Here is a 72,089-nt window from a genome sequence, read left to right as displayed (position 1 = left end):
TTGTTGAACCAGTTATGGATCACTGGTCGGTGCAAGTGGTTTACACCTACCCATTGAGCCTTGCGGAGCACTCACTCAGGGTTTGGAGTCGGTATCTGGATTAAAAATCCCATGCCTCGACTGGGATCCGAACCCAGTACCTACCAGCCTGTAGACCGATGACCTAACCACGACGCCACCGAGGTCGGTCCATTGAATGGAAGGTACTGGGTTCGCCTCCTGGTACCGGCTCCCACCCAGAGCGAGTTTTAACGACTCAGTGGGTAGGTGTAAGACCACTATACCGACTTCTCTCTCACTAACAACTAACAGCTAACAACCAACCCACCGTCCTGGACAGACAGCTCAGATAGCTGAGGTGTGTGTCAGCAGGACAGCGTGCTTGAACCTTAATTGGATATAAGCACGAAAATAACTACACATGAATGAATAAAAAACCCAGTTCACTTGCCAAATGGTACAACAAATTATTTACTTACAAGAGGCTGGACGTAGCCTAGTGGTAAAGCGTTCGCCTCAGACCCTAGGGTCGATCCCCGTCGGTGGTCCTTTAGGCTATTTCTCGTTCCCACCAGGACACCACGACTGGTATAGCAAAGGCCGTGGTATGTGTTATCATGTATGTCGAATGATCCATATAAAAGATCAATTGCTACTAATGGAAAAGGTAGCGGGTTTCCTCTCAAAGACTATATGTCAAAATGACCAAATGTTTGACATCCAACAGCTGATGATTAATAAATCAATGTATTTTAGTGGTACAAATGTTTAACTTTATATATTTACAAGTAGTTATGTCTAAATATTCCATTTTAGACTTCAGTGACTTTTGTATTTTGATTTAATTTGCATTGTTTGAAAATTAACAGTATTAGATTGATAATATTATCTGGGTTTTTTTTATAAAGAATATTTATGGTTACCTAAATTAATTGTTTGTGCATTTACTAGTCTGATTTTAGTTTTCAGGAATATTTAGTATACAATAGCATCCCTGAACGTCTAAAACATATTTACATAATAACGATTCAACAAAATAGCCCATGCTAATATATGAAGGGTTTGTTGGAATAACGTGTGACGTCACACGTTTGGTAATTTGGTATTTTTTAATTGTAAAGTTTACAACTCTGCAATCGTGGAATATTTATACATAAGCAAGCATGATGGACCAACAACTCATAATGTTATATCATAATTGCAGGGTTTTTTAATTTTATTGTGCCATTGTGACCTTGACAAACACGGCCGTTTTAACATTGACTATCTGTTTGGACATCATAGGTTATTCCCTTGGTTATTTCCATAGCCGAAAAAATTCTATTCAACCAGTTACATAATCGTAACATCCCACTTGTTATCGATGTTTTAATATATATACATGTACCTAAATTATGGAAAATCGGAAAAAAGCCCAAACAGCTTTGTTAATTTTTGGCGTTTACAAAAAGGTTTTTATAGTCCAGTTAGTATAACTTTATAAGATTGCAATATAAATTTTATTGCAATATCCTAGACATCATAGAAATTATACGTTGATATAGGTGGTATGTGTGTGGTTGTGTTTGTGGTTGTGTGTGTGTGTGTGTGTGTGTGTGTGTGTGTGTGTGTGTGTGTGCTTTCGTTCGTTCATGCGTGCGTGCATGTGTGTGTGTGTCTGTATATGTATGTGTGTGTGTGTGTGTGTGTGTGTGCGTCTCTCTCTCTCTCTCTCTCTCTCTCTCTCCTCTCTCTCTCTCTCTCTCTCTCTCTCTCTCTCTCTCTCTCTCTCTCTCTCTGTGTGTGTGTGTGTGTGTGTGTGTGTGTGTCTGTGTGTGATTCATTTACATACATTAAATATGGCCTCCTCGTGATACATTTTTTAAACAGTATACACAAAAACTCATACAAAATATATTTTAAAAAATTATGTTTTAAACGCATTGTATTTGTCTGTAATAAGTTAATCTCAGCGACAAAGCCGTTATCCGCGATCAAAACCGCACCTCTGCACAATACAGAGTCGAATTGTTCATCTACAGGGACTGACTCCTTAAATGTCTGTCGTTTCATCGTTCAGAAAAGCTTCACTTAATTTATAATTTAAGATGACTTTAATTTTTTTAGATGTTCGCCAATATTTCCACTAAAATGACTGACGAGGACTTTTATGTCGCGTACATCACTGGCCGTGCAGTACTGTCTTTAAAGGTGTACTTGTGGCATTGTTTGATATAAGTGAAACACGTTATGTGATTTTGTAGCTTTAACTTGCTTGCTAGTTATGTTAGTATTTTCATGTGACACAAACACACACCCGCACGCACGCACGCACACACACACACACCACACACACACACACACACACACACACACACACACACACACACACTCATTGATTGATTCATTCATTTCAATTATATTACGTACCGATATACATACATATTTACATGTATACGTTTATTATCATACATATTTACATGATCTAAACATCTTTCTTTTAAAAGGACAGTCCTGAGTTTGCTGCAATTTTTAAGATGTTATAGACTAACAGAGACTTTTTAACGAATTGTAATTACATATCAAATATACTTTTTTCTGCATATAATATTAGTGGCTATATTAAACGTGTTTCTGAGAGTTCTAATATTTGTACTAGGTTAAATTTCATTTTATTTCCTAAAATATGTTTTTTTGTACGTACGACATTATTTGAAGACAAAATCCAGTTTGGGCTTCTTACAAATATTAAGACGACCAGAAACACATTGAATATACAGACACTGATATTCTAAACAAGAAAATATATTGTTAGTTTAATCATAGAAATATTTTATTAGTCGGAAAAATCTTACAATGCAGCAAATTCAGGAATGTCCCTTTAAACTATAAATTTGGGGCAACATGTATAAGAGTGGACGAAATTAACTTGGATATTTGAAAGTTATATATAAGTTATACAATTATCTAGAACAAAAATCTAGTTTGTACTAATTTATACAGTGCCAAAATTAAATATTATACAGGCAAATATTAAGCTTTAATTATTATTATGTTAAAAAATTATTTTTGTTAAACTCATTTAGAAAATGTAACTGTTTCAGCCGTGCGCTTTTTGTTTTTCTCTGTACATTTATTTTGAAGAAATGACAGAATAAAACAAAAATAATTAATTCTTATCGTATCTTACTTACCTTTATTCGATAATTTGCTTTTTTATGGTTTTTCTCCGTAAAACGAAATAACAAACAATTCACGAACATCTCTTTTCAATGTTACTGTGAAAAAACAATTAAATGAGGTATTCCGAATTTGATTGCTGTACTCCTTCTCCGTTTAACTTCAAGACAAAAAAACATCCCTGTCGCATCAACAACTGATAACAATGAATTACGAAATCTTCAATAAGATTTTCAGTAGAGATACCCACAGAAAAAAGCACGGATCAATAATATATCAGGAAATCCTAACCCGAGAAAGTCATGATAATAAGTCGAGGTGGTGCGTTTCCCCTGGACCTTAGTAACGAAAGAACCGCATTGTCTATCGTGTTCTGCTGATGAACTGGCACGTGTCAATCAATAATATCTACCTGGCTAGAAAACTAAATGAATAAGTCATACGGCGCTTAATTGTGAGCTGGCCATCTCACGGTAAACAATCATAGCGCTGCTTTGTGAGAATTTAATTATCAACTTCAGTTAATCTAACTGACCATACCGCGCATTGATTATCGAGTTCCGCTAATCGCAACTGACCAAATCACAGGAGTGACGCTACAAAAAAATAGTAATAACATTTATATTCTTGCAGTTTGTATTAAAAAAATACCTATAGTTAATATATCTGTGATCAGTTAAAAAGAAGAAGTTTGTTTTGTTTAATGACACAACTAGAGCACATTGATTAATCAATCATCGGCTATTGAATGTCAAACATTTGGTCATTCTGACAGGTAAGTCATCAGAGGAAACTCGCTATATCTTTCCTATGCACTTTCCCGCAGACAGGATAGTACATACCACGGTCTTTGATATACCAGTCGTGGTGTACTGATTGGAAGGAGAAATAGCCCAATGGGCGCGTGCTGAACACATAAACAGAAACGAACGTCCGTTCGTGCTTTTGCGTACGTGCACGCGCAGACACTCATACACACACATGCAAACACAGAGAGAGAGAGAGAGAGAGAGAGAGAGAGAGAGAGAGAGAGAGAGAGAGAGAGAGAGAGAGAGAGAGAGAGAGAGAGAGAGAGAGACATCACAAATGCTGAATATTGTTTTTATACCAAAGCACACTTGTCCGCATAAATTCTTGTTGGGTTTTTTAAATTTTGTGTCAAAATTACTATTGTATTTTTATATGCTGTTAAATATTTTTAATTCAAGATAAAACTTATAATTTGTTTGTTTGCTTTGTTTAACGACACCACTAGAACATATTGATTTATTACTCAGCGGCTATTGGATATCAAACATTTGTTAATTTTGACATATATTATTTCTAAGAGACGAAACCTGCTACATTTTTCCATTAGCAATATGGGTTCTTTTATATGCACCATTCCATATGCAGGATAGCACATACCAAGTCGTGTGGCACTGACAGGAACGAGGAATAACCGAATGGGTCCACCGACGGGAGTCGATCCTAGACCGACCGCCCATCAGGCTTTATCACTGGGATACGTCCAGCCCCATGAACATTATAAATACATGTGCGTATGAAAATAAATAAGGGTAGTTCCATATATAATAAACGGTGCAAGCAATTGTTGCCAACACCCACCGTCCATAAAGCAAAACAAAACATTGTTTGGCAGACTCATCACACATGCTTAACATTTATAACTCTGTATACCCTTACCCCTTCCCAATCCGGGGCAGGACGTAGCCCAGTGGTAAAGCGTTCGCTTGATGCGTGATCGGTTTGGTATCGATCCCCGTCAGTGGACCCATTGGGCTATTTCTTGCTCCAGCCGGTGCACCACGACTGGTATATCAAAGACCGTGGTATGTGTTATCCTGTCTGGGGGATGGTGCATATAAAAGATCCCTTGCTGCTAATCGAGAAGAGTAGCCCATGAAATGGCAACAGCGGGTTTTCTCTCTCAATATCTGTGTGGTCCCAAACCATATATCCGACGCCATAATAACCGTTAATAAAATGTGCTGAATGCGTCGTTAAATAGAACATTTCCTTCCTTCCTTCCCTCAATATCTGTGTAGTCCTTAACCATATGTCCGACGCCATATAACCGTTAATAAAATGTGCTGAGTGCGTCGTTAAATACGACGTTTCCTTCCTTCCTTCCCTCAATATCTGTGTAGTCCTTAACCATATGTCCGACGCCATATAACCGTTAATAAAATGTGCTGAGTGGGTCGTTAAATACGACGTTTCCTTCCTTCCTTCCCTCAATATCTGTGTAGTCCTTAACCATATGTCCGACGCCATATAACCGTTAATAAAATGTGCTGAGTGGGTCGTTAAATACGACGTTTCCTTCCTTCCTTCCCTCAATATCTGTGTAGTCCTTAACCATATGTCCGACGCCATATAACCGTTAATAAAATGTGCTGAGTGGGTCGTTAAAATACGACGTTTCCTTCCTTCCTTCCCTCAATATCTGTGTAGTCCTTAACCATATGTCCGACGCCATATAACCGTTAATAAAATGTGCTGAGTGCGTCGTTAAATACGACGTTTCCTTCCTTCCTTCCCTCAATATCTGTGTAGTCCTTAACCATATGTCCGACGCCATATAACCGTTAATAAAATGTGCTGAGTGCGTCGTTAAAACCGACGTTTCCTTCCTTCCTTCTTTTCCTATCCTTTTATTATCTATATTAGGTAAAAATACTAAAGATGAGAATTTCATCCTTTATTAACAATACAAACGACGTTTCCTTCCTTCCTTCCCTCAATATTAGTCAGCAGAGTTAACCATATGTTCCGAAAAAAAAACCTCTTTCCACAATGGATATCAAGAGTAAACAGACGTTTTACTAATATGTATTAAAGGGTACTGATACTAGTACCCTTTTATTAAACATTAATCTTAAAGGGACATTCCTGAGTTTGCTGCATTGTAAGATGTTTCCGACTAATAAAATATTTCTACGATTAAACTTACATATTAAATGTATTTTCTTGTCTAGAATATCAGTGTCTGTATATTCAATCAGTGTCTGGTCGTCTTAATATTTGTAAGAAGCCCAAATAGGATTTTGTCTTCAAATAATTTCGTATATACGAAAAAAAATATGTTAGGAAATAAAATAAAATTTAACCTAGTACAAATATTAGAACGATCAAAAACACGTTTACTATACAGCCACTAATATTTTATGCAGAAAAATATATTTGATATTTAATTACAATTGTTAAAATGTCTCTGTTAGTCGATAACATCTTCAAACATTGTAGCAAACTCAGGAATGTAATTACAATTCCCTACATGGAAATCGACCCCACACCGTCCACACATCAGACGAGCGCTTTACCACTCGACAACCCCGTTGCAGCATTAAGTCCAAATAGTCAAATGAATACATCCCAATTACATTTCATTTCAACCTAGTTTCGTTCTTATATCCCAGTAAGGTTCAAGCACGCTTTCCTGGGTACACACATCAGCTATCTGGGCTGTCTGGGCTATCTGTCCAGGACAGTGGGTTAGGTGTTAGGTATTATTGGTTAGCGAGAGAGAAGAGGGTGTAGTGGTCTTACACCTACCCACTGAGTCGTTAAAACTCGCTTTGGGTGGGGGCCGGTACCGGGCGGCGAACCCAGTACCTACCAGCCTTATGGTTTATTGGCTTAACCACGACACCACCGAGGCGGCCGATATCTTTGTGTGAACGCTTAATTGGGTGCTTCTGAAACCTTTTGTCTGACGTCGGACGAGTTCCACAAGGTGTCACTTCCATGGAAACCTATCGAGTAACAAAAACTGTTAACAACATTTCGTTGCTAAACACTAATTCCATCGGAGAAATATAATTACTGGCGTCATGTATTTCCGTCAAGCACTGCAAACACGCCTTGCCACTTAGTTCAGTGGTCTTGTCGACCGTATCGGCATAATAAATGTCAATGTACAACAATCTGAATCTGACCTGCAGATGTCAGGCCAAGCTGTGTATATCACCCCTACGGCGTTTTATTTCGTCCGACCCCCTCCCCACCCCGCTTTCTTTTTAAAATTAGGATCTAACATGACATCCCCACACCCGCCGCCACTGGAAATAAAGTTTGTTTTTGTTTAACGACACCACTAGAACACATTGACTTATTACCGAGTAATCTTGTGGATGTCAAACATTTGGCAATTTATACATATAATCTTAGAGGGGAAACCCGCTACATTTTTTTTAGTAGCAAGGGATCGTTTATATGCACCATCCCACAGACGGGATAACACATACCACAGCCTTTGATATACGATATACAGGAGTGGTGCACTGGCTGGAACGAGAAATAGCCCAATGGGCCCCTACACTGTGACCGACTGGGAAACGTCCTTCCCCTCGGGAGAAAATAATGTCATTACGCTGATGAGTCGGACTCTATTACACAAGGGGCAGGATCTAGCTCAATCTGTGATTGTTTTGTTTAACGACACACACACACACACACACACACACACACACACACACACACACACACACACTCCACAAACCCCAAAAACAAAACAAAACAAGAGTGCAAAATTACTCTCCTCAAAATATTAAGACAGGAAAAACAAAACTACTCAAAATAGTGAGAGAGGAACCATAGCCCTGGGCCCCGTTCCACGAAGCGATCTTAGTGCTACGATCACCTAAAAAGTACATACGGTAGCTATACACTTAAGGTAATCTTAGGGCTAAGATCGCTTCGTGGAACGGGGGCATGAACATTATTAAGCGTGTTCTAATATCCATTTATAGATTATGGAAGAATGTTATTTTTATCAGTGCAAAATTGACACTAAATTAAAAGGGCGAAGTTGAAAATTACAATTGCGTGCGCAGTTTCTTCAAAAAGGTTTTTTTAATAAAATAACGGTAAACGTTTGTTTTGTGTAACAACACCACCGGCGACCTTCGGCTTTTTGGACTAGGGCCCCGTTCCACGAAGCGATCTGAGCACTAAGATCACCTTAAGTGCATTAGGTAGTTATGTATTTAAGGTGGTCTTAGCGTTAAGATCGCTTCGTGGAACGGGGCCCAGAAACACTTTATAATAGTAAGACAATGTTAATATATTTCATACTGGATAATTTAGACATGTAGTCTACAGAGGAAAATGTCTACGTTTTCCATCAGCAGCGAAGGATCTTTTGTGTGCACTTTTCATACATTGAGCGGGTCCGATTCTACGATGCAAGCAGCTCAGACGAGCACTCTACCCACTGAGCTATACCCCGACCCTCGGTTTCTTCAATCTAAAAACACGTATACTGTTTAGCTCTCATCAGATTAAATTAACAGGTTGCACGGGCACGGTCGTTCGTGCCGCTTAAAAAAAATTAAAAGATCTAATTTTAGCTCACCTTGAAAACCAATTTACTCACTGCATGCCAGCATCGAATAAAACTGAATGTCCCTTGAAAATCCACTGCAACATGTTTCACGACAATAAATCCAAAAACTTGACACCATGGGATAATCATGGATAAATGAACAGCAGGCATGTATCCGCCATATAGGAAAAAAATACTACGTGTATGTTTTTGTGTACAAGGAATTATGCCACCAGAAAACTGTGTTACGCAACGTTATGAATAACGAATACCTATATGATTGATTTCTGCTTAATTTTCTAACACACTTAGCGAGTCTTATAGTAATTTGACGTAACAGATAACACGCAGCCAGGACCATGCACGTCTGGCAGTTGTTAGGGGAATATTGAATAATCGAGATATCGGCTTCAGGTAAAACAACTCGGGAATGTGATTCCACGCATCACCAACTTGGTAGTGGTTAACTAAGCCATCAGGTTTACAAGAACAACCATGAGTGTGTTACACTTACACCGCCTGTCATGGATAGAAATCTCTGGCGAAGTCAGAGGTTGTGCCCACGGCATGCGTGCTTGAACAGTCCTCTGATGGAAGCATCCCACAAATATATATATGGGGCGTAGCCAGAGAGGAAAAAACGCCGACGCAAACCCAGACCTATAAAATAAATATCAGTGTCATGGGAAAATATAATAAATCTGGGGAAATTCTAGACGAGGTAAGCGCCTCGTCTGCCTCATGCTGGCTACGCCATTGCAACTTACGAAGTAAACTGAAAAGTGACTGCTACAGATATTAGCACGCGATCGCAAACACATAGGATGTATAGACACTGATATATTTCAAACAAGAAATGTTTTAAATCATATTTTACCTTCAGATAATTACGTAGATACGAAAACAAGATCTTACGAAGTAAAATGAAAAGTGACTTTTACAGATATTAGCACGCTTTTACAGATATTAGCACGCGATCGCAAACACATTGGATGTATAAACACTGATATATTTCAAACAAGAAATGTTTTAAATCATATTTTACCTTTAAATAATTACGTAGATACGAAAACAAGATCTTACGAAGTAAAATGAAAAGTGACTTTTACAGATATTAGCACGCGATCGCAAACACATAGGATGTATAGACACTGATATATTTCAAACAAGAAATGTTTTAAATCATATTTTACCTTCAGATAATTACGTAGATACGAAAACATGATCTTACGAAGTAAAATAAAAAGTGACTTTTACAGATATTAGCACGCGATCGCAAACACATAGGATGTATAGACACTGATATATTTCAAACAAGAAATGTTTTAAATCATATTTTACCTTCAGATAATTACGTAGATACGAAAACAAGATCTTACGAAGTAAACTGAAAAGTGACTGCTACAGATATTAGGACACGACCGCAAACACATTGGATGTACAGACACTGATATTCTAAACAAGAATATACATGTAATGAATACTAGTATTTACTTTCAGTCGCCAAAAAGGTTATGTTAGAAGGAAACATCTTACAATGGATGCCAACTCAGTACAGCCCCTTTAAGGATGGTGGTTACCCGGGTTGTACCTTAGGGCGAAAAGGTGTCCTCCCATTTTGCCTACAAGCCACTTTGCCTACATTCAGTTTGCCTACAACCCAGTTTGCCTACATTCAGTATGAAACGATGATATCCCCAGTTAAGAGTGGAACATTCACTGTATGGTCCCTATGTACCACAGACGTCCAAGCGTATTTAGGCTCACAGAACTATTAACAACTGAAAACAATAAAGACATCAATAACCTGGGAAAATAGTTAGTTTTGGCAAATAAAGTTAGAGACGATTTACTGCAGCTTACTTAAAATATGACAACCACTAACCTGCCGTTTCATTAGCTAGTATATCAATCATATTTCATCTGGTATACATCAATATATACATATATATTTAGAATTAGAATTATTACTATACCACGATAATGTTTATAGTGCACATATATATGTACATCCCACCACTATTACTAGTATACTATGTTAATTTTACCATTAATTCTTAAATCACTCTCCACCTGTATTTGTATATTTGTATATATATCGTGATTATATATGTATGTATTTATGCTGATAAGTTTTGTTTTAACTTAAGGCAAATAAAGAACTTGATATTGAACTTGTTTATGTATAAAAACACAAGAAAAATAATTAAACTGTTAAAATGGGATCTTTGGACTTACACTAATCACCATAAATAGCACGGAATCACCTTTGCGCAACTAAGCCCCAATTACATTACTTATGTTCATTATAATCTTAATTTATTTTACATAATACAATGTTTTTATGTTGGTTTGAGACACAAAATAATAGGGATTGTCCCACTATTAACTGGAGATGTCACTTTTCACACTATAGGCAAACTGAGTGTAGGCATACTGGGTTGTAGGCAACATGGGTATAGGCAAAGTGGGTTGTAAGCAGAATGGGAGGGAACCCACAGTATTGTTATCGTTGTTATTGTAATTGTACATACTTGTATTATTTAACTACTGAGTATCTCATACTTCCATAAGGAATGACTTGTGTACTTTTATGTTTGTTTTATTTTGTGTATGTGTGATGTACATACGGTGAGACGTTAATAATTATCTGTCTCTTTGTCTGTCTCTTTCCATCTTAATTAGAACTAAGCATAAAAATGATATGAAATGAACCCAGCCAGGTGGTCAGTTGATACCAGACTTCACGGTCAGGAGAATTCTCCGATTAGGCCTCATCTCATTACACAGAGGTTTTGCTTGTTTTTGTTCTATGTTGTATGTCAAACGAGAAAAAATATTATCGCCATATCATATTTGATACTGAAAATTAATTAGGTTAATTGAAAGTAGCACATAGAGTTACGTACATGGAGTCATATAGTGTGCACATCGTTTATTCTCACATTTGCATAATCCGAAAGATAGGCCTAGGCCTACTTGTTGTCATTTCTTAATTGTTTTGGATGTCTTAATATAATTATAAGTTTTCCCTGTTTAGAGGATTTTTTGTATGCCATTATTCAAATCAGAAACTTGCAAAATGCGCCCGCATATAATTTTATGGGTATTGGTTCGTTTTAAAATTACATTTTGACCCCCCCCCCCCCCCCCCCCAAAAAAAAAGAAGAACCCCCCCCCAAAAAACAACAACAACCAACAACAAAAAACCCAAAAAAAACACACACACACACTCCCCACATACACAGAAACACGCACGCACACACACGCAGACGCACATCACAAAACAAAACAAAATAAAACATTTAATATTTATCGACACCCAGTATGATCATTCATGTAGCATAGTATTAGTTCTTACATACTTCGATTGTTGTTGTTTGTTTCCCCAGAACGGGAAATCCGCTAAACCCACCCTCCACTCCCCAGAACACTGAGAATAAATACACAACAGTACCGTAGCTAGTAAATATATTTAAATAAAATAAATAAAATATATAAAATAAATAGAAGTTGTGCCCACGGCATGCGTGCTTGAACAGTCCTCTGATGGAAGCATCCCACAAATATATATATGGGGCGTAGCCAGAGAGGAAAAAACGCCGACGCAAACCCAGACCTATAAAATAAATATCAGTGTCATGGGAAAATATAATAAATCTGAGGAAATTCTAGACGAGGTAAGCGCCTCGTCTGCCTCATGCTGGCTACGCCATTGCAACTTACGAAGTAAACTGAAAAGTGACTGCTACAGATATTAGCACGCGATCGCAAACACATAGGATGTATAGACACTGATATATTTCAAACAAGAAATGTTTTAAATCATATTTTACCTTCAGATAATTACGTAGATACGAAAACAAGATCTTACGAAGTAAAATGAAAAGTGACTTTTACAGATATTAGCACGCGATCGCAAACACATAGGATGTATAGACACTGATATATTTCAAACAAGAAATGTTTTAAATCATATTTTACCTTCAAATAATTACGTAGATACGAAAACAAGATCTTACGAAGTAAAATAAAAAGTGACTTTTACAGATATTAGCACGCGATCGCAAACACATTGGATGTATAAACACTGATATATTTCAAACAAGAAATGTTTTAAATCATATTTTACCTTTAAATAATTACGTAGATACGAAAACAAGATCTTACGAAGTAAAATGAAAAGTGACTTTTACAGATATTAGCACGCGATCGCAAACACATAGGATGTATAGACACTGATATATTTCAAACAAGAAATGTTTTAAATCATATTTTACCTTTAAATAATTACGTAGATACGAAAACAAGATCTTACGAAGTAAAATAAAAAGTGACTTTTACAGATATTAGCACGCGATCGCAAACACATAGGATGTATAGACACTGATATATTTCAAACAAGAAATGTTTTAAATCATATTTTACCTTCAAATAATTACGTAGATACGAAAACAAGATCTTACGAAGTAAAATAAAAAGTGACTTTTACAGATATTAGCACGCGATCGCAAACACATTGGATGTATAAACACTGATATATTTCAAACAAGAAATGTTTTAAATCATATTTTACCTTTAAATAATTACGTAGATACGAAAACAAGATCTTACGAAGTAAACTGAAAAGTGACTGCTACAGATATTAGGACACGACCGCAAACACATTGGATGTACAGACACTGATATTCTAAACAAGAATATATATGTAATGAATACTAGTATTTACTTTCAGTCGCCAAAAAGGTTATGTTAGAAGGAAACATCTTACAATGGATGCCAACTCAGTACAGCCCCTTTAAGGATGGTGGTTACCCGGGTTGTACCTTAGGGCGAAAAGGTGTCCTCCCATTTTGCCTACAAGCCACTTTGCCTACATTCAGTTTGCCTACAACCCAGTTTGCCTACATTCAGTATGAAACGATGATATCCCCAGTTAAGAGTGGAACATTCAATGTATGGTCCCTATGTACCACAGACGTCCAAGCGTATTTAGGCTCACAGAACTATTAACAACTGAAAACAATAAAGACATCAATAACCTGGGAAAATATTTAGTTTTGGCAAATAAAGTTAGAGACGATTGACTGCAGCTTACTTAAAATATGACAACCACTAACCTGCCGTTTCATTAGCTAGTATATCAATCATATTTCATCTGGTATACATCAATATATACATATATATTTAGAATTAGAATTATTACTATACCACGATAATGTTTATAGTGCACATATATATGTACATCCCACCACTATTACTAGTATACTATGTTAATTTTACCATTAATTCTTAAATCACTCTCCACCTGTATTTGTATATTTGTATATATATCGTGATTATATATGTATGTATTTATGCTGATAAGTTTTGTTTTAACTAAAGGCAAATAAAGAACTTGATATTGAACTTGTTTATGTATAAAAACACAAGAAAAATAATTAAACTGTTAAAATGGGATCTTTGGACTTACACTAATCACCATAAATAGCACGAAATCACCTTTGCGCAACTAAGCCCCAATTACATTACTTATGTTCATTATAATCTTAATTATTTTACATAATACAATGTTTTTATGTTGGTTTGAGACACAAAATAATAGGGATTGTCCCACTATTAACTGAAGATGTCACTTTTCACACTATAGGCAAACTGAGTGGAGGCATACTGGGTTGTAGGCAACATGGGTATAGGCAAAGTGGGTTGTAAGCAGAATGGGAGGGAACCCACAGTATTGTTATCGTTGTTATTGTAATTGTACATACTTGTATTATTTAACTACTGAGTATCTCATACTTCCATAAGGAATGACTTGTGTACTTTTATGTTTGTTTTATTTTGTGTATGTGTGATGTACATACTGTGAGACGTTAATAATTATCTGTCTCTTTGTCTGTCTCTTTCCATCTTAATTAGAACTAAGCATAAAAATGATATGAAATGAACCCAGCCAGGTGGTCAGTTGATACCAGACTTCACGGTCAGGAGAATTCTCCGATTAGGCCTCATCTCATTACACAGAGGTTTTGCTTGTTTTTGTTCTATGTTGTATGTCAAACGAGAAAAAGTATTATCGCCATATCATATTTGATACTGAAAATTAATTAGGTTAATTGAAAGTAGCACATAGAGTTACGTACATGGAGTCATATAGTGTGCACATCGTTTATTCTCACATTTGCATAATCCGAAAGATAGGCCTAGGCCTACTTGTTGTCATTTCTTAATTGTTTTGGATGTCTTAATATAATTATAAGTTTTCCCTGTTTAGAGGATTTTTTGTATGCCATTATTCAAAGCAGAAACTTGCAAAATGCGCCCGCATATAATTTTATGGGTATTGGTTCGTTTTAAAATTACATTTTGACCCCCCTCCCCCCCCCCAAAAAAAAAGAAGAACCCCCCCAAAAAACACACAAAAAAACAACAACACAACAACACACACACACTCCCCACATACACAGAAACACGCACGCACACACACGCAGACGCACATCACAAAACAAAACAAAATAAAACATTTAATATTTATCGACACCCAGTATGATCATTCATGTAGCATAGTATTAGTTCTTACATACTTCGATTGTTGTTGTTTGTTTCACCAGAACAGGAAATCCGCTAAACCCACCCTCCACTCCTCAGAACACTGAGAATAAATACACAACAGTACCGTAGCTAGTAACTATATTTAAATAAAATAAATAAAATATATAAAATAAATAAATAAAATAAATAAAATAAATAAAATAAAAAAAAATAAAATAAATAAATAAATAAATATAACAATATACGAAGAGAGAGAGAGAGAGAGAGAGAGAGAGAGAGAGAGAGAGAGAGAGAGAGAGAGAGAGAGAGAGAGAGAGAGAGAGAGAGAGAGAGAATAGAAGGACATAAAACAATGAACATAGGAATGTCACAACAGGTCAAGCGAGACACAATTAACAGAACTGACAAAAATCTAAATATAACAAAAGACACTAATAAAATAACAATGTTTGAACATTATTCTTTTGTTACAATTAATCAATCATTTATTTCCAGATATACAATAATATCAACAGTAAAAAAATAATAACAAGCCATGTTACATTGTTTACAATATCCTAGCACAACGATATTTAACAAGTGACAGTGTCATTATGTAGGAGGTCAAGCAACTGAAAACAGAACATCTCGTATCAATATTGCCCTATGATTGGGGCAATATGTACTGGGCAGAGAAGTAGAAATAATAGTTTTTTTTAGTGTCTATTAATTGAGTAAATGTTGGGTTTGGTTGGTGTATTTTTTTTTTAATATAGTATATTTCTGCGTTTTGTAAGGCCTTGACATTTTATTAAAAAGTTTAAATCATCTTCAACACTAGAGTTGCTGATTTTTCATATCCTTTTGTGTTATTCAATGTGTTTTGTACCTATCAATTTCTATTTCGTGTCGGTTTGCACCTCTTACAAGATCAAAGCCTATAGAAAGATGGGGCTCCATTCACAAGAGGAATGATAAAAAGCAAACAAAACTAGAATGGCTGTATTCGTCTGCAGCATGATAAAAATTATTATTACTTCCAAAAAATATTAGTGTTAGACCGTTAGATAACAATGTCTAGTGGTATTTAGATAATTTTAGTAAAACTATATTCTTTGTGCTTTAGATATCCCAGTATAATACAGTACCGACAGAATATAGTATGTATAATTTGGAAAGTAATAATTATATATTGTAGAGGTTCCTAAATTCGAGTACCACCTGTTTCCGAAGAATGCAGGTCAACATGCCCCCAAACCACCTAACTCCCTACTAACTTGCCCCAGTGTTTGGTTAACACGCCCCTGTGTTTGGACAACTCACCCCAAACTTAACTGTCCGTAAATTCACGTGGCATTTTTAATTCAACAATTACGCAACCAGTCTCCCTCCCTCAACATTTTGTAACACGTCATTTGACCTACCGTTACAAGTTACGAACGGCTCTGACAGCGTTACATCATTGATCTAGAACAGCCACAATGTTATTGATAAAAAATATACACACTCTGACAAAATCTGGCATGAGTTGAACTTCACCCTGAATCAGTTTCTATTAGTTTTTGTTATTTTTAACACAGTTTGTTGCTGCTTAGACCATGGATACAAATGTAAAGCAGTGATTCGGGGCTCCCAACCCCGACACTGCTATATGATCTGGGACAATAAATATGTATTTAAAAAAAAAAAGTTTTGATCGAATTGGTACGTCTTGGAAGATGTCTCATTAAGCCTATGTTTTCCGATTTGTATAGCAAAGATAAGTACCAGTCATATATTAAAATCTTGCATAGACGCTATTGTTCTCGTAAAAAAATTTTTTTGTATTATTAAACAGATCTTCCTATTAGCTACATTAGGTAAATAGTGGCAATCAATATACAAAATTATTTTACGTGCGCTGTTTGTTAAGTGTAATGTGCGTTATTTTTCACACTCGCCAGATTGAAATTATGTGCGCTGTATGAACACGATAGCACCCGCGCACCGTAAAAGGCAAGGTCTGGAACTGTCAAGCCTATTTCAATGATGTCTGTGAGTTTGTCCCTTATTTCCTTTCAAAAGAAATGATCAGGCAAGGCTTTTAGACTCCCGACTATTATTATTATTGCTTAAAATATTGATATATTAATTGATATGAGTTGACTAAACAGTTTGGGGTGAGTTGACTATGCAACCACTGGGGCGAGTTGGTTTTGGGGCGAATTGACCTGCTCCCCTTTCCGAACACCTCCACAAAACAAATAAAACTAGCACATTTGTTTGTTTACATCATCATCTAACCTCAAAAGCATTATGGTTATGCTTATAGAAAATATCTGTGCTGTTTACTAATAGTATTCACCCACTCCTGTTTACAATCTCTTGAATGATGTTGGGCTAGGTTGAGTGTGTTCTCTAGACCCAGATGTATTCAGATATCCTTTTTATGTATAAGGCTCAGAATAAGGCTAGAGACCATACATGGTGAAAACTCATTTTCCAACAACCAAATGATTGCAAAGTTTTATGTCAAAATAAAATGTTACAAACATTTAGTTTGACCTGTCACCTGGCCTGGTGCTTATGGTACTTTTAGAGTCAAGACTTAAGACTAAGAGTGTGAGACACTAATGTCATGACAAAGCCATACAAATTGTATGTGTGTGATGTCATTAGAGATTGGATTTGGACTCTTAAATGTTTTATAAGTACGGGGCCCAGGACTGCAGGACACTTGGAGCTCGAAGATGGGGCAAGATCAATGTCAGTATTACAAGGGCTCGAAATAGCGGCCTTTGAAAAGCAAAAAGCAGTTTATTGTTTAGATCAAGCAGGTGAAATGAAAATTCACCTTGTAAAATGTATGCGGCCATTGGAACTGATTGAACGCTGGAACGCTTCTCATTTCGACAGCCTGCACCACCAGGTTGGATTCTTTTTTAGCGAGATTCCTTGCCTCCACGCCATTTCTCAGTCTGACTGTTGACTTGGTTTTTTCGTGACTCATATGACGGCCATTCTGCAGAATGCCACGGTTGTTCGCGTTTAGTCTCTACATGTCCGAGGCTGTCCTAGCAGCACTGGAAGATTGACCGCCCCACTCTAAGAAGAAATAGGAATCGGGGTCGGCCCTACTACTCTTTTTCTAGACTTTACCTTGCTTTATAGTGATACCATCTCGTATCCTCTGGAGTCGGGGCCCGTCCGCACCACTATACCAACCCATGACGACTGGACTATACCCTAGTCTGATACTCTCTCTCGTTCAGACGGATCCGGCTTCTCAAGATCTGTATTTCAGCACAGCACTACACCTTCAACGCCTATCGACTGTCAATCTAGGGGTTTTCTTGACGGGATGCAACCCATCTCGTCCCTATAAGCTGTGCACCCAAACGGCCTTAACGAGGCCATTCACATGGACATATCGATCGGACTTTAAACTTTTAGATCAGTGTACAAAAAAAATTTCTTTCTCTTATTTAATTTTGGACTGTCCTTCTAAAATGCTCCAAATTATATAAATATTCGGCCGAGCAGTCAAATTCTTTTTTATTTTTGGCTTGTAACCTTTTTATTTTTTTTATTTAATCTATTAACTTTTTTACTAATTGCTATTTTCAAAATTCTGCCCATTTTTACCACCTCCATCCCGAGTCAGGCCTCCGATCTTATCGGAGGTCAGACTCAGGATGGGCATGTTCGAAACCCTAGTGGTATATGCATGGGCATGTTAAACTAGTTATCATCATTGTAAAATTACCCTAAAATTGCAGGGCATTCTTCAAATGACAAATGTACGCATGATGATCTTGTCTTCTATTTAGCCAAGGCTGAGCTTGTGAGCCCTGAATACATGTACATACATGTATATGTTCAGTACTGGTCCAACCGGTGGGGGACTATAGCTTTTATCTTCGTCCATCTATCTGTCCCACATATAGTTTATCAGGACATTATTTTTGCAATGCCTCTAGATATTGAGCTGAAATTTTATGTATACATGTAGCTTTACCATGTACATATACATCTACAGATGAAGACTTTCATGGTGATTAACCTATTTTTCAGTTATGGCCCATGATATTAGGAGAAGAGAAAAATGTGTTTGGCCCGAAAAGTGACATGTATTGCTTTAATTAGCAGTACATGTATGTACTCTCAGAATGCTTCTTAAATGATGATTATTTACATTTTCAGAATGGAGCCAGTAAATGGAAAGGAATATTTCTTTACAGAAGAAAGTTTTCTTCGTGTTGCTGGCCCCAACAGTTTTGAGGATTGGCTTCGTGCCTGTTTATCGGAACGAGGCTACACATGTGACATAGCCGCAGGTCCACTACAAAGAGGTCAGCATGAACAAAGAAAGGAAAGGGAAACACCAAGCCGAGGATATGATAAAAAGGACCGACCGTCACATGCCCCTGATAAGATATCTAAACTGTAAATAGTTTTTTGTTACAAACTACGTGTAACTGTTGTTTTTAAAAATGTTACTGCATCTGCAAAAAAGGGTATTTTGTGATAGCAGTTTGCTATATAAGTACAGTGTCCATATATTTTTGACTCAAAAATCCAATGTATATATATATGTGATGATTGGACAAATAATATGCCATCATGATGGGAGTTGTCTCTCTTTTTAGGACTAGTCCGTGTGTAAATAGGATTAAGATGGTATTTGGAGCAATTGTCATCATTAAAATCGAATAAACTGATGACAGCTAATAGAAGCATGCTTTGCATTTGATGTAGTACATACATGTATAGTAAAGGTGTAGCCCAAACATTTGATGTAGTACATACATGTATAGTAAAGGTGTAGTACATACATGTATAGTAAAGGTGTAGTACATACATGTATAGTAAAGGTGTAGTACATACATGTATAGTAAAGGTGTAGTACATACATGTATAGTAAAGGTGTAGTACATACATGTGTAGTAAAGGTGTAGTACATACATGTATAGTAAAGGTGTAGTACGTACATGTATAGTAAAGGTGTAGTACGTACATGTATAGTAAAGGTGTAGTACGTACATGTATAGTAAAGGTGTAGTACATACATGTATAGTAAAGGTGTAGCCCAAACATTTGATGTAGTACATACATGTATAGTAAAGGTGTAGTACATACATGTATAGTAAAGGTGTAGTACATACATGTATAGTAAAGGTGTAGTACATACATGTATAGTAAAGGTGTAGTACATACATGTATAGTAAAGGTGTAGCCCAAACATTTGCTACATTAAAATTTCATGACTTTAAATCAGTCAATGTCATTTTAATTGACAGTTTCTATAAATAATGTCATGCAATACATGTATCTTTACAGTTTTTCACAGATGCAGTGACATTCATGTATATATAATATGCCATGGATCAAATACATACGTGTATATTATTGTACATGTTAGTAAGTTATTTATAGTAAACATACATGTACATTCACAAAGATGGTTAAAGATCCTTTAAGTTTAAGTAACCCATCATTAATATGTATATGATTAAATAGCTCAATACTTAAATAATTAAACAAGTAGCATATACATGTAGTTCTGTTACCGTTTTCTAATATAGGCACATTCCTGAGTTTGCTACAATGTTTGAAGATGTTATCGACTAACAGAGACATTTTAACAATTGTAATTAAATATCAAATATATTTTTCTGCATAAAATATCAGTGGCTGTATATTAAACATGTTTCTGATCATTCTAATATTTGTACTAGGTTAAATTTAATTTTATTTCCTAAAATATTAACACGACCAGAAACACATTGAATATACAGACATATAGAAATATTTTATTAGTCAGAAACATCTTACAATGCACCAAACTCAGGAATGTCCCTTTAAGAGTCAATTATAAATATATATATATTCAAAACTGAAGAATGAATAGCCAGAAAAACGAGGTACATGTATATCACTGATTGATGCTAAAACATATTTTATTAATATTATATGCTAAATCGGATAGTGCTTAATTTATATGTTTTTATTTTTATTCCTAGGAAATGCCTTCAAAAGCCTTCGTCTTTAACCCATGGTCAACAGAAGCGATATCTGGATCTTTTTCAGAAGTATATTCTGACTGTTTTTCAAAAACAGCCCACACCAGCAGATATAAAGGAACTCACAGAGCTTGAAGTACATGTTTTATAATTATGTTTTTGTAATATTAGATCTAACATTAAGTGAATTATTTAAACACTCCTCGAAATCCAGATAATCTTTCAATGGCAATTTAATAATGATAACCATATAAGTAAATACCCGATAATGAGCAAAATGCTGTGGCAGATCAATTTTGCAACAGCTTTTTTAGAGACAATTTTAAGGACTGTTTAAAGATTTTGATAGTTACTGGATTTAAAAAAAATAAAGTTTATGCAGAATTTGAAACACTGTTTCTGTATCAAATACGGATAAAGTAATGAGTCTGTTTTCTTCTACATATTTTATGAAGTCCTTTTTATTATATAAATATGTACATATTATTTCTGAGTCAGATTTCTTCAGAAAATGTCTTAAGTAATTAATTCTTAACTTTTAAACAAACAAAAACAATAGATTGTATTTGTCTTTAGTCATTGGAGAATAAAATATAAATATGTGATTGACCTACATATACCTGAGAGAATTCAAAATGTTTAAAATGGTAATGTACCGAAATGTCATATGGTTTTATTTGCAGATCTGAATATGAATTCATTATTTATTTTTTGGTTTTAGTCATTACAGGTTAAAGTGTCAGCTGAACAGAGTGAATTTTTAAAATGTTTGGAATCCATCTCCAAATCTTCAAAAGCAGAGTATAACATTTTACTGCCAGATGCTAAAAGATATATTGAGGTATAAAAATAGAGTTTAGTTTATAGTTATGATAAAACTATTTCCTGTAAAGTGAATTTATCAGAATTAATTTCCCTTTTTAAATAATGCAAGAGTGTGGGGAATATTTATTCAGTTAAAAATGTTCATGTACATTTGTCTTCTTGAATATGGAAGAAAATGGTTTATTTAACGACACACTCAACACATTTTATTTATGGTTATATGGCGTCGGACATACGGTTAAGGACCACACAGATATTGAGGGAGTTAACCAGCTGTTGCCACTTCATGGGTACTCTTTTCAGTTAGCAGCAAGGGATCTTTTATATGCACCATCCCATAGACAGGATAGCACATACCATGGCCTTTGATGTACCAGTCGTGGTGCACTGGCTGGAGCGAGAAATAGCCTGATGGGCCTACTGACGAGGATCGATCCCAAACCGACCGCGCATCAAGCGAGTGCTTTACCACTGAGCTTGCCCCTCTTGAATATGGAGTGCAAGTACAAAAACCATACTCATCAGGGCTCGAAATTGCGAAAATCAGTCCAGTTTTTAGACTTGGCTGGTCAGATAGAAATTCATCTGCTGAAATTACCAAAATACTGCAGGTCATTTTTATATGCCCGTCTATGATGAGTCGTATTGTGGAATGGCGTTGTCCGTCCGTATGTCCGTCCATCTGTTAACCTTTTCTTGTCTGGACCATATCTTGCATACACATGCATACAGGACCATCAAACCTCACATGTAGGAACAACTTGGGATGGTGGTGTGTCGCGTACCATTACTAGGTCACTGACCTACTTTTCATGGTCTACTGCACATAATAGTAAATCCTTGTCCGGAACATATCTTGCATACAGATGCATACAGGACCATCAAACATCACATGTAGGAACAACTTGGGATGGTGGTGTGTCATGTACTATTACTAGGTCACTGTGACCTACTTTTCACAGTCTACTGCACATAACAGTAAATCTTTTTCAGGCTAATTTCATGGCTGTTCTCTACTGTTGACATTACATACATGTATATAAATTGTTTCTCTGCCAATATAAATGTGTCACCAGAGTACCCATGCTAAAAAAAAATTCCCTTTCTAATAAAGAACAATAACTTCATTAATCAGACAGCACCTTCGCCAATGGATTTGCCAATGGATTTGCCAATGGATACAATATCATCAGTAGTTGGTCCAAAACAAACTGTTCCTCCATCCCATTTCAAAATTTTTGCATAATTAAAAATGATTCATACCCGTAACATATTCATTAATATCTATGGTTTTCTCCTGACGGGCGTATCATGTACCTCACCGGTACTCTTGTTTATTTAGCTGGTGATTCTGTTATATTTTAAAATACATCTCAAGAGGTCACAATTTTCCACACACACTCCCAGACACTTCACTCACCCCATGCTGTTGTATTTCCAGCAGGCCATATTTTGTGTTAGCAGGACATAATTCTGTTGGCCTGCTGTTTTAAAAAAATAACACTAGGCCATATTTTACTTCCTGTTTCGAGCCCTGCTTATAAAACTTAGCTAAATCTCCTGACTTTATTAAAGACCAAATTTTACAGTTTGAAAAACACAGGCCCAAGTGTCGTGACTGCTTTATAACAGCATCCTGACTGAATTTATTTAGTATTACAGCTAATTGAAGACTGGAATAAGTGTTAGTGCTTATTTTGAAGTAGTTAACTTTCATCCTGCCAAGTTTTACATCTAATATTATAGTAAAGCAACAGACCATTGTTAGTAGATGAGAATTAATGTAAATGTTATCTCATATAGTCTTATTTGTAGCATTATTGGTATTAAATTGTTGTTTGTTTTAATTGTCAGGAAAAGATACAGAATCAGCGTAATATGGTGAACCAGTACCCGAAGCACTACTCAACATTAGATGTAATTCCAATAGAGATGAAGGCAGCCTCTGAACATGTGTTTGACTTAGTGTTTCAAAAGACTGTCCTGCAATTGGTAAGAGAGAGTATGTCTACTCTACTTCAGAAATTACATGGATGGCAACGGAGGCACCAATATCCCAAGGCTGCGTTAACCTAACTTCTCACATATTATATCCTCCAACCCCAAAGGTAGTAGAAATAGAAAAGTACAGATCATGACCAAGTGGATTTGGGTGGAGGGGGAATGTGATAGATGAGAGTTAAGTTCAAGTTTCTCTCATGTTAACTTCACAGTCAGCAGGAAGTGTACTGACTGTTAGGTGGAATATAGTTATATAAAATACTGTTAGATTATGTTGATGGTCACTAAAGAATCCTTTCAAATCCCAAAACCTTCGCGGTAGGTACCTCTAAAAGTAATGGAAAATCATGGAATATGTTTGAAAACAAAGTACATGTATATTAAACCTGTAGCAGTTTCATTATGAAAAATCTAAGTTTCACAATAAAATGTTTTAACTTAATTACAGATTAACACCATGCTGTTCTAATATAGTAAATTATTAAGTAGAAGAAGGTAAACAAGTGTTGTTGTTTTTTAAATTTATTTAATAATTAAAAAAAAAATGTTTTAGGGTCCAGATCCGAAAGTGTTTCTACCAGACATAAAAGCATCCACCAAGCCAGTTATACCGACCAGTTACGAGAAAATAGTGAAGCGATTCCCTCCCCCGCATCCCAAGAAAGATGAGCATATCTGGAACCATGAGGTGAACTGGTTATTTGTTAATGATATAATAATGTTTCTTTTGCTTTGTTTATGATGAATACATGAATATTCAAAGCCTGAAATTGCAAGTTTTAACCTGAAGAATTCTACACTGGTATTAGAGGAATGGGCATCTTGAAGCTTTGATTACTTATTAGGGCCAGCATTGATTTACATTTAAGCAAACTAGTGGTTGCACTGATACACGTGGACATTTTAGAATTAACATAGGTTGATCAAAGGTGACTTGTGGTTGCACTGATACACGTGGACATTTTAGAATTAACATAGGTTGATCAAAGGTGACTTGTGGTTGCACTGACACACGTGGACATTTTAGAATTAACAGGTCGATCAAAGGTGACTTGTGGTAGCACTCACACACGTGGACATTTTAGAATTAACATAGGTTGATCAAAGGTGACTTGTGGTTGCACTGACACACGTGGACATTTTAGAATTAACATAGGTTGATCAAAGGTGACTTGTGGTTGCACTGACACACGTGGACATTTTAGAATTAACATAGGTTGATCAAAGGTGACTTGTGGTTGCACTGACACACGTGGACATTTTAGAATTAACATAGGTTGATCAAAGGTGACTTGTGGTGCACTGACACATGTGGACACTTGTGGTTTTAGAATATTAACATAGTTGATTGACTTGTGGTTGCACTGACACATGTGGACATTTTAGAATTAACATAGGTTGAACAAACGTGACTTGGGGTTGCACTGACACATGTGGACATTTTAGAATAAACATAGGTTGATCAAAGGTGACTTGCGGATGCACCTGTGATGCCTTGTTCGGGGTTCTAAATGTAATTTTTATATACCAGTGTGTTCTAATATTTACGGCGGTACTTTGGTTTTACAGTTTGACACATGACCGAATTTGGATGAGACTTGGTTTTTATATTTATGCATCAAAATTATCACTACGATGTTTGACTTCTCGTAAACGTATTAAGCTTTTATTCATTTCCAGATAAGATTTGAAATGTTTTGGTTTGATAATGTTATTTGAACGTGTAGATGATTAGCAGACCTACTGTATCAACCCTCCTAGATTCTGTGGGAGTCTCTCGGTATTTATTTGATCAAACCTTCCGCAACCCTGCGAGGGAGAACAAAAAATTCTTCTTTTTAATGAAATTTTTGTAAGCATAAAAAAAAAATTGATCTACTTTTGCTAAAATAACATAAGGGAAGTAAGTCTGCCTTTTTTGTTTCATTCGTAAGATGTCGGCTAATTTCGTTTCCGAGAATGTAACAGGTCAAATTTTCCCGACTGTTTAACATTTGCTGAAGTGAAAATTGTGGGATATATTGTTAAAAAAGCACTTGGACTTCATAAAATGACCCCTGCGTGTGCTGTAACCTCACCGTGGTGCAGGGGTGTAACATTCTCTTTGAGAATGGCCAATACAGCACAAAATTGAAGTTTTGAGTAATATTCAGTATCCGTAAAATTCTGTGATATTTGTGTTTTTGCACAGTTCTTTACACTGTTTTTGAATTTTTATATTGATGTTGATCATCACTTTATTTATTTGCATTACCATAGTTTGACACCCAATAGCCGATGTATTTTTCGTGCTGGGGTGTCGTTAAACATTCATTCATTCATTCATTCATTCATTCATAAAATGACGTGTTATTATAATGTGTGTTGCCACTGATTCAACAGGCTGTGTATTGACATTCAGTGTTGCCATATATAAAACTATCCAATTTAGTCATAATAATGCCTCTGACTTGTTAAATGTCTTCCGAATAGATTACATAATGCAACTATGACGTGTCTGAAGTGCCAGACTCTGGCTCAGAGTTGACAGCAATACGCATGATGTTAAAATCACATGTAAGTGTAATAGCCAAATAACGTGTATTTATTTTTGTTTAGATATATTTGTTTATTTTCAGCCCTGTAGTAAGGACACGAATGCTGAAATCTTGGCCGACAAATATGTTTGTGATGTTGTGTTGAGTTCCAGTGTTCTCCAGTGTCTTGTTGATAATCACTCTCCGAACTATGACCGAGACTGGCAGATTCCAGTTGTAGTAAAACGAGATCCATCAAAACATATAGGTACATTTGCTTTTCACCATCAGCAAGTTTAAAAAACCAGTTATCTTATTTAGTCCCCTACCAATCCAACCAGAGAGGACTATAGACTCTAAGTTTTGTCTCCATCCTCATGTCAGTCTGTCTATCTGTTCATCTGTCCCACAACCTTTTTATGACACCCAGTAGCTAATGTGCATTTTTGTGTTTTGTGTTTCCATCTGTCCCACATATAGTTTTCCCAGAACATTAAAAAAAAAAAAAATGCCTCAAAATATATAGCTGAAATTTTGTGTTTAGCTGTATCATGTAGTTACAGTTTGACTTTTAATGGGATTTACCCATTTTTAAGTGTTATGGCCAGAATTTATTCAAGGGTCGTAACTCTGACTGAGTTATGGCCCTTGAACTTAAATGCTAAAACATGTAGAGCTTCACTCACAGAATGTTTGTTTTAATAATCAAAGACAAAAATCTGCAGGATATTATGCAATATGAATTTTAGTGCTACTCAAAAATTATCCCTGCCCTTGGTTTTAGTCCCCTACTGGTCCAACCGGAGGGGACTATAGATTTCATCTCTGTCCTGTCTGTCTGTCTGTCCATCTGTCTGTCTGTCCATCTGTCCCACATATAGTTTTCTAGATCTTTTTTTTTAGAATTCCTTGAGATATTGAGCTGAAACTTTGTGTATAGCTTTATCATGTACAGTTACAGATCAGGTTTGACTTTCATGGTGATTTATCCATTTTTGATAGAGTTATGGCCCTTGAAATTTTCCAGACCTTTTTTTAGAATACCTTGAGATATTGAACTGAAATTTTGTATATAGATTTATCATGTATTGTTACTGATCAAGTTTAATGTTCATGGTGATTTATCTAATTTTCAAAGAGGTATGGCCCTTGAATTTAGCAGATACAAAAAAATTGTTGGGTCAGGTAGGGGACTTGTATTGCTTTAGCAATACTCTAACAGTTACCGTTATTTTTCAAAACCCTGAGAACCCTGAAAACATTGAATTGTTAATGCACACAATTGTAAACAAGAGTTATGTTTCTTGGTCCATTATTTCAAAAGAAACTTGCATTTTTCAAAACATAATACATCTGTTTGATTTACATAGCAGCATATGCTTTGCTTTAAAGTGACCATAGCATATATTGCACATTAGAATGTCTTCAGAGGAAACCTGCTACATTTCTCAGTAACATACTAGCACTGCCGTTTACTCTGCAATCACACTTCTTTAATGATCCCCACTACGTTTTTTTATTGCCTTTTGCTCCATAACAGAGTTGGTCCCATCCCCACAAAATATAAAATTGTGGCAACCCCAATGGATTGAATACATTACAGATGTTAAACGATTTTATAGTATGTATTAAGAGATTTGGTATGAATGTAATCATGCAACATTTGTGCATTTTAGCTGGTGATTCAGATTCACAACAGATGGTAGTCTATCTTGACAAACCTCTTTGTCCAAAGGTGCTTTCGAACAGGCAGAAGAATACCCTTTATCATAAATATGCTCTGAAGGCCTACATCACTCATCCTGCACAGAACAAGGGTGTGAAAGCTTCAAGAGGCAGTCTGAGTGGCAGGGATGACGTTAAACTGACACCAGTTAGTTCTCGTCCTAGGACTGGATCCATTGATCACAGCCAAGAGGCAGACAATTTGTTTGAAACTGAAACTACCATTGATGATCTTGAAACGTTTGGTTCTTTTGATAAAATGCCTGTTAGAAAACATAAAGCCTTCACAGCAGATGTTTCAAGTGTGACTATCACTTCTAAACCAACACCATTGCCTGCTGTTAGTTCAGGAAATAATACTTGTGGGAATCTGTCTCGACAGAATAGTGATGTTCCCAATTTGGCTGATTTTAAGTCAGAAAAGAATTCAGATTCAGTTTGCCTGACAGACACTGGTGCAACAGGCAAACCATCTTCAAATAAGGTTGGTGTAGCAGATGCATATACTGATGTTAAAGTGAAGAATTGCAAGGAGAGGTTGAAGGCAGACCATTGTAGATCTGATACTGATTCTGATGAAGAAAATATGCTTGTTATTGACTGCAATGAATCTGAGGGAGACAGAAAAGCTTTAAAACATTCCATCACAGCCACAGGCAGCATGATACATTCTGCTACAACTGCAGCTTCAGATGTGTTATTGGTTCCAGATATTCAGAAGGAAAGTCACAGTAAAGGTTTTGCTGAGGAACATCAAGTTTCGCCAATGTCTCCTGATAAAAGCATTGACATATTTCCCCAAAATAAAATGTCCAGGACAAAATCTGATTCTGTTAAAGATGGTGCTGTGATTGATAATGTTTGTAATTTAAAATCTTCAGAAAGTGACAGTCAGTCTACAATCTTAGCGTCCATGCAGTTGAAGGAAACTGTCTTACAGAAAAAGAAATTGGTTATTGTTGTTCCACGATGTGACCAAAACTCGCCCATATCTCCTGAGAGTAAAGGTGAAACATCTTGCATTGGAGGTAATTCAGTGGATGGACACAGTGTTGTTGAGTCACCATTGTCTCCAGATGACAGCACTAAGACACCTCCCAAAATGTTTCATCATCCAAAGTCATTTGAAAGTGAGTCCGATTCCCATGACGACAGTTTGGTGATTGACATGCCAGCTGAAAGTGAGAGAGAGTATTCTCAAGTCTTTCTAAGTCCAAGAGCATTACGGGCTAGAAAGAGATATAACTCAAGTGATACATGTAGCCTGTCACAACCACAAACAGAAATGTCAGAACAAGTGCAGTCATTGTCACATGATTCTGAACCGGTTCAGATTTCTGAGGAATCTCGCATTGATCAGTCAGCTTCTGAGAAAACTGAGGACAAATTGATCAGCATTGATACACACAATGCAGATATTTCTTCCTTGGACAAAACCAAATCTGCATACGTTGATGGTGATGCCACTGGTGTTAAACGAAAAAGAGGTAGGCCCAGAAAAGAGAAAGCAGAAGAAGTGTGCAAGAAGTTCAAATCGGCAACAAATTCAGATTTACCAGAAACCTTCACAGTTAAAGAGGGAAATCCAGGTTAGTTTTGTTTGGGTGGATTTGCTGTTATATTTTATGTTCATTGCTGTATACAAGTAAGCAAATTTTTAGCATTTATGAACATTTTTATTATAAACTTAATACTTTATAGGATATATAGGATTTTATCATCTATCTTGTGAGATACTAATATTCAGCATCGTAACCAAGCTAAAAATAAAGTGATTCCTTTTTTATTGTTGAATATTGGGATGAAATGTCTCCAGTGTATCTTTAAAGTTGAAAATAATCTTCCCAATTTTTTCTGGTAAGTCTCTTTAAAATGTATCAGTTTGGGCATGGGTGGAAGTTAAAAATTCAGAGATAAATCTTTGGTAGAAGCAGTACTGCAATGTTTTTGGCATCTGACTGTGTATTACCTTTATATCAAATTGTTCATTTCATAGGTTCTGGAACGATAAAATCCACAAGCAATGAACACAGGAGAAAAACGTTGTCTAAACCTGCAGGATCCAGCACTCTAGAGTCAATCCTACAGCTTCAAAACCAGATGCTTCCTTCTACTCCTGGCCACCACAACAAGCTCATTGAAGGAGGTAGTTAATATAAATTTCTGTTCTATGCCAGTCCTTGGTTTTTGAAAATTATAGGCAGTGGAAAATTGCACACCTCGATATGCTAAGGCGAGTGAAAAATCAATCAATAAATTAGGCAGTGTAGCTCTGATTGGATTTTGACTGGTATGTCTACAAAATTGTCTATTAAACCAGTATTTCCCGATTTGTTCAACAAAGAGAAATACCAGTTTAACGACTGCATGGAAACCACTGTCATGTTTTTAATTTTTATTGTTTTAATAAAAGGTCCTTCCTATCAGCTAAATGAGCTATGAAAACTGTTGATTTTTGTAAACAGAGGAAACAAATATACCCATTTATTTTACTTCCACTATTTGTTGAGTGTAAAGTGCGCTGTTTTTCAGACTCATCAGATTGAAATTATGTGCGCTGTTTGAGTGCGATCGCACCTGCGCACAGTAAAAAGCAAGGTCTGCTATGCTGACTTCTATACAGCTCAAATGGTTAAGAGTCTAAACTCAAGACACTAATAGAGTATGTGACTTTAACTTCATGACAACACTACAAATTGTATGCGTGTGTTGTTATTAATGATTGGGTCTGAACTCTAAATGTTTTATAAGCACGGGCCCTGGTTTAAAGCTGGTAAGTGCTAGGTTCTGTGTACTGAACATAGTGAGGTGCATAATTATAAGCACAAAAGGTTGGCAGCAGTGGCATCATCAGTAATGGTGAAAATGGTCATCTTCAATCTACTAGTATGTAGTCTGTCTCTGTACCAAGGTTTGATACTGACAGGAGGCAGTAGGCAACAGTCTTTCAAAATACACAATAAGCTCTCTGATAATGAGTTACACTAGCAACTTTTGCTTTTCATCTTATTTTTGACAGTATTCCAGATATATCCTTATTTTTAAGAGTGGTAATATATATCATAAGCTTTTATCTGCAATTGTCTCAAGTTCTTCACATTGCTGTTGAAGAACCCCCATTACATGTATAGTTCTTAAAAGTTGTCTACTTTTCAGACCACAAAGAAAATTTCACAAAAACAATTTTGTGCCTTGTGTATCAGCTCCAGGTTATTGGACACCACACCATTTTCTTTCATTTTAACTTGATTTTTGTGCTTGTATCCAATTAAAATTCAAGCAAGCTGTGCCGGACACACACCGTAACTGGATTGGATTGGATTGTTTGTTCAGGTCAGTGGGTTTGTGGTTGAGTTGTTAGTGAGAGAGAACTTGGTCTAGATTGTGGAATTACACCTTATTGAGCTGTTAAAATTCACTCTGGATGGGATTTAATAGTGGTATGCAAAGTCAGTGTCTATCAGCCATAAGACAACGAACTTAGCCACTATGCCACCAAGACCAGGATATCAAACTTTCTCTCACTGTCTGTTCATATTTGACCCTAAAAGATATCCAAGGTGTGTCCCCAGACAGTGTGTACCTGTGACATGCTGGGATGTATAAGCATTGTAAATATATAATTTTGTCTGGCCTGTCTGTCCAGGACAGCGGGTTAGTGGTTAGTGAAAGAGAAGAGGGTGTAGTGGTTTTACACCTACACATTAAGTCATTAAAATTGTAATGCTCTGAATGGGAACCGGTACCAGGCTGCGAACCTGGTACCAGGATGCGAACCCAGTACCTACCAGCCTTATATCCGATGGCTTAACCTTGACACCACTGAGGCTGGTTGGTTGTGTTAACTTGGTGCCATGAATTTATTCAAACCTAGCCAAAGCAAAAACTCTATTCAGCTTGAGCTTTTGCATTTGAATGGCAATCTGAGTTATGTTCATGCCTCTGTGTAACATTCACATGTGAGCTTTGTTGTTATTTTTCTTGAGTTGTAATGAATTCTTCTTCTTGTTATTTTTCTTGAGTTGTAATGAATTCTTCTTTTTCTTTGTTGTTATTTGTCTTGAGTTGTAGTGAATTCTTCTTCTTGTTTCTCACAGATAACAACACAGATGTGTATAAACAGCCAGAACACAAGAAAATCTCGTACAATTTGTGGGATTTCAGTGGTCTTAGAGTACTGACCAGGGCATCCAGTCACGGCACACTGAGGGAATACCCAAACAAGGTATACAGATTATTATATGAGCTTGAGTGTCGTACTTAGTTTATTTAATAACTGTCAGGATTTCTGTATTGCCCGAGTAACAGTAAGTTTGACACTTTAGATATGATATATGTACCATCTCTCTGTGTTTATTTTAGTTGTATCCAGTGTCAATCGTGCCGAATCTGAAGTACCAGGCCAAGTTTGTCACTTTAGATATGATATATGTACCATCTCTCTGTGTTTATTTTAGTTGTATCCAGTGTCAATCGTGCCGAATCTGAAGTACCAGGCCAAGTTTGTCACTTTAGATATGATATATGTACCATTTCTCTGTGTTTATTTTAGCTGTATCCGGTGTCAATCGTGCCGAATCTGAAGTACCAGGCCAAGTTTGTCACTTTAGATGTGATATATGTACCATTTCTCTGTGTTTATTTTAGTTGTATCTGGTGTCAATCGTGCCGAATCTGAAGTACCAGGCCAAGTTTGTCACTTTAGATGTGATATATGTACCATTTCTCTGTGTTTATTTTAGTTGTATCCGGTGTCAATCGTGCCGAATCTGAAGTACCAGGCCAAGTTTGTCACTTTAGATGTGATATATGTACCATTTCTCTGTGTTTATTTTAGTTGTATCCGGTGTCAATCGTGCCGAATCTGAAGTACCAGGCCAAGTTTGTCACTTTTGATGTGATATATGTACCATCTCTCTGTGTTTATTTTAGCTGTATCCGGTGTCAATGATATGATATATGTACCATCTCTCTGTGTTTATTTTAGCTGTATCCGGTGTCAATCGTGCCGAAGCTGGAGTACCAGGCTAAGTTTGGGGTGGAGCAGATCACACAGAGTGAGATGTCTCGTGACTGGGTGTCCTGCCTCATCAAGCCAAACACGCACCTCATCAGAGGTCAGTTCACACTCATATAACACTGTGCTATAATGGATATTCCAGTTAATGAATACTACAGTGAATTAGAGGGCCTAGTTTACAAAGCCTGTTTTTATCTCAGGCAATTGTAACTACATATATTATAATCGAAATGTTTTATTTAGTGACGCACTCAACACATTTTATTTACGGTTATATGGTGTCGGAATATTTATAATGCTTAAATAGGGGCAGATTATACTTTAGGTAAGGGGGGTTTCGGAAACAATGTGGAAATGTTTATAATTTTAAATTATAAATTTTACATGGACATCAATTTAGATCTATGTGGTGGTGGTTTTTTAGCTGTGTATGTGTGTGTGTGTGTGTGTGTGCGTGCGTGCATGCGTGCGTGTGTGTGTCTGTGCAACTGGAAAACTCCCCATAATCCGCCCCTGTTAAACACCTGTGTTTAAGTAAAACAGTTTTGTAAATTTGGTCCTTTTTGTCTTCAGATTGCTTCTGTTCAGACCATTTATCTGTGTTTGGTATAATAAATATGATATTATTCAACCCTAGTACATGGCATTCTGGCACTTGGAAAGTAAATGCAAAATATCCCATGCTAATACCCCCCCCCCCCCCTCCAAAAAAGAAAAACCCCACCAAAAAAAAAGAAAAAACCCTTCTCATTTTCTACTACTGTGAAGTGGATGTTTTTCTTTTTTCAGTTATGATTTGGTTACTTGATTATTATAAAAAATAATAATTTCAGGTCGAATCAATGCACAAACCTCTGAAATTATTATGCTGGAAGATTTGGACATATCAAAAGTGCTTCAACCTTCCATTCCCTTCAAGTAAGTTACAGGAATATATTGTACAGTGAAACCTGTCTAAACCGGATCATGTCGGGGACCTAATATTTATCCAGTTTGGAGAGGATCCGGTGTTTAGAGGGTCACGTTTTAGAATATAGAGTTATTTCCATTGACATCGAATTCATAACTGCGAAAGTACATGTCCGAGAATTGCCGAATGAATGTGACTGTCGAAGCGACGACTCATAATAATGTCGCTATCTCCCAATTTTGTTATGTATCTTTCTTATTTATTAATTGACATTAAAACATAAATAAAAACAACATATTTTAATGTAATTTAGTTTTACCACAATTAACATTGCAAAATGACAGTCTTTGTAATCATCAATTGCGTTGTTAGCTATACCGGCACTTTCACCGCTGATCTTGAAATGTCAAACAGAAAAGCGCGACTTCCAACTTTCTAACTATTTATTAGAAGTCTTAAAAACCTGAATCAGCAGATCAGATGAAAATTTCAAAGCTTTTTCCTGAATGATCGGTCCGGATATGAGAATATTCTTTGCTCGCGCATGTTGAAACCATTTCCATGTCAGTTCATACAGTTCGTCATATTTGCAGCCTGAATTGAATCGCGTTTTGTTGGCACTAGAGTTATTTTCATATTCTTGCAGAAGTCTTTTTCATTAATATGTCCGACACAATGGAAATGTCAATGTTATATTTTGCTGTCAAATCCTTTTGAGTTAATTTTGGTACAGACTACGAATCATTAGGCCTATGCCTAATCAAATAGAACTTTACTTTCAACGATAATTTCACACGCCTACGTTTAGCATTTGGTGATCGAGACATGTTCTTTTGTTGTTGTTTTTAGCAACATTCAGCGTGCATGTTTTTTGTATCTATCGCAGAAAAGATAAAATTTTCTGTTTGTATGTAGTGTATACAAATTAAGTCACGTGTGCATATTTTACTCTAAATTAAATTGTTTCTAACATTTTACTCTGTGTGTCAGCATTTCGTTATCAAAGTGCATTGATTAAAAATAAAAGGTGAAAATCCTAATGTGTAAGTATCTGAGAATTGTCTGAAGCTGTAAAGAATCACCAGACAGGACAATTGAAAACAATCAAGCCTTAATATCTCTGCTGTCTGCTAAGTTGGGCTGAGATCGGTGACTCGTGACGTAACACCGGATGCTGGACAGCAGAAATTCCGGTCTGCATTGTTTTCAGGAAGTCGTGTTTTCGTTCAGGTTACTCTTCATTCGTTTATACTACGCCGGTTTGTTCAGGTTAATTAATAAAGTATTTTACATTTCTGAACCAAAAATCAATCCGGTTTCCGAAATGGACAGGTTCCAGTTTTATCAGGTTTTTAATACATGGTTTAAATAAGAGAATATTCGGGACCATTGAATTTGGCCGGTTTTGACAGGATTTCGGTATCTTCAGGGTCCGGTTTAGACAGGTTTCACTGTATACTACTAAGGTCAGACTTAAAAAACAACAAGTACGTTTCAATTAGTTTGTTTTCTTTAATGACATCACTAGAGCACATTAATCATCAGCTATTGGATGTCAAACTTATGGTAATTCTGACACGTAGTCATCAGAGGAAACCCACTATATTTATTCTAATGCAGCAAGGGATCTTTTATATGCACATTCCCACAGACAGGATAGCACATACCACAGCCTTTGATATACCAGTTGTGATGCACTGGCTGGAACAAGAAATAGCCCAATGGGCCCACCGACGGGGATCGATCCATGCATCAGCGAAGTCTTTACCACTGGGCTACCGCCCCTTCATTTCAATTACATGCATATGCAAAACAAAAGTGTTATAATTACTGCCGATTCTGTATGGTAGCAGTTTGGTGAAATGAACAGGACATTTTCTAATGTTATTCTGTATGGCAGCAGTTTGGTGAAATGAACAGGACATTTTCTAATGTTATTCTGTATGGTAGCAGTTTGGTGAAATGAACAGGACATTTTCTAATGTTATTCTGTATGGTAGCAGTTTGGTGAAATGAACAGGACATTTTCTAATGTTATTCTGTATGGCAGCAGTTTGGTGAAATGAACAGGACATTTTCTAATGTTATTCTGTATGGCAGCAGTTTGGTGAAATGAACAGGACATTTTCTAATGTTATTCTGTATGGCAGCAGTTTGGTGAAATGAACAGGACATTTTCTAATGTTATTCTGTATGGCAGCAGTTTGGTGAAATGAACAGGACATTTTCTAATGTTATTCTGTATGGCAGCAGTTTGGTGAAATGAACAGGACATTTTCTAATGTTATTCTGTATAGCAGCAGTTTGGTGAAATGATCGAACAGGACATTTTCTAATGTTATTCTGTATGGCAGCAGTTTGGTGAAATGAACAGGACATTTTCTAATGTTATTCTGTATGGCAGCAGTTTGGTGAAATGAACAGGACATTTTCTAATGTTATTCTGTATAGCAGCAGTTTGGTGAAATGAACAGGACATTTTCTAATGTTATTCTGTATGGCAGCAGTTTGGTGAAATGAACAGGACATTTTCTAATGTTATTCTGTATGGCAGCAGTTTGGTGAAATGAACAGGACATTTTCTAATGTTATTCTGTATAGCAGCAGTTTGGTGAAATGAACAGGACATTTTCTAATGCTATTTTGTATAGCAGCAGTTTGGTGAAATGATCGAACAGGACATTTTCTATTGTTATTCTGTATAGCAGCAGTTTGGTGAAATGAACAGGACATTTTCTAATGTTATTCTGTATGGCAGCAGTTTGGTGAAATGAACAGGACATTTTCTAATGTTATTCTGTATGGCAGCAGTTTGGTGAAATGAACAGGACATTTTCTAATGTTATTCTGTATAGCAGCAGTTTGGTGAAATGAACAGGACATTTTCTAATGTTATTCTGTATGGCAGCAGTTTGGTGAAATGAACAGGACATTTTCTAATGTTATCCTTAAGTTTGGTTAGACATATCTCTTCCCATCATATTATGTCAATTGATTGGCATTTGATTATTTATTTATTTAGAAATTATAGAATGTTTATCTTTGTTGTTACAATTAAAAGGGAAAACATTTATGACATTAAAAAATAAATCTTTTGTCACAGCTACATGTGTTTATATGAGTAGGGCAGATTATAGCAAAAACAGGCTGGTAGGAATGAGTGGAGGGGAGGGGTGAGAGGTGGCACAAGCACAATTCTTTGGTTTATATAAATAAACTAAGACAATTTGTTTTAATGTTTTGGGCCTCAATTGGGGGAAGCACAGGGTCACTACCCTCCCCACCCACAGTACCTACAACCATAAACAGCTATTATCTTTATATGTGGCTTGTCTGTTAGCAGTATTAACTGTTAGGAAATTAATAGGGAAATCTTTATCTCATTCTACTATGACTGTTTGCCAACCACTGGAATATTTAATAGCAATTACATGGCATTTATTTTTTGTTTACTTTTCTTTCAGTCCCCAAGAGTTTTTATGCTTTCTGCATGGTCTCTTTTTGCATCTAAAACGGTAAGTAATTACAGGAAGTAAATAGGAAAGTTCATAACAATGATACATCTAAACTACTGGTGATCATTCAAACATGCTTTTATAGTAGAAAACATAATAAATGTAACAAAGATTATTTAGTTATTTATATCAGTGGGCAATACAAAGAGTTGCTACATCTACAGGTAATACCAAACACATCAATAAATGTACAAAGATTATTCACATTAACAGTTAATAATACAACAGTTATTTACATCAAAGAAAAATACAGGGATTATGGTATGTTACACTTGTTATAAACCAATTTATTTATAAGAGAGGGCCTCGTAAGTTAGTAAACCTGTGCCTGATCCTTTTGTTCTTTGTGCAGTACAATATGTTTTCAATCAACCAATCACTCAACTAATTCATCTTCAGTTTGTAGTATGTTCTAGGTGTATAGGTCAGACTAACAGTCTATATCTACATGATAATGAGGTTTTGTTGCATGTTTTGTTTTAATTATGATTTCTTTTAATGGTGTATAAAGTTTGTTTTCTTTAATGACACCACTAGGCTCATTGATGTATTTATCATCGGCTGTTGGATGTTAAACATTTGGTAATTTTGACGTATTGTCTTAGTGAGAAAACCTGCTACATTTTTCTATTAGTAGCAAGGGATCTTTTATATGCACGATTCCAAAGACAGGATAATACATATTACTACAGCCTTTAATATACCAGTCGTGGTGCACTGGCTGGAACGATAAATAGCCCAACGGTTATCGATGCCAAACCGACTGCGCATCAATTAAGCGCTTTACCACTGGGTTACTGGTGTATAAAATAACCTTTTAGTATTTATGTCAAAAGTGATATTCAATTTTTTAATGATATACATGTAGGATAGTCAGAAATACCAAACTTGAAAATGTATCTGTAATATAAAATATCCAATAGCTCTGTGTGGTGTCATTAAATAAAACAAACGTGTTTTTTTAACTGTAACATAAAAATAGTGTATTATATTTTTACTGTTTAAAATTTTAAAATGTATCATCAATGTCTTTTAGACTGCCTGTTGGAAATTACCTGTTGACTCATTCAAAAGGGGAAAGCTACATTAACATCTTAAACAGCATTGATGCACACAACAGGTGAGTTAAGCCATATGTAATATTTGACTAAATAAATTTAATAGAAAACATGAAATTACACTATGAATTTTTATGTGATATTTGACTAAGTAAATTTAATAGAAAGCATGGAATATGACAAATGAATCTGTACCAAACAAACTTCTGAGTCTTCAGTAACTAGTGAAAATGGTTGTCGTCTTTCATTTTTAATACATACACTGTATGTGTAATATATGGTATTGTTATAGTGTCACAGGTATTTTAATACATACATTGTATGTGTAATATACTGTTTTAATGTCACAGGTATAAACATAAAGATGACTTGACCTCGAGATAAAAAAATAAATAAATAGGATACTTGAGGGCACTCTCCACAGAGAAGAAATCAGCTAACAAAATGTTTTTAGTTGTTCAAATTAAATTCAGCCATTAGCATTATTGTAAGTACTAATGAACAAAAGGTTCAGACCAAGTACTGCTTATAAAGAAGTCTATTGTTTTATATCTTACACTACTTTATTACACTGAAAATAAGCAGCCATGCATTTTTTTCACCAGAGGGTTTGCAAAACCTTTTGTTTCTATGCTTAAAAATACCTGATTGTTTACCCCAAGCAGTCTGGGAGGTTTTTAAAAAAAAATTATTATTATTTTTTAAATTATTTTATACCAGTGCCACCTTTCCTTTCTCGCCTTTGAATTCCATCTGATTTCTTCCCGATCTGGCAACTCCTCCTATCTTTCAACTTCTTTCGCTGTCCACCTCCACATCCCAGTCCTTGTCTCTCCAACTGCGACAGGTGCTAGTCTCTTCTGGCTATCTGTGCCACACACCTGTTCCCCATCAGCTTTTAGCTGTGGGCTTAGTCTGACCACTTCGGGGAGTGTTCAATAGTTACTTCTGGCATTGTTAAGAGGCACTTGTAACCATCTACTATGCACCCCTACTACTGGCAGTCGTTAGTTGGTGCCATGGGTCAGACCAGTTTTATTTGCGGCAGAGGACGAGGATGCCAGGTGGGTGCAGGGATATACACAGAGATTGCACCCGTGGAGGAAGTTGAGACAGGTAGGTGATGGTGTGGACTGCTCAGAAGACAGTTGGAGGAAATTGACAGAAAGGGTCAAAACAGATTGAAATTGTGGGAGAAATCTTTTTATATTAAGATAATGAGAATGATAGGCATAGGGTGATAGATGAGAAAGATGAATGAATGTGTGAGCCAGCTTTGACGGGATTTGAACCACTGTCGTCAGCTTGATTGTCCAGCAGCTTATCCACTAGACCACGGAACTCATTTCGCAGTCTGGGAGTTAGCTAACACTACTAAAAGGTGATGGCAGTCACAGTCCTAACTTTTAGCTTTCACACAAAACGTTTTTAATCTGTGCTCAGGTTCTTATAGTTTCAGAAGAATATTGTATTATCTAATCTCTGTTTTCAGGGGATCATATGACCTGCATTTCGACCACAAAGTTTTTATATCAAGTGACAGCCCTAAGGCCGCAGTTCCCTGGATTCCTATTGACCCCACAGTGATTCTGCCTTTCCACAAAAAACATGGGCGGGTACCAGCCACGTTTGAACCCAAAGGTACATATGTATGTAATACATTAACACAGTCTAATTTTCCAATACAGTGAAACTTGCTAACTTCAGGGTAGCCATTTGTATTAAACAGTCCACTGTTTTGTGAAGCAGTTTATAAATCTTCCAAAATTATCTAACACAGAACATGTACATATTAATAATTTTTGTTTAGCAATTAACCATTTTGAGAAGCCTTTAGGGTTGGGGTTTTTGGTATACGCTGGCCCCTTAAAGCTGGTTTTAAGTATATTATAAATATAAAATATTACTGAATAAACATTCTTATGAGGCTATAAAAATCCTGCAAAGTTTAGTAATTGTTGTCTGATGCATATTAAGGTTTATGAATTACCTTGTTAAATTGTTGCTTACAGGTAATGGAATAAGCTTTCGTTAATGTTGAGGTTGCAAACAATTTATATTTTACTATTTAATGCAAAACTAAAATCAGTACAGTAAAATATGAGTTAATAATGTGAAAAAATATATTAGTAAATATTACAAGCCCAGTCCAAACCTGCATATGATTAAAATTGGTGTACATATTTATTCCTGTATGAGTGATGGACATCTATATAATAAGATTGGGTGTTATATATTTAAGGATTGTCTGTTGTTTCTTTTACGTTCATCGGGGAATGTTCATCGGTGAAGCCGTTCTCACATAAGTTTGCGGATGATTTTTTTTGTTCATACCCAGATGAACGTAAAAGAAATAACAGACAATACTTATAATTAAATTTGAATGATACATGCTAATAATAACTCTAAAACATCATACTTTATTTGGAATTATTTTTTATCCATAAACAATAACGCTCGTTAAGACAACTTGCCCATATAAAATGACATCATCACATATGACGTTCCCTGACGACGTAATTTTTACGTTCATCGAAAAATTAACAAACTCCTGTTGCTACGTCTGGACCAATCGGATGACATTACGTTGTAATGAATGTAACAGAAATTTAATTATAGACAGTAGAATCTTGTTGGGTCAAACTCAGAAGGGTTGAATACACCGCAATGCTCGAACCAAAAATGAAGTCCCGAGTTACACATACACGATGTTGACCAACTGGTCAGGTCGAACTACCCGATGGGTTGAACACTTTCTCGAGCACCGACGGGGTTTGAGCCAATGGGATTCAACTGTATATTTCAAAATTATTTAAATTTGAATGAATCATTTCTTACTTTTTCTTTTCAGATTTCAGAAAAATTCAGAAAAAAAATAAAGGCAAAGGGAAGAAGAAGTAGCCAAATAACATGACCATAACCGTAGAAACAGATGTTGTGATACCAAGCATTGTCTTTCTTAATCAGAGGAGTAGTTTCTGTGATGATCATCAATACCATGAAGTGTAAAATTCATCACTTTATTATACTGACTTAGTATTGTAAGTGACGGTCAGCAGAACAATTGGCATCAACAGTGCTGGTCAGAACTGAAGTGTCTCGCTGATTCTTAAGACCAAATATTGAAATAACAATATGTTACTGTTAGATATGATAGTGTTTTCCCTAGCTTGATTTAGCCTGGTGTTGCACCATGTCTGAATAGTCTAGCACCATCTTGCCATAATCAGAGCCACAAGTCTGTGTCAATAATTAATTCTGAAATTGCCTTTATTAAACACTCAGAAAATGTATTATTAATTAATAAAATATCCCTGTTATATATTTTGCTATTCATTTATTAAAGCAAGCACATTAATTACAATTATTTTTATTTCAATTAATTTTTTGTCTTTAATGAAAAAAAAGTTACCAAAAATGAGTGAAAATGCCCCAAAAGTCTACCATGTCTTGCCAAATGTCCAGGTAAACCACTATACCATATAACCATAGCTAAAGTGTTCTTAGTACATGTATGGCGTTACACCTTCAGTAAACCCAAATAAACCGATTTTAACAACATCTGTGTCCATGGAAAAAGTATCACAAGTATGCACATGCTGGTGTGGATGTGCTGCACTTGTGTATATGGATAAAGACATGCATACACCATTTAAAAAACAGAAAAGCTTGAAGTGGCTTTAAACAAAAATAACCTGTAAAAGGATTGAAAATTGTCACTCAAAACCCTGCCATTTTGTTCTTCAGATGCTTGAAAGTGGTGTTTAAAGCCACAGAAGAAAAAACAACACTGTGTCTGCACCTCCTCTAAATAGCTTGTGTGGGACAAGTTTTTCAAATGAACTGGTACAGGATTAGTTTGTGTGTCCTCTAGCTCCTCCCATTGGGCTATTTCTCACTCCAGCCAGTGGTATATCAAAGGCTGTGGTATGTGTTATCCTGTCTGTGGGATGGTGCATATGAAAGATCCCTTGCTGCTAATTGAAGCGTGCGCAACAACAGCTTGCTCTGAATGTGCACGTAAAACCCTATAACGTGACCTAATTGAAAAGAGTAGTCCATGAAGTGACGACAGCGGTTTTCCTTTCTCATTATCTGTGTGGTCCTTAACCATATGTCCGACACCATATAACCGTAAATAAAATGTGTTGAGTGTGTTGTTAAATAAAACATTTCCTTCCTTCCTCTAGCTCCTGCTCTGCATATATCCTCCCTGACACCATACAGACTGGGAAGGGCTAGAGGACACTCGAGCTAGCAATGGATAAGTGGTATTTAATAAAATAAAACTGCTCACATTTAGTGGAGTGGAGAAGAGTGTATTTTGTTTGCTGGCAGAGATCTGACACCATGCTTAGAACACTGTTTAAAGTATGTAAAACAAGTGTGTTTTGTTCTCTGGCAGAGATCTGACACCATGCTTAGAACACTGTTTAAAGTATGTAAAACCAGTGTGTTTTGTTTAACAAAACCTCTAATACGTTGATTTATTAATCATCTGCTATTGGATGTCAAACATTTGGTAATTCTGACCGTCATAGAGAGGAAACCCACAGCATTTTTCCATTAGTAGCAAGGGACCTTTTATATGCACCATTACAAAGACAGGGTAGCTCATACCACAGCTTTTGATATACTAGTCCTGGAACACTGGCTGTAACAAGGAATAGTCCAATAGGTCCACCGATGGTGATCGATCCTAGACCGACCACGCATCAAGTGAGTGCCTTACCACTGAGCTACATCCCGCTCATATATTACATGTATATATTGTATCATGCTAAGTAGAAGTCTTCACCAAGGTTAGTGGAGAGGGAATAACAACCGTGGTGCTTGTGTAAGAGTGGGTAAAACTATGGAAATGTAAACTGCAGAGTGGACGTGTTTACCCTAAAACCCGTTGCACCTCGAGTAATTAAATGGGATAAAAAAAACGATGTAGTTGTGATACCTCTCTAAAGACACCCCAGCACATTATTTATACAATAAAGTTTTTGTTTTGTTTAACGACACAACTAGATCACATTGATTTTATTAATCATCAGTTATTTGATGTCAAACATTCGGTAAATTAAATAGTCTTAGAAAACCCGCTACATTTTTTTCCATTAGTAGCAAGGGATATTTTATATGCACCATTCCACACACAGGATAGCACATACCACAGCCTTTGATATACTAGTCGTGGTGCACTGACTGGAACGATATATAGCCCAATGGGCCCCATCGACGGGGATCGATCCCAGACCGACGACGCATCAGGTAAGCGTTTTACGACTCTGCTATGTTCCGCCCCTTATTTACACTATGGTTATTGGGTGTTAATTTGGTAGTTGGGGCCCTTGAATGGGTGTTGAAACAGTCGTGAATATGGCTACTCCTTCCGATTAGCATGTATCTATGTATCCCATTTTCTCATAAAGATCGTATGAACCGGTCGAATATTTTGTTAATATATATATAAATATATATATATATTTTTTTTTTTTCAAATAAGCCTAAACATTGTGATCTAAAAATATTGCCATATTGTTTTCCACGTTACCAGGAAATCCTCTGAGGTCATTACAAAAAAATATCTTGCCAAAATCGTGATCAAAATCTTGATAATCGTTACTAAAGGGTATCTAAAGGGTAGTCGCTCAGTGGTACAGCGCTCGCTTGATGCGCCGTCGGTTTAGGATCGATCCCTATCGGTCGGCCTATTTGGCTATTTCTCGTTCTAGTCGGTGCACCACGACTAGTATATCAAAGGCCGTAGTATGTGCTATCCTGTCTGTGGGATGATGCATATAAAAGATCCATCGCTACTAATGGAAGAATGTTGCGGGTTTCCTCTCTCTAAAATGCTGTGTCCAAATTACGAAATGTTTGGCATGCAATAGCCGATGATTAATTAATCAGTGTGCTCTAGTGGTGTTATTAAACAAAACAAACTTTGAATCAGTTCTTGAACCGGGCAATAACACAGTGGGACTCTATATAATAACCCCGACGCTATATAACCGTCAATAAAATGTGTTGAGTGCGTCGTTAAATAAAACATTTCCTTCCTATATAATCAAATTATGACGGCGTCGATGATGCTATGGAAATGGTCGGTCATTCCAAAACGTGCTCGACACAGTCGCGAATATCATTGAGCATAACGTGCACTTGCCTCTTTTGTTCTGTTTTCGATCGATTGATTGATTTCAACTTATTTTCGTGCTTATATCCAATTAAGGTTCAAACTCGCTGCCCTGGGCACACATCTCGGCTATCTGGGCTGCCTGTCCAGGACAGTGGGTTAGTTGTTAGTTTGTTAGTGGTTAGTGAGAGAGAAGAGGATGTAGTTGCCTTACACCTACCCATTGAGACCTTAAGAACTCGCTCTGGGTTGGAGCCGGTACCGGGCTGCGAACCCTGTACCTACCAGCCTGTAGTCCGATGACTTAACCACTGCGCCACCGAGGCCGGTACTGTTTTCGAGCAGAAACTTACTCAGGTTATTAGTCGAGCGTACAGTGATCTAAAAGAAAACTAAGCCGATTTCGGACGTTGCACCGTTACACGTATGCGCTTATTGCGTATTATTGTCTAGTTCCCCGAATAAGAGACATTTCGCCCCAGTTGTAATAACAAATATGAAAAACTTGGGGTTTTTTGGTTTAAAACAAAACAAATAAACACACACACACATATACACACACACATACACAGGGTAGAAAAATAAAAATTGTTTTGTTTAACGACACTACTAGAGCACATTGAATTATTAATCATTGGTATTGGATGTCATACAATTTGTAATTCTGACATATAGTCAGAGAAAACCCGCTACATTTTTCTGTTAGTAGCAAAGGATCTTTTATATGCATCATCACACAGACATGATAGTACATACCACGGCCTTTGATATACCAGTTGTGGTGCTCAGTGGTAGAACATGTGCACCGGTTCCTTCAGACTAAGTCTCGAATCAGCCATGCACAGACGTATGGCTCCCATTTTATTTTTGTAAGGGAGGTGGGGTGGGGTGGGGTAGGGGCGGGCGTCACGGTGAAGTTTGCCCGACTTAAACGAAACTTCCCGAATTTGGATAGCAACATTTATTCCTGTTAGCAGTGCTAATTAATGTCACACGACTATATTGGGTTGCAACGAAAATAAAAGTTTGTTTGTTTTGTTTAACGACACCACTAGAGCACATTTATTTATCATCGGCTATTGGATGTCAAGCATTTGGTAATTCTAACATACAGTCTTAGAGAGGAAACTCGCTACATTTTTTCCCATTAGTAGCCAGGGATTTTTGTATGTACCCTCCCACAGACAGGATAGCACATACCACGGCCTTTTAGATAAAAGTCGTGGTGCACTGGCTGGAACAAGAAATAGGTTGCAAACAACATATATATATATATATAAGGTCCATTAATCACTGTGGAACATTATTTCTGTCAATCGTTTTAATTCTGTTGATCATACAGTTGTTATTGTTTTGTTTTTAGTCATTTTTATTGTTTGAATTTGCGATTTACTGATAAAAAACGTCAAATTCCAAATTTCACTTCTGACCCCAATCGTCCTTCAAGATCTTTGGTGGTCATAAAACCTACTGTAATACTGAGCTACCGGTTGTAATGTTTGCCCAATTAATTCATTGTTATCATATAACCATTCCCCACAGCTAATATACCTAACAATTTTGGCAATTGTAAATTCTTATTAGAGTTTCCCTACTTTTTTAAGAGTATATATTATATACATATACATATACATACACATACACATTTATATGTACATATGTGTATGTATATATATACATATACATATACATACACATACACATTTATATGTACATATGTGTATGTATATATATATACATATACATATACATACACATACACATTTATATGTACATATGTGTATGCATATATATATTGTGCAGGAGTGTCGTTAAGCATTTATTTCACTATTTCATTCATCCATTCATTCACCTATTCATCCATTTAATATTTTTATTCATTCATTAAGATGGACGAATTGTTCTATTTACGTACATAAAAAAAGTGTTATCGTATTTTCCTTTATTCGGAGTTCGACCTGCATTCCTTCTTTCTTTCTTGACATATTTCTTCTGTTAAGCTAGTTAGTGTAAAACTGTCACAACATACATAAATCAAATGCAGTTGTTTTGTTGTCATTTGTTTGTTTCTTACATTTTGTTATAAATAAGACAGGTTTAATACAAATAGGCTGAGATGTCATTTGTGAATTGGATGTTTAAAATCTGTTTTGTCTTGAATTAAGGTATGTATCTTGTATTGTGTATTTAATGTTTCAATTCCTTAAATTTGCACGTACGTCAAAATACGCGGATTAACACGTTTAACACAAGGTATATTTTCTTTGGGTGAATATTAGCTTATTATGTGTAAATATTTAGCTTATTAGGCGTTTGTTTAGGTAAACCATTTGTGCACCAGATACATTGGGTCGAATTTACAATGCCTGTTTTTTCTTAGACGCAGGTGTTTTGCATTGTAAACGTATATAGTTAGACGCAGGTGTTTAGCGTTGTAAATGTATATAGTTAGACGCAGGTGTTTAGCGTTGTAAATGTATATAGTTAGACGCAGGTGTTTAGCGTTGTAAATGTATATAGTTAGACGCAGGTGTTTAGCGTTGTAAATGTATATAGTTAGACGCAGGTGTTTAGCGTTGTAAATGTATATAGTTAGACGCAGGTGTTTAGCGTTGTAAATGTATATAGTTAGACGCAGGTGTTTAGCGTTGTAAATGTATATAGTTAGACGCAGGTGTTTAGCATTGTAAATGTATATAGTTAGACGCTTGTAAGATATAAACAGGCTTTTATATTCGGCCCATCTTTAAATTGCTTACATTATTCCGTTACAGATCCCATTAATTTCAAACAGTTGGATATACATCAATAGTTGTGCAAGTATGAACTAAATAAACTTCTGTCACAAATGAACTTCGAATTCCATTAAAATATTAAGATATTCCGTGAAACAACACACTAAACGGTAATGCAATACTTCTGTCACAATATTAAGATATTCCGTGAAACAACACACTAAACGGTAATGCAATACTTCTGTCACAATATTAAGATATTCCGTGAAACAACACACTAAACGGTAATGAATACTTTTGTCACAATATTAAGATATTCCGTGAAACAACACAATAAACGGTAATGCAATACTTTTGGTTTTTTTTATTTTCATACGCTAATGTTTTGTTTAAAGGGACAGACCCTAGTTTTTAAACACTAAGGCATATTTTTCAGTATTAAAGCCGTTTCTGATCATTGAACATTACTTATATTTTGTTGTTTAGATTATCCATTTCTGTAGAACCAAAGTGTTTCTTGTCATCCTGTTGTTTCTAATACAACAAAATGCATTTTTCATTTTTAAAAAGGCACGCGCGTCTGAGAAGTAATGGTTATTGATTCGAGTTCTAGTTTATCTTTTAAGGATATTTCCCGGTTTTAACGTCTCAGACTCTTCTTTCACTCTGTTGTAACTTTATCCAAATGTGTTAAAGGTTTGTAGATTAATTAAACTTAGTGTCCATTTTTACGAGTTGAAACTAGGGTCTGTCCCTTTAACAATAGCAAATTCAATAATGCCATCCAGCAAACATTTTTTTTTTTAAATCTTTAAACTGGACGGTGTATCTCCACTATATTTTTATATAATATTAAACCCATTACTTTAAAACAATGTGAGCTAATATACCTGAAGTTACGTAATGAACATTTTCAAACACCAGTAACAGTGTGACAACACTCTTGGTGTATTGTATTCTGCAGATATCAGTATCTTCTGCTAATTAGATATTTGGATTCGAATGTGATCATTATCTTGTTATACGAAAATAACTTCATTGGGGTAATTTAGTTGCTTTTGAGAATAACCCTGTTGCGTCACTATATTTTGTCACGCAGCAAACCCCAATCACTCTAAAAGCAATTTCTACTAAGAAATACGGCTTGATTACTATTTAATTCGTAAAGTTCTTCGCTTTGTGTGCTTCGCTTTGTGTGCGATTTTTGTTGATTATTTAAACATATGTACTAAGCAATTAGTAGTGCATAGTTAAATATTAATATGCGGCCATCCGATGTACGAAAATAGCGTGGGTGTTTTGTGCTTTCACACACACACACACACACACACACACACACACACACACACACACACACACACACACACACACACACACGTGACTTCATGAAATTAATTTCAATATATAAAATCCCCTCTCTTCTCCCCAATCGGGTTTGTTTTGTTATTTTAATTCATATCAGATATATTGTCTTATATTTTCGAAACTGCTCTTGGTTTTCTATCATGCCCAGCAGGGTATCAATCAGTCAATCGATCAATCGGCCAATCAATCAATCAACTGACTCATGATTTCATCCACTGAAGGTTCAAGCACGACTGTGTTGGGCACACTATCCGAGATTCCCTGGTGGATGTGTCCAAGACAGGGTGTTTGTAATTTCAGTTGCTGCCCACAATAGATGAAAGTTAAACGTGTATAAAAGAAATGATATTATATTCACACTCTTTATTTTTAGCAATAGCGGATCATCTACCTGTACCCGCTTAGTTAACCATGATGAAGTCAACGCTGATATTACTGGTCGTCGTGGCCATAATCTCCGTAGTACGTAAGTGAACTTGATGTTTTAACTTTGGTTTCTAAAAAGACTGTCTTCAGTTTGCAGGTTCCCTGCTAATAAAGCTTGCAATATTACATCATATCTACAGTATCTTATTTAGAATATCAATATCAGTATCTATATATTAGTGTGTTGTTTTTTAATATATATATATATATATATACCTTTTAATTTTGGTCATCAGAATGTTTGTAGACCTACTAGTCCAAACTGGATTTAACTTCCCAATCGTTTTTCCCCTACGAAGACATATTATATGCTACGAAATAAAGATTGAGCTGTTAAAAGATTAGAACGATCAGAAACGCAGTGAATACATACACTGATTATCTAAACAAGAACATAATATGTTTAATATGTCATCTTTGTTGTTAAAGAAGGCGCTCATTGACCTGGGCAGATAGCCCAGATAGCTGAGACGTGTGACCAGGACAGCGTGCTTGAACCTTAATATAATGTGCTTGGATATAAGAAAGAAAATAAGTTGAAACGAAATAAAGAAGGCTCTGCTACTCGAAAACAACTTAACAATGACAGAAAAATCAAGAAAGTCCCTTTAATGTCTAGGAAGAATATAATTACCTAACCAGCTGGTGTCACTTGGGGTGATCATTGAATTTGGTTTTCTTTTTAAGAGGGTTGGGGCATATTTAATTAAGGCGAATAACAATACCTAAAACAAATTTTATATATATATATATATATATATATATATATATATATCGATGTAGACATCACATTAACGTTATTGCTAGAGCAATTCATACAGCCGTGGATGCCTTTGGGCAAACTTCCCGACATACGCGTTTCGCCTCCGTGTCAAACTTAAGGTTCAATAATATTACTTAGAATGGAACATACGACACCTTCGCCTAGCGACTTCATTTCTCATTCGATTTACATGAAACTTTACATATAGCAATAGAATCAGGACACCTTGAACGAGTTCATGTTTCGCATCTTTACTTGTGTCAAAGGTCAAAGTCACTGTTATTAAAATATATATATTACAATACCAGTTGTCTGCCGACCTGACATATACAAAAAAAGGATTATGGAACTGCAAGGGGATTCACAGTGGTTTCGATGCCTTGTTATATTCAGGGCTGTATTCCTTGGAGAAAGAATAGGAATCGACGCACTGAGTGATGCTTTCCCAATTTCTAGATGTGAACATACGAACTATAACACGTTACAGCTTCACGTTTTCATGTTATTATGCTCAGAAGGGGTGAAATGGTGTTTTTGAACACCTGAAATTCAAACGTTTTAAGGGAGCCCGAAAGCCTCTTAACAGGATTGAACTCTTCGGACCCTCAGTTTTCTTTCTCTGGGCTATCGCAATATGCATCCGTGGTTTAACAAGGAAGGAAGGAAGGAAATGTTTTATTTAACGACGCACTTAACATATTTTGTTTACGGTTATATGACGTCGGACACAGATATTGAAATATTGAGAAAGGAAACCCGCTGTGGCCACTTTATGGGCTACTCTTTTTGATTAGCAGCAAGGGGTCTTTTATAGGCACTATCCCACATACAGGATAGTTCATACCACGGCCTTTGTTACACCATTTCTGGGGCATTTGCTTCAACGAGAAATAGACTCATGAGCCCACCGACGGGAATCGATCTTAAATAGATCGCGCATCAAGCGAGCGCCATACCCCTGAGTACGTTCCGCCCCCACCGTGGTTTAACACCGTTTAACATAGATGTGGACTATTTTAAGAGATGTCAAATATGTCTTTATCATAATTGTTGTGTTGTTTTTAATCGGTTTACCTGGCATTAATCTGTTTTTAAATCTCATTGCACTTTGTTCTTTTTTGTTGCCCTGCGGAAGTTTTAAGTTCTTAAACGAAACGTTAGAATTTTAAAGGCTCATATAAATTGGATCCGGCGCGTCCGTGCGGACTGCATTTTGAGCATATACACCATATATGATTATTCATAGGTGTACTTATTATGCATAGTCCCATTTTTGTAAGGGGGGGGGGGGGGGGGGGAGGCTGGTTTTTGCCCGAATTAAACAAAAGTGCCCGAATTTCCATAACAACATTTATTCATATTTATTTATACCAAACAACTATATAGGGTTGCAAACGAATCACAACGCATTTTTTCATGAATTACAGCTAATTTTGAGGGTAGAATGATGGAACTATATGGTAAAAAGGTCTTATGTTAGAACATTGTGCCCCCGTCTCGTACGCTTATGCGATCATCCAGTCTAGATGCTCTCACTGAAACTGTTTTGAAACGATTGTTTAAGCACGCGCCGCATCCAGTCTACATGAGTCTTAAGATCGTCTTTAAAACAACTTTAACATATTATATATTACTTATTTATTTTTGAAGGGTCTGAAAGCGGAGAGCGAGACGACTGGGGCGAAAACCGAGGTTACCCCATGATGGGTTACCCTATGATGAGATATCCCATGATGGGACGGGGCCTGTTCGGTCTGGGGATGATGCGGCGACGAATGATGATGGGCCGGATGGGTATGATGGGAATGATGCGTCGACGAATGATGATGGGTGGAATGGGGATGATGCGTCGACGAATGATGATGGGTGGAATGGGGATGATGGGAAGAATGGGGATGATGGGAGGAATGGGGATGATGGGAGGAATGGGCTTCATGGGAAGAGGAATGTGGAATGATTAAGTCACGTGACCAGTGACTATTCTTGGCAGTTGGCCAAGAGAAGACAAATTCAGCCGTCATCAATCTGAGAAGTGCAGCTACATCCAACAAACTTTGCCTTTGTGGTGTTCTTTTATGTACAGTGATTTAATATATAATCAGAAATTTAATCGGATTAAATCAGTTTATGGTGTAATAGGCCTAGCTGTTCTTGTTTTTGTTTGTTTTGTTTAAATTGAGTTACTGACGTCAGTATAGAACTAAATGCTGCTGATGATGCTCAGGCTAAAACATTGTGTTTTTTAACAGTGTAATATACTGACGCCCAAAAGAAACATTTGTATTACAGAAAACCAACAAATGGTATGGTGCAATATGAAAGCATCATTAAGTTCCACGTCTAAACGTCACGGTGCACTTCGTAATACTTGCAAATTGTTTGTATGTAAGGTGGTTTCTAAATTAATTCTTTTCGATTAGCAACAATATTTATCAACTTATTCAAAAGTTATGTACGTATACTTTCTTTGGACGTCAGTATATTAGGCTATAGTCCTATATGCCCATGGGAAATATAGACAACAGTTTGGTAGGTTCATCATATTCGTACATACCACGTCCAAACCATGCTATGCCCCAGCTGATGCTGCTGCTGTCGATAATGATGAATGTGATGATGGTGATGGCGATGGAAGCGATTATATAACAATCTTCCTGATTTATACAGTTAATGGTAAAGCACGCTATTCTGAACAAACAGTTGAACAGCTTAGGATGTATTTTTATATATTATGCATCTCCCCACAGACACGATAAGATAGCACATACCATAGTGTTTTATACCCCATTGTTGTAGGACTGGTTGCAAAGGCAAACTATAACTCAACAGACCACGTTCAGTGATCATACACGGAATTGGTGTTTAGAAGTACCAGTACGCAGACCCGTAGGAACCATATCGGGGGCAGGGTGTGTGTGTTGGTTTGTTGTTTTATTCATCATCGGCTATTGAATATAAAACATTTGGTAATTTTGACATATAGTCTTAGATAGGAAACCCGCTACATTTTTGTTGTAGCAAGTGATCTTTTATACGCACCATCCCACAGACAGGATAACACATACCACGGCCTCTGATATACCAGTCGTGGTGCACTGACTGGAACAACCGGATTGTGAGGCACAATCTCTAGTGATGAGGTAACAGTCTCTAGTGGATGGGGGTGGAGGAGGAGGGGCACACGCCTATTTGTATCTTTATTTATACGAGTCGGGACAAAAAGCCGGACATTTTTGTCCTCGAGTAGTAAGCGCAGACTCCAAACCCCAGGGTTCCTACCGGCCTAGTACTTAACCTTTTGTTAATTGTTAATATTATTCCCAAATAGTAACAATTTTGTGCATACCTCTTCAGAGTCTTGGAATTATGGGGACGAGACGTAATATAACTAGGGCTGTCACGATACACCGATGCATCACGATACTACTGCTGACGATACCATTGTTTGTGTATCGATTCCTATTTTGACCATGTATCGATTCCTATATTTTCCCGTATTCATTTACCAATACCAATTTGTACTGGTATGTACATACTGACAAGTTGTTTCCGTCACAAACAACGACAGTGAAGAGATAATATGTGTCTGCTTACTTCAATATGTCTATGATGTGGTATTTCTCCTCAAAATCAATGTTTCACTTTAATCGGGTTTATTTATTATTTTTAAATCACATCACATCGTATCGTATCGTGGACTGTGTATCGTGATACGTATCGTATCGTGGGCTATGTATCGTGATACGCATCGTATTGTGGGCTGTGTATCGTGATACGTATCGTATTGTGGGCTATGGATTATCGTGATACGTATCGTATTGTGGGCTATGTATCGTGATACGTATCGTATCGTGAGGTAGGTGTATCGTGACACACCTAGACGTAACTCAGTAGTAAAGCGCTCGCTTAATGCGCGGTCGGTCTGAGATCGATCCCCGTCAATGGCCCATTGGGCTATTTCTCGTTCCAGGCAGTGCACCACGACTGATATATGTATATCAAAGGCCGTGGTATGTTCTTTCCTGTCTGTGGATTGGTGCATATAAAATGTTTGACATCCAATAGCCGATGCTTAATCAATAATAATGTGCTATAGTGGTGTCGTTAAACAAACTTAAACTTTCAAACAGTATGCACAATGTATACAAGACATAGCCTTATTATATGTTTCTATGGTGAAAAAAATAGGTACGATAGCAAAAACGCTTTTAAATTGTGTTTATTCATACATAATCTAATATTAAACATAGTTTCCCCCAACGTTTGTAGAAAAATATATATTTTGTAGGCTATCATCACATTAATATACGATTTAAAAAATATTGTACAATTGAACACTGCAGCAATTCTTGAGTGTAAATCTGGAAATTTCCCACTAATCCTCTGAATTCGGATACTATGCATGTTGCTGAACAACATTTTATGAGCTTGTGTCTGCACCATGTTGATAATGGATCCAGACAATAAGCCTACAGGGAACGTTAAGATGTTTCGTACCATTTCACATCAGCAAATATGATAATTATTATGCGTCTTAACATGATATATCGATTTCTCATTCTCACCACACCAAAATGTTACAGTATTTGAAAAATTACCCATGCACCCCCGTCCCGAAGGACCTTTTAACGCCATTTGTCAACATTAGCTACACATGGTTGAAATATTTCTTCATTATTAACACAAGATTAATTGTTCCAATGATTTTTTTCATACCAACAAGAGTTGCGAACGACACTTTTCATAAAATAGCTCCCAATATCATAACAGATCATACAAAATCATGTTATTCAGACTTATTCAAGGTCATAGAACAAAAAAAAACAATTTTTTTTTAAATTATTATTTCTTTTTTTAAATTACCCAACAAAAAAGAAGAAGAAGAAAACACAAAAAAACAACAACAACAACAAAAACAACAACAGCCAAACAAGCAAACAAGTAGCATTGGTTATAGTTTGTAAGATTCCATTATCTTTGATCTGAATTTTAGAGATTAAAATTCCTAGTCTATTTTGTGAACATCCAGTTTTTGTCACTTATTTTCAAAAATCGATCCACCCTCGGTGGGCAAGTGCACCATGGCAGGTATATCAAAGGCTGTGGTATGTGCTATTATGTCTGTGAGATGGTGCATATAAAAATTCCTATGCTAATCGAAAAATGTAGTGGGTTTCCTGTCCAAATTATGAAATGTTTGGCATCCAATAGCCAATGATTTATAAATCGATATGTTCTAGTGGAATTGTTAAACAAAACCAACTTTACTTCCAAAATAAGAATTTTACAAACAGTTACGACCATGGCTATATAAAAGCCAGACACGTCAAACAACTTGACTGACGTTAACCACTTACCAACTAAAGATTATGTCATCACACCAAGAGGTGGTCGGGGATAAATCTATAAAAATGTAGTCAAATATTTTGTATAAAGGACAGAGTTAGGTACATAAGCATCAGCAGAGTAAGGATACCGTGGACATTTTTTTGAAGTTTCATAAGTTTGCAAGCAACATGAAATAAAGCAATGACGCATCTCTAACGCCGAATCAAGACTGTCTTCCTGTGTGTCCAACCATCTCGATTCACAAAACAGATTTCAAAGAGTGTTGATTTATGTCACTAATGTAAATGTATACTAATAAAGTGAACAATATATAAAAATAGCATAAACATGTAAAACAATTATGTATTATGCAATTTGAAAAACGCATTGAAATCACACAAAATAATCACTAATACGCTATGTTTCTGCAATGAATACGGAATGCGTACTGACGTGCTTTGTTTCAACATGAATACGCAAAACATATTGTGCGTGTATTTCTGTCATGAATTTACACCGAATACTTTGCAACGTATTATCGCGTATTCTATGTTGTAGGTTTACGCAAAAACGCAGCTGTGTATTCGTAGCGTACTAGGACGAAATACGTAAGCGTATTCGTGGCTTATTCACACAGTATTGATAGTACAAAACCAAATAACTTCCGGCTCGGTCAAAGTTCGAGGTGCACCGAACTTTTGATAGAGCAGTTAATACCCCAAGTCCTGTGATTGGTGATAAATGTGAATGTGTTGGTTGTACCAAATAATTAGTTTCATTTGGGCAAAAAATGTATGCAATTTTATTTCATCTAGTGCCACTGTGTCAAGTAACCTGGTGCTTGAAACATGTAAGGGGTACCTGTGAAACAAAAGTACTCAAATTTTGTGCGGAACTAGGGTAGTCATAGACGCTACCCGTTATCTCTGAAATGAGCAGCTTGATGCCCAATTGTTTCTGATTCACGTTAAGGGTGAGGGTGGTTATATTTATATCCGGGGTGTTTATTTCGATTGAAAAGCTGCAGGTAGGAGTTTTAGCCACATATGTTACTATTGTCGTCTATATGCTTTGATTTGGTGGTATACACCCTATAGCGTCGTTTCGCACTGTGGTCGCGTTCTCACTTACATTTTAAATTGATTTATATATAACTAGTTTAAAGTGTGAGGTGAACACAGCTATTTATGCCTAAGACGCTATACGTTCTTGTTACATCTTGTGAACACACACAAAACACGTGTACAGCACATACAGAAGAAGCAGAGGAAGAAGAAGAAGAAAAATTATGAAAAAGAATACAAGATAAACAGATTTGGTTAAATACGTGTGTGTGTGTGTGTGTGTGTGTCTGTGTGTGTGTGTGTGTGTGTGTATGTATGTGTGTGTGCTTGTGTGTGTATGTGTGTGTGTGTGTGTGTGTGTGTGTCTGTGTGTATATATGTGTGTGCCTGTGTGTGTGTGTGTGTGTGTGTGCGTGTGTGTATATGTGTGTGTGTGTGCATGTGTATGTATGTGTGTGTGTGTGTATATGTGTGTGTGCCTGTGTGTGTATGTGTGTGTGTGTGTGTGTATGTATGTGTATGTGTGTGTATGTATGTGTGTGTGCCTGAGTGAGTGTGTGTATGTATCTGTGTGTGCCTGTGAGTGTGTGTGTGTGTGTAGCTGTGTATGTATGTGTGTGTGTGTGTGTGTGTGCCTGTGTGTATGTGTTTGTGTGTAGGTATTAAAATATGTGTGTGTGCCTGTGTTTGTGTGTGTGCGCGCGCGCGTGTGTAGGTATGTATATGTGTATGAGCGTGTGTGTATGTGTGCGTGTGTGCGCGCGTGTGTGTCCTTCGATATTCGAGCAGAAAATATGCAGCAAATGCAATCAGTTATATTCGTGTGCATGTTTATGACGTAGTAAGTTTAATAATGCAATCAGTTATATTCGTGTGCATGTTTATGACGTAGTAAGTTTAATAATCGTTAATACCTTTCACCTGGCGGAGGCGGGATCTAGCTCAGTCGGTTCAAGAGCGCTAGCTGATTTATTAAGATGTGTCTCAGCCATTGTCCCACGACTGGTATATCAAGGGTCGTGGCATGTACTGTCATGTTTGTGGTTAAATGCATATAAAAGATCCTTGTTTTCAAAGAAAAAAAATTATCGTGTTTTTTTTACGACTACATTTCAGATTTACCAAATGTTTGACATCCAATAGCCGATGTGCTCTAGTTAAACAAAAATAAACTTAATACTTTTCCAGATAACAATGTCACATATGTGGTTATGAAAATATGTTATAAGTTGATATTATGATAATGAGTTATAATAGGATTACGAGTTGGAAGCAAAAATAACGCAACAAAACAACAAAATAAACGTGTTAGGTAAAGAAAATGTTATTAATTTATATATTAATTGTGTTTACGATTGTGCCCGGTATTCAAAGATTCTTTTAAAAAAGAGTAAAGATATTGCGAGGGTTTTTTTAAAAACCATATCAAAACAATTTTGCTAGTCAAATTTGCAAATTCTTGTTATTATAAACTATTTTAAAATACCTAAAGTTAATTACAACAAAGAAATAATTGATTAGAAATGTATTTATTTACTTTCTATAATTTCCCAGTTGTCAAATTTAAATACGTCACTTCTGGCGGTGGAGACATCTTGGTTATCAGTTGTTCGCAATATCAACAAAAATGTGTTTAGTTGCACGCATCAATACCAAAAAGTATTGTCAACATCTAAAAATGAAGTTGGTAAAATACGAATGTCTGTTTTATACAGTGTTGAGATACAATAAAGAAAGAAAATAGAAATAGTACTTACCAAAATATGCGAAATAAAACGAGCATCCATTGCGTTTGTATTGAAAAACGTTCGTTTAATATTTTAAATTTTACCTTACACTTTGTTTTGATGGGCTACCTGTCAACACTACCCCATAGTTGATTAATTGGCTGTTCAAATTAAACAAATATGCGGTAAACTGTACCAAGTAAACAGCTCAGCTAGTAAAAATAAGTTTGCAGATTATTATAAATGTATTTAATTTTAGGAATTGTTTGTTGCTTATTCTCTTTTAGGGCAGGGAGAGAACCCAGTTGTAAAGCGCTCGCTTGATGCGCAGTCGGTCTGAGATCGATCCGCGTAGATGGCCCATTGGGTTATTTCTCGTTTCAGGCAATGAACTGCGACTGATATATCAAAATCATTTGCTACTAATGGAAAAATGTAGTGGATTTTCTCTCTAAGACTATATGTCAAAATTACCAACTGTTTGACATCCAGTAGCCGATGCTTAATAAATCAATGTGTTCTAGTGGTGTCGTTAAACAAAACACAAAGTTTATTCTCTTTCAACCACTGTTTAGAATAAACCTTAAACATTATATTCGTTTTTAAATTCAGTGGTCCATGACAGATCGACTTTAAAAAAAATATTAAATTCTCACGACTGGTATATCAAAGGCTGTGGTATGTACTGGCCTGTCTGTGGGAAAATGTATATAAAAGGTCCTTTGCTGCTAACGGGAAAATGTAGCGGGTTTCTCTGAAGATAACATGCCAGTTATCAAATATTTGAGATACAATAGTTAGTTGTGCCAGTAAACAAAACAAACTTTAACGTTCAAGTTCAAACGAGTCAAACCATATTGGAAACTCAGTCATGTTTTAAGCTAAAAGTAAGTAATAGGTGTATAGCATAATTATGGTAAGTAAAATACAGAGCCTTGCGAATCTCAAATTTCCGATCGAATTGAATTTCGTATCGAATATTTAAAAAATATTGAATCGAATATTCGAAAAATGTCTAATTGAATTTCAAATTGAATATTCGAAAATTTTCGAACCAAATAGAATTTCAAATCGCGAATGTCTTAGGGAAACTGAATAATCAAATATCTTATCAGATGCAGTTCGCGAAGGAATATTCAGCTCAGGAAGGGAGGAAGGAAATGTTTTATTATATAACATTTAGTGAAATATCTTAAAATAGCAGTGAAATAAAAGTGTTTTCAGTCACTCAATGACGATAACACAGTTTGGAGTGAAATGTTCACTATTTCACTCTAAAATGTGTTATCGTCACAATAGACAGTGTTTTCTTCACTGTAAGAAAGCCGGAACTATTTTGCTGCTAACATTTTAAAGGTCCACAATCATGGCACATTATTAATACACAGTATATATAAGAAATACATAAAGATTATATTATTAAACATAAAAAAACAAAAATACCACCCCAATTATTAATAAAGCTCGGGGAAAAAACCACTGACCCAGTCGATTTGACCCGCATCTGACCTGTGACGTCACATCAGGTGAATGCAACTCATTCATTAGTAGGTTAGCATGGCGACAGCATGTACTGATTCTTCGGAAAATAGCTCATTCTTATCGGACATTAGTTTGGACATTTCGGACTTGTCGCATTTATCTATTTATTCTAATGCTACCTCGACTGGTTAGGAAGAAGGAGAAAATCCGTTAGGGGTACTTCCCTATCAGTTTGAACCGTAGTACACCGACGATGATCCGGCGAGCCAAATGCGGTCAGCCTATTTGTAGCCCGGAGCCCGGACGTCGCCCGGTGACAAAAACAAAGCCCGAATGTTAATGCCGAGGTGTACATTGTTCATATTTGGCACAAAGATACACCTCAACACGATGCATTTATATATGTTAAAAAAAAAAAATGTAGGAAAAATATGTTTTACTAATACTAATTAATATTAACTGATGACTGGATAGCATTTAAATAATTAATGTATTGCAATTATTATTAAAAACAACAAATACACGTACATACATTAAATATGTTTTGAAAAAACATAATTAAATATATTAAACAAGGCGCATTCATCGTCAGTCTAATCATTATTTGGTTACAGACATCTACGATTGGTACCTGTTTCGTTTACAAAATATGAAAATAGAAGATTTTATTGTTCGAAGTTAATCTTTTAATTGGGTAACTAAAGGCTTACTATCGGCTCACTACGAGATCAAAGAATTTAAGTGGTTGTGTGTGTACTACCAATATGCTACGGCATCTGTGATTATGTAATGTTGTTGTAAAGAGGTGTTTTCAGACGTCGGATGTACGTTTGTTCCTAATTTGCTCTGTCGATGTCGGAAGGTGTGAATTCCGTTTTAATGAACAGAATAACACTGATGTACAATTTGTGGTCGGATGGTGTAAATGAAACGACGGTCGTTGTAGCGAGGTCTGACTGTATATGTTAAAACAATAAATGTAGGAAAAATATGTTTTAGAAAAAATCGCATTAACATTCGGTAGGCCTATCTGTTTTTATCTTCGGGCGATGTTCGGGATATCGTTATGTACATCCCGAACATCGTTTTAAAAATGCACGTGTTCCACTTCCATGTAAAATGTCTGAAAGGCTGCGAATCGTCTTTGATGTCATGCCTGTTGTCGCGTCACGGGGTCACGTGACTGAACTCTCGGAGTTCAGAGGCTTGTTGTCAAGCGATGGGGAAAATGCGACTTTTTATTGCGAATATATTAAAAACTGGTACATTTTTTAAAATTTATTTTATTGATACTTCATATATATTGTAAAAGGTATACGTTGATGCCAAACAATAGTAAATTACATTTTTGATAAATGTAGATCTTTAAAAATAAAGGTAAATTGCCAAAAGTTATATAATAAATAGAACATTTCATGTTTTTGGTCAAATATGATTTATATCTCATCTCGAAGTTTCGCGACGATATCGAATATACAAAACTTCGCAGGGCCCTAGTAAAATATATTTAGAATTGATCATAATATATTAGGTAGCATATCTAGTGTAATCAAAGTATGTAATATTTAGAATTGATCATAATATATTACGTAGCATATCCAGTGTAATCAAAGTATGTAATATTTAGAATTGATCATAATATATTACGTAGCATATCCAGTGTAATCAAAGTATGTAATATTTAGAATTGATCATAATATATTAGGTAGCATATCCAGTGTAATCAAAGTATGTAATATTTAGAATTGATCATAATATATTAGGTAGCATATCCAGTGTAATCAAAGTATGTAATATTTAGAATTGATCATAATATATTAGGTAGCATATCCAGTGTAATCAAAGTATGTAATATTTAGAATTGATCATAATATATTAGGTAGCATATCTAGTGTAATCAAAGTATGTAATATTTCTCAGATCACATACTTTCAGAATTTGATAACTTTGCAAATTAGATGTAAATTAATCAAGGTCACGACGCTATATTTATTGATATTTAAGCAAACGTACAAACGTACTCCAGAATTAATGTATGCATCAATAGTCGTCAAACAAAAATATCTTTGTCCAGCGTTGTGAAAATAAATAAACGTCATGCACTAGTTAATTTTTATGTAAGGATATCCGACGTCGTTCCCATTTAAAACGACACCGCATCACATCACGTCATTTGAATATCGATCGATAGCTGACTGAAATTATAGTTGTATATGCAGTTTACAAAAATACGTTGTATTAAGTTTAAGATTATATGATAAAGTGATTATTACCCTCGTGTGTTTCGGTATCGTCAATATCATATATTAGAAATAAACATAATGTATTATGCGAGCCTCTGGAGAGCATAATACAACTTTTATTCCTAATATATGATATTAACGATACCGAAACACACTCTGGTAATAACCTCTATATATTACATTTATTGCCAAATGGACTGGTCACATTTATTTGTAAGTAATCTTCTTAAATGTGTTTTTACACAAGTTAAAATTAATTTGTGTTGCTAGTTGTAAGGTGTGTTCTCTTTTTTGTCCGGTTTTTTTACTGCTTTGCTTCGGGGCATGAACTACCAATGGTCCATCATAGTACTGATAATTTAAAAAAAAGTATTTACACCTGACTGGATTAATATACTAGTTGTTTACTCTAGCAGTGTAAATTAGTTTAGCATCTGACAGTTTAAGGTTTTATTTCTCAATTAAAAAATTGTACCATTTACAGCTAGTAAGGCCTATAAAAAAGGAGATGAAGACAAGTTTGTTTCCTGGAATCGGGCCCTAAATTGAAAAATTGACTGACCGTATCAATTATTTTATTTCCATATATTATTTTTTTCTCGATAAAAACAGTAAAATAATATGTAGGTGAAAAGAGGTTATTGCTAGTTTTAGGGTTAGAGTTAGGCTTAGAGTTAGGGTGAGGGGGGTAACAGGGGGAAATGTTTCCATTTATTATCGTGGTGGTGGTGGTGTTGGTGGTGGTGGTGGTGGGGGGGGGGGGGGCATGTTCTCAGAAACACAACTTGAACTTAATAAGAAGAAATGTAACGCCGCCACACACCTCTTTCTCTAACCATTAACCTCTGACCTAAACAAATCTTGTAGCCCGGCTAGCTCAGTCGGTAGAGCACGAGACTCTTAATCTCGGGGTCGTGGTTTCGAGCCCCACGTTGGGCTGTTAATTTTTTACTTCTTCTTCTTTTTTTTAAACCGAGAGAGCCTGATATGTTCAAAATTACTTTTTTAAATACATACATTGTTATAATCGAGGTCGATCTCACTGTATTCGCTTGTGCTCGTTAGATACGTTTTAAACTAACTCATTGTAAGATAAATGGTATCTAATGGTATGTATCACGTAGTATTCTCTATATAATTCATAGTATGACAAATCGTTTGATTAATAGTGGATAATAAACGGGTTACCAGGTATTATAAAACTTATGTCTCAACTGAAATAATTTTCACTTGTCACTAACTTTAAATAGCGAATGACAAATGGAAATTATTTCACCAGGCAAACACATTTTATAATAGATGGTAATCAGTTTGTTATTCTATTTATTACCTCGACTATATTTTTCTCTAATCGCTTTTTATTTTTGATATCCATGCACGATATGTAGGCCCTGTACAAAAACAATGTAAACCACTTTACATACTGTTTTGAGATAATTAAAACCAAACAGTTATATTTATTCTATTTAAAAATATCTGTAATCAATTGCATTAAAATACAATTTTATTACAAATTTAACCACAAACACTGTGAGGCTTAAATATAAACTATTTAGACTATGTGAAGCCCTGGTGCATGTAAGGAAGGAAATGGTTTATTTAACGACGCACTCAACACATTATATGTACGGTTATATGGCGTCGGACATATGGTTAAGGACCACACAGATATTGAGGAAGGAAACCCTCTGTCACCACTTCATGGGCTACTCTTTTCGATTAGCACCAAGGGATCTTTCATATGCATCATCACATAGACAGGATAGCACATTCCACGGCCTTTGATACACCAGTCGTGGTGCACAGGCTGGAGCAAGAAACTCTCGTGTATGTTTGCTAAATCATATTTAGTACCGAAAATGTCACTGGTTTGTAAAGTGTTAAATCGTCCAAAACAATTGTACATTACACCATTGCATAATTATTTCTCGAAAAGAAAATGGTGTAACATTTACTGTATGATACTGTACGTCAACTGCTATTGTTGCAGTTATCCTCACCGGCCTCAGTGGTGTCGTAGCTAAGCCATCGGAATAGCAGGTACTGGGGTACCGGCTCCAACCCAGAGTGAGTTTTAACGATTCAATGAGTATGTGTAAGACCACTACAGCCTCTGTTCTCTCAATAACTACTAACAACTAACCCACTGTCCTGGACAGATAGCCCAGATAGCTGAGGTGTGTGCCGAGGACAGAATGCTTGAACCTTAATTGGATATAAGCACAAACATAAGTTGAAAAGAAATGGTTATCGTCAAACACATAAAAGTCATGTTTCTCTTTTCTTTGTAAAACAAGCAACTGGAATAGCAGCCCGCTTATCGGTTTCAAAAGGGAGGGAGGGAAGGAAGGAAGGAAGGAAGGGAGGAAATGTTTTATTTAACAACACACTCAACACATTTTATTTACGGTTATATGGTGTCGGACATATGGTTAAGGACCACACAGATACTGAGAGAGGAAACCCGCTGTCGCCACTTCATGGGCTACTCTTGTTCGATTAGCATCAATGGATCTTTTATATGCACCATCCCACAGACAGGATAGTACATACCATGGCCTTGTTACACCAGTTGTGGAGCACTGGGTGAAACGAGAAATAGCTCAGTGGACACACTGACGGGGATCGATCCTAGATCGATCGGGTATCACATGAGCGCTGTACCACTGAGCTACGTCACGCTCCTCTAAAACGAAGGGAAACACATTTTTATCAAATAATGGTGTTCAACAGTAAGACAATTAATGTTGAACGTCTATTCTAAAGAAATAAATAAATAACACACATATATATATTATCAAATACAAGATTACAGAGGACTTTACACCCACTACATTATGTCGTGTCCAGCAACGGATCTTTTAGATACTCTTTTCCACAGACAGGACAGCATACACCACGGTTTTTAATATACCTGCCGTGGGGTACTGGTTGAGTCGGGAAAAATACCCCATCAGAGAATGCGTCTACCGAGGAGATTCGATCTTGCGACCAAAGAACCTCAGGCAACCGATCTGGCGATTAGCTCGATCCTTCCACGGTTGTTACTCAAACGCATGAACACATTTTAAAGTGTTTATATTTTTGGCATCATAAATCCAGCTGCCGATGACGGACACTGAGGTATTACTGTCCAGTCGTGCGTTATTTTTATTACCTGTCAGTGGTTATCAGCTCTAGGGATACAATAAACGTATTTAGTGTTAGTGTGTGACATGTACATCTTGGTCGACTTTCCGCAGGGAAAGACTGCCGTATTGTAATATCAGTCAATGTACTTTTGATGTGTGTGCATGTTGAGAATCTCATTCTTTTACTTCAATTTCGCTTGAAATAACCATTTGGCAAAACAAATAAAGCAACCACCACCACCCCAAAAAACAACAAAACAAAACAAAAAAAAAAAAAAAAAAAAAAAAAAAAAAAAAAAAACCATCAACAAAATTAAAAAAATAAAAATAATCCCAACAACAAACAAACCAAAAACACTAAAAAAAAAAAAACACCCCAAAAACACAACAAAAATAAAAACACGAAAAAAAAAATATATATATAAAAAAACAAAAAACAAACACACACTAAAACCAAAATCTCTCCCGCACAAAAAAAAAAAAACAAAAAACAAACAAATATGTTTGCAAGCGGGACGTAACTCAGCGGTAAAGCGCTTGGGTGATACGCGGTCTCTCTAGGCTCGATTCCCGTCGGTGAGCCCATTGCTCTTTTTCTAGTTCTAGTCAGTGCGCCACGACTGGTATATCAAAGGCTGTGTTATGTGCTATCCTGTCTGTGGGATGGTGTATATAGAAGATTCCTTGCTACTAATGGAAAACAAATGTATCGGGTTTCCTCTCTAAGACTATATGTCAAAATTACCAAATGTTTTACATCCAATCGTGGTTAAAATGAAATGAAATGACATCCAGTAGACGATAAGTAATAAATCAATGTGCTGTATTGGTGCCGTTAAACAAAACAAACTTTAACTGTTTCTACTATATGTCAAAATTACCAAAAGTCACGAAAATTACCGGAAACGTTACCATAACGTCAGCAGTGTTTTTACGTGACGTCAACAATGCTTTGGCGTTTCAATGTGCTCATTGAGGTCAAAGCGATACCACATACATTCTTTTTATATAGTTATAACTTCACAAATGTGTCAACAGAATCGCTGTTTGACATTTATAAGCATATTTATTTTAAATGTGTATAAATGTAAGATGTACGGATCTAATACTATATTATGTCGATTGCTAACTACCATGCAGTTCAGCTGCCATATTTTCTCCAACAGATGAGTGGATACATGAATAGAGGTAAGTGTTTGATTGTTTGCGGTCGGAGGTTGGGTGCGTACGTATTATAAGTGAAGCCAGCATCTGACAGTTTAAGGTTTTATTTCTCAATAATAATAATAATAATAATAAGTTATAGTTACATCATCCTTTTCCGAGAGATTTGTCTAGTTAGACCACGGTTTTTGCGGCCGTTGAGTGACGGAAGTAATGATCGAGGGCGTAGCGGTAAGTATGTTTTAACATATGCTGTACTAGACTTTATTTTAGTACCGAGCAACGTGGGTCAATTCGTACTGTATGTTGTCATCGGTCCCCACCTTACACATATCGGGCCAAATTTACAAAGCATGTTTATATCTTACACGCGTGTAACTACATACATTTACAATGCTAAAAACACCTGCGTTTAAGAAAAACAGGTCTCGTAAATTCGACCAAACACACTTTGTTTTTAGCATTTAAAGGCATTAACCGGCCTCGGTGGCGTCGTGGTTAGGCCATCGGTCTACAGTCGAGGCATGGGATTTTTAATCCAGATACCGACTCCAAACCCTGAGTGAGTGCCTGCATGGCTCAGTGGGTAGGTGTAAACCACTTGCACCGACCAGTGATCCATAACTGGTTCAACAAAGGCCATGGTTTGTGCTATCCTGCCTGTGGGAAGTGCAAATAAAAGATCCCTTGCTGCTAATCGAAAAGAGTAGCCCATGTAGTGGCGACAGCGGGTTTCCTCTCAAAATCTGTGTGGTCCTTAACCATATGTTTGACGCCATATAACCGTAAATAAAATGTGTTTAGTGCGTCGTTAAATAAAACATTTCTTTCATTCTTTCTTTAAAGGCATTATCTCGTTTCTTTATAATTTAAAATGTTTTATTAATGAAAACAGGAACATTACTGCAATCTTTACATAGGCTAAAGCGCTCACTTGATGCGCGGTCGGTCTGGGATCGATCCCCGTCGGTAGGTTCATCGGGCTATTTCTCGTTCCAGCCAGTGCACCACGACTGGTATATCAAAGGCCGTGGTATGTGCTATCTTGTCTGTGGGATGGTGCATATAAAAGATCCCTAGCTGCTAATCGAAAAGAGTAGCCCATGATACGACGACAGCGGGTTTCCTCTCTCAATATCTGTCTGGTCCCTAACCATATGTCTGACACCATATAACCGAAAATAAGATGTGTAGAGTACGTCGTTAAATAAAACAGTTCCTTCCTTCCTTTATATAGGCCTAACAGTTGATACCGATTACAAGCTCTAACAAATAATAGGGTTTGTATTGACCACATGCAGGTATAAGTGTCCCACGACTTGTATATCAGAGCTCTAGGAAAATGGGTGTTTTTTGTATGTGTGTGTGTGTGGGGGGGGGGGGGGGATGATCTCAAATATCGTTGTTTTGATCTGTAACTGTGTATTTGCAACTGGAGAAACACACTATTATGCAGTATCATTATTCTGTCAAGCATTTGTAATAACAGTAACTGTTTTTCGGAAACAAAATGGGCTAAAGTACGTCATCTAAGGTTTTGTCTGTCATAAAGTGACAATCATTTAATATATAACAATGGTGTGTGTGTGTGTGCGTGTGCGTGTGTGTGTGTGTGTGTGTGTGCGCGCGCATGTCAGTGGGACAGAATGTTGTTTTCGAATGAATCCATAACTGACCCTGCTCCAAAATGGTTAAGTTGACCTCGGCGTAACGGACTTGAGGCGTCGCTAAACCCGGTTACGCCAACCATAACAATCTAAAGTATAACTGGATTCATCCGGAAACATCACTCTGTCGAAGTGACACTCCCCCCATCCCTGCCTCATTATCATCACAGGTAGGTGATCTTCTATCTGAGATGCATCTTGGCCTCGATTCCTTAAAGTGAAGGCTCTGATGAGGCCATCTTGAACTCGAGTTGTTGTGGGGCGAGACGTAGTCCAGTGATAAAGCGTTCGCTTGATGCGCGGTCGGTTTGGGATCGATCCCTGTCAGTGAGCCCATTGGGCTATTTCTCGCTCCAGCCAGTGCACCACGACTGGTATATCAAAGGCCGTGGTATGTGTTATCCTGTCTGTGGGATGGTGCATATAAAATCCCCCTTTCTGCTAATCGAAAAAGAGTAGCCCATGGAGTGGCGACAGCGGGTTTCCTCTCTATATCTGTGTGGTTCTTAAGCATATGTCCGACGTCATATAACCGTAAATAAAATGTGTTGAGTGCGTCGTTAAATAAACCATTTCCTTGATCCTTCATTGAACTTGAGTTGTGGCCCTTGGACCTCCTGAACGAGGCCGATCATCCGCCTTTTCAGTCATTCGATGTCGGGTCCAAACATGTAATGTGTTGTTCCGGCCTGGAGCACATGGTACTCAGAGCCCCAAGTCTTTTGACATGTTGCAGATGTCACATCTTTACAAAATGGCCGAATATTGACTACAATGTGCCTCTGGGGTTAAGATCCAACGTCGGTGTCAAAAACAAAACGAGATACTTCCACATAATGCACACTGTACGCAAACACGAACGGTTAAGTTCGGAGTTGCACACCAAGCACGTGCAATATAAGTGCTCACGTGATTAACGTCTGTGTGAACGGCTTCATTTGTTGGGTGGAGAGTGAGGTGCGTTTAATAGAAACGTTGTTGTGTGAATGCACTTAGTTTTATATTTATATCTTGTTTCGTTTAATAATTATTCACAATAGATTTCGAATATCCCCATACTTATTTTGAACAGTATAGAATCACAATTGCGATATATTCCACACGTGTTATGTACAGATATATAATTTCATATGTGTCATTTTCGCTTTTATTCACTAAAGACCAACTAATATTTTGAAATAAAAATAAATTTAATTAATGTGCTTGCCTTAATAAATGAATGGTAAAATAAATAACAGTCATATTTCATTAATTCATAAACAAAAATTATGAATATTTTATAATGGCAATTTTAGAATTAATTATTGAAAAAGGCTTGTTTAATCTCAGGACCGCATGGCACTGATTAAGGCAAGATGGCGCTTGACTACTGAGGCATGGTGCTGCACCATGATAAAACAAGCTAGGGAAAACACTATATAATAATAATAATAATAATAATAATAATAATAATAATAACAACAACAAACAATTATAAAAATAAATAAAGTATTTAATACTTATACACTTTTGACATATATATAAATATTTACACAGCACGTCATCATCTAACATCCCTTTTCTCCCACTGGTTTCTGCGATTATCGACCCGTTTCACTTTAGCTGTTGTCGCCATCTTCACTTGCCAAAAAATGGCCGGCGCATGAACATATCGTCATCGTCGTACCAATCATCGTCGAACCAGTCATCATCGTACCAATCGTCGTCATCGTACCAATCGTCATCGTACCAATCGTCAAAGCGATCCGCTAGCGAAGAAAAAGAAAACAGATTTCAAACATAATAGGCCGAATTTACGAAGCCTGTTTTTTTTAAACGCTGTATTAACTATTATCATCTTATTAAATATGGTAAAAGCTTTTATTTCATATGTGTATTTGTAGCGACCACAGGCCTCGGTGAAGTCGTGGTAAGGCCATCGGTCTACAGGCTGGTAGGTACTGGGTTCGGATCCCAGTCGAAGCATGGGATTTTTAATCCAGATACCGACTCCAAACCCTGAGGCCATGGTTTGTGCTATCCTGCCTGTGAGAAGCGCAAATAAAAGATTCCTTGCTGCCTGTCGTAAAAGAGTAGCCTATGTGGCGACAGCGGGTTTCCTCTAAAAAAAACAGTGTCAGAATGACCATGTGTTTGACGTCCAATAGCCGATGATAAGATAAAAAACAGTGTCAGAATGACCATGTGTTTGACGTCCAATAGCCGATGATAAGATAAAAAACAGTGTCAGAATGACCATATGTTTGACGTCCAATAGCCGATGATAAGATAAAAAACAGTGTCAGAATGACCATGTGTTTGACGTCCAATAGCCGATGATAAGATAAAAAATCAATGTCTTCTAGTGGCGTCGTTAAATAAAACAAACTTTATTTTTGTAGCGACTATGTAAAAATTCTCCGTAAGAAATAACACCAAATATAGATGGATTAAAACATCTAGTATAAAAATATATACTCTTTATATACACACCCAGCCACCCAGCCACCCACACACATCCACACACCCCACACCCCCACACACCCCCACACACACACAAACACAGACATATATATATATATATATATATATATATATATATATATATATATATATATATATAGATAGATAGATAGATAGATAGATATTCCCAAGCTTAAACTTTAAATGGTAGCTATCGTTTGGGGAAACCTGCGAAAATATTTATCATACTGATTCAGTGCGATACCTCTGGCCTGAACAAAACTTTCATATCGCCCGGCTAGTTCAGTCGGTAGAGCACACGACACTCTTAATCTCGGGGTCGTTGGTTCGAGCCACGTTGGGCGATCTCGTTGTTTTTTAAAGGAGAGAATCTGAGTAGGTTAGGGTGTAATTAAAATCCATTGTTTTTAAAAGAAATAAGGATTACAGTATGAAAATAGCTGAAGTGTGTTTAGAACTTAGGTTTTTGTATCTACGAAAAACAATTAATTTGGGATATAACCAAGTATAATTGATATATTTAAAACATAGAAAACCCAATCAACAGTAATCAATAAGCACTTGAAAATTATATAAATAAATAATTTAACATAGTTCATTAAAATTAAATTTAAAAATAAATTAATTAAAAACATCAACGAGTTAATTGTGGAATATTTTAAGGAGTACTTGGGAACATGTGCACTGCCAGTGTACTTTAACAGTGCACCATATTTTGTTAAAATGTAGTCATCTTAAGCAGACAAGGAACGAAATATTTGGTAGAAGAAAGTTTAATTGCACCTATATTTGATACTTGTATTTTTCACAGTTCGTTACACTGTTTTAATTTAACTTTTAAATGTTGATAATTAATTCATTCATGTACTTACCTTTGACCCCCAGTAGCGGATGCATTTTTGTACTGAGGTGTTGTTAAACATTTATTCATTCATTCATTCATTCATTCATTCATTCATAAGATTTTTCCCAACGAAGTAGCATTTACGTTAGCCTACGAAAGCAAGTACACGACGATACTGTAATGATAGCAGTATCTATGTACCACGTATATAGTTTGAATGATATATCGTATATTATGGTATTTTTTAGACACATACATCAATTTGTCGCCTATGGTATTCTATTTGGTATATACCGTAAATCTAGGCCCACCTTGAACAGAAGTATGCTTTACATAAAAAAAAAAAGTTTGGTTTGTTTAACGACACCACTGGAACACATTGATTAATTAATAATCGGATATTGGATGTCAAACATTTGGTAATTTTGACTCGTAGTATTAGAGGAAACCCGGCTTTACATAAAGGCCTGTTTCTCGGTTAGAAGTTGTGTCTGTAAGCGTCACGAACAAAACAAATGAAGAAAAAAACAAGAAGAAAAAAAAGGCCTGCCTTGAATAGAAGCCTTCTTTACATAAATGTCTGTTTGTGCTACTGTATTTTTGTCAAAGTGGCATTATACTCCTCACTTCCGTTGCATGAGGTCAAAATCTTACAACAACATGGCGAGAATAACATGAAAGGCTCGGTTTATAATCCTACATTAGAAGATGTCACAACAAGGCTATTTTGAAACGTTTGCATTAAAATAATTAGAAGTCTGCTTTGAATAGAGACTGGGTCTCGGAGCGTTGCATAGAAAAGAAGTCTAGGCGTCTATTCGAGGATGTACGGTAGATAACGAAAACGTGGGTAAACAAGGGGAGGTAATCCAATTACAACTTACCCACGACAAAGCCGACGACCACTAGCAGAAGGAAGAGTCCAAGCAAACCTCTCATGGCGGGAATCTGTCACAAATATCTAGC

At 36.3% G+C, this 72,089-nt stretch overlaps 1 protein-coding gene and 1 non-coding gene across 2 annotated transcripts; both read left to right on the top strand.

Annotated features, from left to right (window-relative positions):
* Positions 1-16,025: 16,025 nt before the first annotated feature.
* On the top strand, positions 16,026-41,955 carry LOC121382019 (little elongation complex subunit 2-like). The gene is made up of 16 exons (XM_041511484.1): positions 16,026-16,179; positions 19,202-19,444; positions 21,022-21,157; positions 21,743-21,862; positions 23,701-23,838; positions 24,401-24,535; positions 26,466-26,631; positions 28,040-29,677; positions 30,085-30,234; positions 32,186-32,313; positions 33,076-33,205; positions 33,942-34,026; positions 37,483-37,533; positions 38,570-38,653; positions 40,084-40,232; positions 41,443-41,955. Exons 2-16 carry the CDS (start codon positions 19,203-19,205, stop codon positions 41,490-41,492), a joined length of 3,402 nt encoding a protein of 1,133 aa, XP_041367418.1. The 5' UTR covers positions 16,026-16,179; position 19,202; the 3' UTR covers positions 41,493-41,955.
* Positions 41,956-62,720: 20,765 nt separating this feature from the next.
* Trnak-cuu lies at positions 62,721-62,793 on the top strand. Its single transcript has one exon. It is a non-coding gene; the product is annotated as a tRNA-Lys (tRNA).
* Positions 62,794-72,089: the final 9,296 nt, after the last annotated feature.

The sequence above is a fragment of the Gigantopelta aegis genome, chromosome 9 (assembly GCF_016097555.1).
Source record: "Gigantopelta aegis isolate Gae_Host chromosome 9, Gae_host_genome, whole genome shotgun sequence".
NCBI classification, from domain to species: Eukaryota; Metazoa; Mollusca; class Gastropoda; order Neomphalida; family Peltospiridae; genus Gigantopelta; species Gigantopelta aegis.
The sequence above is the reverse complement of the archived record's forward strand: the minus strand, read 5'-3'. Positions and strand labels throughout refer to the sequence as shown.

What these genes read in the sequence shown, in the direction of transcription:
- LOC121382019 (XM_041511484.1), top strand. Translation starts at nt 19,203, where the DNA reads ATGGAGCCAGTAAATGGAAAGGAATATTTCTTTACAGAAGAAAGTTTT. An exon ending in AGGAACTCACAGAGCTTGAA is followed by an intron (nt 21,158 to 21,742) that starts GTACATGTTTTA and finishes TTTTGGTTTTAG; the next exon opens with TCATTACAGGTTAAAGTGTC. An exon ending in CTCTTTTTGCATCTAAAACG is followed by an intron (nt 37,534 to 38,569) that starts GTAAGTAATTAC and finishes AATGTCTTTTAG; the next exon opens with ACTGCCTGTTGGAAATTACC.